At 44.1% G+C, this 72,089-nt stretch overlaps 5 non-coding genes across 5 annotated transcripts; all 5 read left to right on the top strand.

Moving 5' to 3' along the window:
* Positions 1 to 10,035: 10,035 nt before the first annotated feature.
* On the top strand, positions 10,036 to 10,107 carry trnae-uuc (transfer RNA glutamic acid (anticodon UUC)). Its single transcript has one exon. It is a non-coding gene; the product is annotated as a tRNA-Glu (tRNA).
* Positions 10,108 to 18,312: 8,205 nt separating this feature from the next.
* On the top strand, positions 18,313 to 18,384 carry trnae-uuc (transfer RNA glutamic acid (anticodon UUC)). Its single transcript has one exon. It is a non-coding gene; the product is annotated as a tRNA-Glu (tRNA).
* Positions 18,385 to 20,830: 2,446 nt separating this feature from the next.
* Positions 20,831 to 20,902, top strand: trnah-gug (transfer RNA histidin (anticodon GUG)). Its single transcript has one exon. It is a non-coding gene; the product is annotated as a tRNA-His (tRNA).
* A 1,905-nt stretch (positions 20,903 to 22,807) lies between these two features.
* On the top strand, positions 22,808 to 22,879 carry trnae-uuc (transfer RNA glutamic acid (anticodon UUC)). Its single transcript has one exon. It is a non-coding gene; the product is annotated as a tRNA-Glu (tRNA).
* Positions 22,880 to 29,223: 6,344 nt separating this feature from the next.
* Positions 29,224 to 29,295, top strand: trnah-gug (transfer RNA histidin (anticodon GUG)). Its single transcript has one exon. It is a non-coding gene; the product is annotated as a tRNA-His (tRNA).
* Positions 29,296 to 72,089: the final 42,794 nt, after the last annotated feature.

Here is a 72,089-nt window from a genome sequence, read left to right on the forward strand (position 1 = left end):
TTAACGGTTGTTCTACGCATGCCCTCTTTTTTTGGAAATAATTCTCTCCCATTCCTCAAATGTTGATGCTAGATCCAACTCATACAGAGCTCCAAAACTCTATTGTACGCTCAGGGCTTGTCTCGGCAAACTTGGATAAAATGGGTCAGAAAACCTCAGCTTGTTGCGAGTGATATGCTGGCACTTGGTCACCTGGCTTCTATCAACTACTCTCTTCATTCATGAAGGGTCTGTTATGTCTGCACACATCGACAGTGCTGCATTTGATTTGGTGCTAATCTATTGTGCTGGGATCGATTGGTGATGCCTGCGAGTTCTGGGTTGTTTGATCGGGTCTGCCTGTGATGCTGTGTCAGTCTAAATAAAGAATGCAACGTAGCGGTTGTGTCGAGCGACAGCGCTGTGTCCTGACGTGATTTCTAAATACAATATTGGCGACGAGGATGGCTGATATCTCTCTCCCACCACCTGCCCCCTTCCTGGCATTACCTGGCAAGCCCCCGGTACCATGGACTCGCTGGCTACATAGTTTTGAAAATTACATCATCGCCTCAGGGCTCGACGACGTGAGCCAGGCTAGGAAGACGGCTCTGTTGCTACACTGCTTGGGAGCAGAGGGTCGTCGTGTGCTCGGGACTCTGGGGAACGTCACAAGCTTTGACGAAGCTGTGGGACTTATGAGCACCCATTTCGCTGCTCCACAGAGTGCCCTCCTTCGGCGATTTATATTCCGTCAGCGACACCAACTGCCTGGTGCGTCTGTGCAGCAGTATGTAGCTAATTTGCGAGGGCTAGCTAGCTCATGCAAGTTTGGCGCGCTTCGGGACGAGATGGTTCGCGACCAGCTAATCGAACACACCAACAACGCAAAGGTGCGTGAGACTCTCCTGCTGGAAAAAGACGATCTGCTGCTGTCCAGAGCAATTACCATCGCACTACAGGTTGAGGGAGCAGCTGAGTGTGCTGCTGTGCTAAATACACAGCAAGTGGCCACCTCCAGTCAAGCTGCCAACGACTCCTCCCTCTACTCACGGCTGCCCCTCGGGACGCAACCCAGCCAGAGGGAGGCGGGCGCCGACTCCACTGGGGACGTCTTGCAACTGCAACGACGGCGTTCTCGGCCCCGCCCTCAGCAGTCCTGTGGTAACTGTGGGTCTCGGTCTCATGTTTCAAGGGCTCAGAACTGCGCTGCCCGTGGCCAGACATGCCGTAGCTGCGGTAAGCACAATCACTTTGCCAACGTCTGTCGATCTTCCCCGGCTGGGTCAGAGGGCCACACCCCCCAGTCTTCAACCGCCGTCATTCACAAGGTGAGCTCTGGGCCAGTGTCATTCAAATCATGCACAGTCAACATTAATGATGTGTGCATCCCCCTGCCGTTGGACACCGGTGCAGGTGTGTCTCTCCTGAATGTTGATACCTACAGTCAATTTTTCGGTTCACTGCCACTGTCCGCACCCTCAGCTGTCCTCTGTGGGTATGGTGACTCCAAAATCGATCTGGTTGGCTCTCTCCAAGTGACTGTCCGCTATGGAACCAAGCTGGTGCCCAATGCAGTTTTTCATGTGGCACGGCGTGGGGCCAACCTGATGGGCCTGGACCTGTTCTCCGCTCTGGGGTTCTCCCTCATAGACACAAGGGGGGCAGCAATCCTGACTGTTGCCACACCTTGGCAGCAGAAGTGGCCATCACTGTTTATGGGGCTGGGCTGCCTCTCCGCCTTCGCCCATCAACCTCTCCTCAACCCTGCTGTGAAATCTGTCATCCAACCACTGCGCCGCATCCCGTTGGCTCTCCGTGATGGGTTCTCCGCCGAGCTGCAACAACTGCTGGAAGCTGGCATCATTGAACCGGTGGACGCGTCACCTTGGGTCTCAAACCTCGTGGTGGCTAAGAAGAAGTCGGGGGGCCTGCGTGTCTGCGTCGATCTACGTGCAGTAAATAAGGCAGTGGTCCCTGATAAGTATCCACTGCCCACCTCAGAAGAACTCACTGCTCAGTTCTATGGCTCTGAGGTGTTCTCCAAGCTCGACCTCAGACAGGGGTACTTACAGGTGCCCCTCCACCCCAGCAGCCGAAACCTCACAGCCTTTGTGACACATGCAGGAGTGTTTCGCTACACCAGGATTCCTTTCGGTTTCAGCTCCGGCCCTAGCTGCTTCCAGAAAATCATGGTCTCTGTGCTGGCTGGCATACTGGGCGTGGCCATTTATCTGGACGATATAGTGGTACACGGGCCCACCAGTGAAATCCACGAAAAGCGCCTCAATATGGTCTTCGCAGCCCTGTCCAAGCACAAGCTAACTCTCAATGCTGAGAAATGTGTCCTCTCTGTGCCAGCCATCGAGTTCGTGGGGTTCCGGCTGTCAGCGAGCGGTGTAACTCCACTACAATCCAACGTGGAAGCCATTCAGGCCATCCCTGAGCCCAGCTCGGCCGCCCAGGTCGCCTCCTTCCTGGGTATGACAAGTTACTACCTGAGGTTTCTTCCCCAGTACTCTGCGACCACAGCCCCCCTGCGCCAGCTGCTGCATAAGGACGAGCCATGGGTGTGGTCAAAGGCATGCAGTGACGCTGTGCGTGATCTCAAGACTCAACTGACTTCACCACCAGTGTTGGCTCACTTCGACATCTCCAGCTCCACCTTTGTGACCTGTGACGCATCAGCCACAGCGATAGGGGCTGTGCTGTCTCAAACCCAGAACGGTGTGGAGAAGCCCATCGCCTTCGCCTCCCGTGCCCTCAACCTGACCGAGCAGCGGTACTCCGTGGGTGAGCGTGAGGTGTTAGCCCGTATCTGGGCTTGTGAAAGGTGGCACCTCTACCTTTATGGCCGCTCCTTCACCCTCAGGACAGATCACCAGGCCCTGACAGCGCTGCTGTCCACATCTGGGACAGGCCACAAACCCCTGAGGTTGCACCGCTGGTCTGACCGCCTCCACCAGTAAAACTTCAGCCTGCAGTTCACCCCAGGCAGAGACAATGTTGTCGCTGACTTGCTCTCTCGCTCTGTCTCCACCCCAGCTCCACAGACGGACACTGACTGTGTGGAAAAGGACATTGTCCAAATGCTACACACACCCCTTCAGGCCACTGTCTCTCTGCAGAAGCTGAGGGCAGCCTCCGAACAGGACCCTGTCCTCTCCCAGCTCCGCACCTACATCCAGAACGGCTGGCCTCACAAGGTCCCAGAGGAGCTGACTGCGTTCGCCCGAGTCAGACAGGAGCTCTCCTGCTGGAACGACACCTGCGTGGCACGTGGGTTTTGCACAGTGGTCCCAGCTGCTCTCCGTGCACGTGTTTTGAATATGGCGCATGAAGGCCACCTGGGCATTGTGAAACTGAAACAGCGCTGCCGAGACCTGGTGTGGTGGCCGGGGATAGACAGAGATATTGAGGCTCTGGTGAAGGACTATTCTGCCTGCCTGTGAGTGGTAAGACTGGCCACCAGGCTCCCCCACCCCTGCAACCTCTCGCCTGGCCCTCTCAGCCCTGGGAACACCTGCAGTTGGACATTTGTGGTGAGATCCATGGAGTTCCCCACCACCAACGCTTCATGGTGGTCGCCTACGATCTACACTCAAAATGGCCTGAACTCACCACTTCCGGCACTGTGACCTCACAGATCATTATCGACTTCCTGGGCTCTCTTTTCTCTCGCTAGGGCCTCCCAAAGACCATCACCACTAACAACGGCCCTCAGCTGGTCTCTGCTGAGTACACTGCTTATCTCGAAAGCAAGGGCATCTGTCATATACGCACTGCGTACTACCACCCCCAGGCCAATGGCGGCGTTGAACGTTTTCACCAGTCACTGAAGAACGGCCTCAGAGCACACATGGCCCAAGGGTGCTCTTTCACGCAGGCCATCCGTCACACTCTGCTGCACTATCGGGGCACACAGCACTCGACCACAGGCGTCTCCCCAGCCTCTCTCATGCTAGGCCGGGAACTGTGCATGCCCCTTGACAGGCTCCGCCCCTCCACACCCCAGGCACCTCCCTCTGGGGTCAGAGCCTCAGTCACTCGTCAGCAGATGCGGATGAAGCAAGGGTTTGACCAGTCAAAACGAACCAGGGTGCCAGACATCAATGTGTCAGACTGGGTCAGGGTCCGCAGGCCCCACAGGGACAATAAAATGGCTTCATACTGGTCCTCTCCTCTCCAAGTCACCCGTCAGCTGGGCCCAGCCACTTACCTCCTCAGCGATGGCACTCGGTGGCACTCCAGTCGTCTACGGAAGGTGTCAGCTCCACCACACACAGCTGGTGACACAACCTTAGCCATTCCCTCGGCATGGCGAGATGCCCCGGGGCTTCATGCAGCTCCTACACGGGCCCCAGACATTCCTGGGCCTCAGCTTCCCCTGCCTTCTCCCTCCTCACCTCGGCCTGCCCAGCCTCAGGCCGCCCCGCGACCTGTTCGCATACGTTTACGCCCTGGCCACCTAGAGCAGTGGTTCTCAACCTTTTTGCGGTCCTGGACCCCCTGCGTATTTTTGATCTACCCCGAGGACCCCTCCACCTGATCTTGGGGGAGGGGGGTTGCAATTTCATAGAAACAGTAGAAACTGCATTTTAAATTGCATTATAGCATTTATTCACTCTTCGGGGCAAAAATAAGAGCTTTCAGTTGTAACTTAGATATAGTTAACAAAACAGAATTCTTATGCAGTAACTTTCAGATATATGTAACAAAACAGAATATGTATTCAGTAACTTTCAGATATATGTAACAACAGAATTTTTATGCAGTAACTTTTAACAATGCAAACGGGAGCGAGATCTCTTATTAAAATACAATAAATTACACTTGTGAAACAGATGTAATTAGAGAAAAAAGTCCTGTTACCCTTTATAGTTTAGGTAGATAAAGGTCTCAGTCACATTTGAGTAAAATAATCCTATTTCTATAAATGTCATAGGATCTTTTTTTAAAGATATTTTATTTTCACGGACCCCTTGCAATTACACCACTGACCACTAGGGATCCGCGGACCCCCGGTTGAGAAACACTGACCTAGAGGACTTTGTGTCAACCTTTCATGTTTGAAATCCTGCCGGGGGGGGGGGGTGTTATGTCTGCACACATCGACAGTGCTGCATTTGATTTGGTGCTGTTCTATTGTGCTGGGATCGATTGGTGATGCCTGCGGGTTCTGGGTTGTTTGATCGGGTCTGCCTGTGATGCTGTGTCAGTCTAAATAAAGAATGCAACGTAGCGGTTGTGTCGAGCGACAGCGCTGTGTCCTGACGTGATTTCTAAATACAATAGGGTCGAGCAGAAAAGAGTAAATCAGTCATGATTGACCAATATCTGGACGGTAAACACAATTTTACTTGTGTGCAGTTATGACTGTGCGTAAAGATTACCAAAACACTCATCCGCCGTGATCGTGTAGAGGTCAGTACTCTGCGTTGTGGCCGCAGCAACCCAGGGTCGTGTCCGGGCCACAGCAGTGGATGTCACCAAGTTTGAGCTCGGCAAGAGCAGTTATTTCTGTGTCCTCGTGGGGGCAAATTTCTAATAAAACATTTAGGAATCATGTTTTCCTTGTACTAAATGCTATTTTGCCACTGCAAGCGACAACTTGATGTAACATCAAGGTACCATCGAGGTACAACATAAAATCTAAAAGTATATTGTCCCAGGCAGGATATGTGTGCGTAATATGAAGGAATGGAATTGAACAGATGTCATCACATAATGTGGGCTAGTGGCGTAATGGATAATGTGATAAAAGAAAGAAAAAAGAATAATGGGTCTGACTAGGCTCAGAAAATTCTAGGTTCGACTCCTGGCTAGCTTGTTTTAGATCAGGGGTCGGGAACCTTTTTGACTGGGAGAGCCATAAAAGCCAAATATTTCTAAATATATTTCATTGAGAGCCATATAGTATTTTTAACGTATAATAAATTAAATATGTCTTACTTTTAATGCGACTTCTGGTGCTGCATGGTTTTGCTGATGGCCTTGTAGTCTGGTTCATACGTGGTGAGGTTGAGCTTCATGCAGGCGTTGAGGCTTCCATCAGTTAAACGTGAGCGTAGGTTGGTCTTAATGTTCCTCATATGCGAGAAAGACTGTTCACATGCATATGTAGAGCCAAACATGGTCAATACGGCAATACTCACACGCTGCATTGTGTGGTATGTCACAGGAAGCTCGTTCCAAGTTTTAAGAATCAGCTGGTCTTCAGGTTGAAGATTTTTAATTTCTGTCCACTTGTGTTCCCTCGCCAGCTCTGCTCGCTGTCGCGCAAGACTTTCCAACTCTCCATTAAGTGACTTGAACTTACTCATCCACATGTCTGATGCCTTCAGGTCAGCAACTTCCAGCTCAAAGTCTCCGATAGAGACCCCGGGGATGCATGTCAGGTCGATTTTGTCCACTGCACACTCATGTGGATGAGTGATGAACTTGAAAAGACCAGTGCGCGCACGAAATTCTCCAAAACGTGCTTTGAATGACTGCAGGAGATTGAACGTAAAGCCAGCTAGCTGCTGGAGATCCAGATGTTGAGTGGAGTCACTTGCTAAGCATGCATCTCTAAATTGTTGCAGTCTTTCAAAGTGCAGAAGACGACCTGTTTCAATGTCCCTGAGAAAGACTTCCAGCTTGCTTTCAAATGCAAACACTGCTTGTTGAAGGGATGAGATTGTATTTTCAATACCTTGCATTTTCACATTGAGCTGGTTCAGATGGCCAGTTATGTCCACGAGATAGTGAAACTGCAGGAGCCAGTCAGTGTTGTCTAGCTCAGGATGCTTGACGCCTTTCATTTCAAGAAAAGTCCGGATTTCACTCAGGCAAGCTGCAAAACGGCTGAGCACCTTCCCCCTTGACAACCAACGCACGTTGCTGTGTAAAAGCAGACCGGGATAATGATTCCCAACTTCTTCTAACAGAGCTTTAAACTGGCGATCATTTAAAGCTCGGGCAACAATAAAGTTGACCACTCGAATGACCAGAGACATCACCTCGCCAAGCTCCTGGCCACACGTCTGAGCGCAAAGCGCCTCCTGGTGCAGGATGCAATGAAAACTTAGGATGGCTCTCTTTTCATGTTCACGGAGAAGCGCTACAAATCCTTTGTTCTTCCCCAACATACAGGGTGCACCATCAGTACAGACAGAAATAAGTTTATCCATCGGTAGTTTTTTTTCTTTAGCAAACTCCATGAAAGACATGAATAAATCCTCTCCTCTTGTTGTCCCTTTCATTGGCAAAACAGCCAAGCTTTCCTCACGCAGTGTGTCACCTGCAGCATACCTGGCAATGATACTGCACTGAGATAGATGGCTAACGTCTGTTGACTCATCTAACGCGAGAGAAAAGTATGTCCCGGCGTTTATGTCCTTAATTTGTGTTTCCTCGACTTGATTTGCCATCATGATGCTACGATCGTGCACAGTTCTTGCTGACAGGGGCATGTCTTTTATTCGTTTGATTATCTTGTCTTTATTTGGGAAGTCATCAAACAGTTCATTGGCCACATCAAGCATGAATGTTTTGGCATACTCGCCATCTGTGAATGACTTTCCATTCCTTACTATTGCCAAAGCCCCCGCAAAGCTAGCGGAATTCCCGTCACCTTGCTTGGTCCAAACACGTAGTTGCTGCTGACTCGTCTGCACTCTCCGCTGTAGCTCCTCGCATGCCCTTTTCCTGCTGTCCCCCGCTGGATATTTCGATGCAAATGAAGCATGGTGCGTATCGAAGTGCCGCTTTATATTTGACCGTTTCATCGATGCAATTTTATCATTGCATATTAGACATACCGCAGATCCTGCTCTCTCCACAAATGCAAATTCCTCTGTCCACGCAGCCTGGAATGCACGGTAATCATCGTCTTTTTTTCTTTTCGCCATCTTTTCCGTTACAAGGATTGAAGCGGATAAACTAGTTGGCTATCTGATAAAATTGATTTCTTCACCTTTACAATGACCCGGACATGCTCGCGAGCCATTGGTTCCCGACCCGACCCACGGGTGACCCGTGACCCGTGAAATTTATCTTCAAAACTAATTTCTGTTTACTTTAAAATGACACAGTATTATTAAGAAATATCACAAGTATTTTAAAATCAGTTCCAAACTGATTTTTTTGAAAAAAAAATAATTTTCAACTCAAAATTGTCTGGGAGCCATATGCCGTCACCGGAAGAGCCATATATGGCTCGCGAGCCATAGGTTCCCGACCGCTGTTTTAGATGGTAGAAACCAGGTTTCCTCTCTGACTGATGACTCCCCATGACTTCAGTTTACCTGCAGTTGAGTTGTGGAGGTAAGAAATATGTGGTTGTGGTATGTGTGTGTCAAATATTTTTCATAGAGTTTCACCAAAGCTTAAAGTACCTCGCTAAACATGTTTTAAAGTTGAAAAATACTCTGAGATGACTAATATATTGTTTAACATGGCTTTCCCACGTAAAAATTAAGAATAAAGAAAAACTCAAAAGGGATCAGAAGCTCAGCTACATTTTGTCCCTCATTGAGAAATTCAGGATCTATGAATATGCAAATATCACAGGCCTCATGTCCCACCCACCCCGCGGCTTGCTCTAGGTTGACTGGTGAAAGAACGGTGCGCATCAAGATGGTTAGCGTTAGAACAAACTTCAGGGCGAGTCATCCATATATGTTTGAGTCTCATTCAGACTCAAACATGCATCAAAATTGAGGACTAGCATCCATCCATCCATCCATTATCTGAACCGCTTACCCTGTTCTCAGGGTCGCTGGAGCCTACCCCAACAGTCATTTGGCGGCAGGCGGGGAGACACTGTGGACAGGCCACCAGGCCATCACACAGGGCGGCGACTAGCAGATGTATCAAGCAGATGTGACACATACAATAATAGCTGGTACAATGCTACAGTATGTTCACATAAACAAGTTGCCGAAAGATATAGTCCATCTGCCTGAAATTTTTACATTTCACGTAAAATCTGTTAATATTGAAAGCCAACCAGTTTTGCCAGGGAATTGGTTCATTGGCAGTAGTCTAACATTCAAAACCGCCGGGACGTCAGGGCGAGGTGGCCCTCAGTGCACTTCGGTTTCAGAGAGAGACTGAGACTTTCTTGGTAACATGTGCTGTGCGGTATGAGGTTTCTGTGGCCTTCACATTCATTCATTTATTAAACTCCTCCACTATACTCTCCTCTAACCTTGAAACGCCTCAAGGTTCCTTGGCAAAATGGCCACGAGCTTTGTCGCTGTCTCGCTATTCATAGCTCAACAGGGATCCTGTAAAGCCTAAATTGAAGTTTACTGCATTTTGTCTCGCCCCCTGTGGTCACTACAGTTTCAGGCTCCTGCTAGTGTTGAAAGTCCCTCCATCTTGATATCTCAGTGCTTGTGGAGGTGATAAATAGCTACATAGTTCATTATCAGACTAAGCAAAGTTTCTGGCAAATAGAACTTGTGTGAACAACAAAGAGACTTTGAAGCGGTGCTGGTAAAAAATGTGCACGCATGCATTTCCCGATCAGTACTGGCCAAGGTGGCTGCAAACACACATTGGGTCTGTACTATCCACCTGCGTCCCGCAGAAGACTACAATCCACGCCCACTTTGATAGTAACGTTGCCACTACAATCCGCGCCCACCACAAGTAACGTCACCACTACAATCCACGCCCACCACCCACTAGGGTTAGGGTTAGGATTAGGGATAATTACCGTTCCGCATTTGTGACAGACTGTTACTGTGCTATACAAATAAAATTAGTAAAAAAAAAAAAACCTAAACAAAACACTTCACTTATCAAAACGTCTAACCTTTCCACGATCCTCCATTTTCACAACTAAACATTTAAAACATCCCGCTTCATCTTCTTCTTCGCTGGTGTCGTCTTCTATTATGGCGGTTAGCAAACAATTTATGGTGCATTACCGCCACCTTTTGGATGAATTCTCCGTTCTTGGTGCGATTTGGAAAAGTACAAGTTACACCTCCTGCTACAAGTTACGCCCCTTTCTTGCAGTCCGCAGACAAACCCTTCTCCCCTGGGTAGCAGTGTAGGTTTCAGTCCCATGTGGTCTAGCGGTAGGGATTCCTGGTTTTCACCCAGGCGGCCCGGGTTCAACTCCCGGTATGGAAATGTAATTTAGTCCACATAGGCCAATGACACTTAGTGCCATATTTAGATTTAAAATCTGATATTTCACCTGTCAAGTAGGTAGTCTCCTTGGCTTTTATAGACAGCTCGGTTATAAAATAAAGCTTGTTTGAATATCTCTGAATTTGGGTGATTGTTGAGAATATGAGCGACAAGGATACTATGAAGTGGTGCTGGTAAAAATGTAGAGCCCATTATCAAGCGTTGTTTCCAAATGTGTATCGTTAAGCCCTTAGGACAGTCACTGGCAGGTTGCAGGTGATATGCTGGTGTGACAGATGGAATAATGTTCATTACCAGCATTTTCATGTTATATTTTATCTTTTTTGTTGTCCGCTGCAACAGTTTGAGAACAGTAATTCCTGTATTTCCATGTTTTGTGGCGATAATGTCTCCCTAACACCAGCAGTACCGTGTAGTTGTAGTTACCAGAGGATTCCAGCAGGGGGAGTATAGAGCTGTGGCGCTACGTTAAGGGACACCTCGCCTTCCTCCCCTCAGTCATTACAAACGTGACCAGAGGGAAGTTTGTGTCCGTGTATCGGTAATACAAATCCTCCCTTTTCAGGTATGAGTCCCTTCAGATAAACAGTTTATGTTCACAGGTGTGTTAGTTAAATGTGCTTATGTGCGCTAAAAATAATCAGTATTATGGTATGTCCGTGTATTGTGGAGTAATGAAGTTAATTGCATGGCGACAAATAAGCTAACCATGCTAATGTAATGCTAATCTAATGTAATGCTAACCTCATGTAATGCTAACCGCACTGTCGTCTGTAGAGCAGTGTGGAAGGAAAACCATACAGCGGGCACTGGTTTGTAGACTGTTTGCCGAAATGTCTATTATTAATTCAGTGGACTACTAGTGTTGTAGCTTATAAAGTATGAGTTTGTGTTAACAGTACAACATAAATGAGCTGAGTTACCGCAGTTTATTTGGGAATTACTGCAGTATGTTTTGATTGTATGTGGTTGCTGTATTAACATTTGATTCATTACAATGTGATCAGAGGAAAGTCTGTGTCTGTTTATCTGTAATACAGATACTCCCTTTTCAGGGCTTTTACACTGGCACTTGGTCACCTGGGTTCTATCAACTATTGTCTTCATTCATGACATGTCAAGCAGAAAGGGATACATCATTCATGATGAGCCAATACCTGGAGGGTAATTTTCTTGTGTGCAGTTATGAGTGTGTGCAAAGATTACCAAACCACTCACCCGCCATGATCGTAGACGTTAGGTTTCCGTGGCCTTCACTTTCACTCATTTACTAAACTTCTCCACTATACTCTCCTCTAACCTTGAAACGCCCCAAGGTTCCTTGGCAAAATGGCAACAAGCTTTGTCGCTATCTTGCTATGCATAGCTCAGCAGGGATCCCTTAAAGGCTGAATTGAAGTTTACTAAATTCCTCCACTATACTCTCCTCTATTCTTGAAATGCCTCAAGTTTCCTTGGCAAAATGGCCAGGAGCTTTGTCGCAATCTCGCTATTCATAGCTCACCATATCTCGACCACACTTTGGTTGTGGCGTATCAGGGGATCCTGTAAAGCCTAAATTGAAGTTTACTGCATTTTGTCTCGCCATCTGTGGTTGCTACAGGTTCAGGCTCCTGCTAGTGTTGAAAGTTCCTCCATTTTAATATCTCAGTGCTAGGGATGCCCCCCGAAACCCGGTTCTAAACGGGAACCGGTTCTAAATTAGTAAAAACCGGAGCATTTTTAAGATCCGACGTTTTCGGTTCTGCTATCGGTAGTCGGTAGGTACTCGAGAAATCATGGAGTGAGATTTATATTGTGGCAATTGTGTTTTTCGAGGAATTTAAACGTCGCGAACATAATCTTGTTCGCCGTTTTCTCCATCTCTCTGTCTCTCTCTCTTACTGCGCGAGGGGCGGGGCTGTGCTGTGCTCCACACACTCGCTGACACACGCACAGACAGCTCTGCTCAAGGGCTCATCATGGCGGAAAGAACTAAACGTTCAAAAGTTTGGGTATATTTTTCAAAAGTCGATGACAACAACGCTCGTTGCCACAAGTGCAACAAATCATTTGCCAGTAAGGGTGGTGTAACGGGGGCAGTCCTATGCTGTTCTATGCTGGTCAGCCTGCTGCATGCCCGTCACTCTCATCATTAGCTCTGCGTTGTGTTCTAGTTGGGTGGGGCCCCAGGTGTTGTGGGGGGCCCTCAGTCTCTCATCATCATCATCATCATGATCAAGGAGGGGGGACACACAGGACTCTATTTGGCCCACCTTGCCATTTATTTTGGTTTCAAACCCTTCGACAAACGTCCAGTCCTCCAGCGGGAGCGGTGTTTCTTACGGACGTGGGGGTCGAAGTTCAACCACTGCCCGGACTTCACTCGTGTGCGTTAGAAGGAGAAACCGTCCACGGGACTCCGATGTAAGAAAGGATAAACAAGTATTTTATCCCACAGCTTGCAGTATCTTCTTACAGGGATACTCAAGGTTACGTTCTCCTCAACCAGCAAAACTGTGCTACGGTAAGAAACACGCGTGGCTCGGCTCGATCGCTGCTTGAGACTCCTCCCACAAAACAAAAATGGCCTCTCCCGCGTTCCCTCTTCCGTGTACCCACAAGACCTCTCTCTTAAAGCGACAGTACACGTATATGACGGTCGTTGTAAAACATACATAAAAGTAAATAATGACATAAAATAAAATGTAGTAAACACAAATAATAGCACACAGACAGGATTTGGTGATATTTCATACTCAAACAAAATAAAATAAAACATTAATTTTAACCTGGTTACAGTGGCAATACAAGCAATCTGTCGAAACATCTTTTGTCGAAACATGGTATTAATCTGAAGAAATGCGGAGTTTTCGACTGCTTTGCTCGTAATGTTCCATCCACATCCACGGCAGGTAAGCCGTATGAGCCATAGATACGGAGTTAGCTAGGCTAATAACGAATTATTACGAATAGGCCAATAAATAAAATATAATTGCTTAGCTAATTGTTTAGCTACAAATATATAAGCCATAGATACGGAGTTAGCTAGGCTAATAATGAATTATTACGAATAGACTAATAAATAAAATATAATTGCTTAGCTAATTGTTTAGCTACAAATATATAAGCCATAGATATGGAGTTAGCTAGGCTAATAACAAATTATTACGAATAGACTATTAAATAAAATATAATTGCTTAGCTAATTGTTTAGCTTCAAATATTTGAAAGATTTCACAACTTTTTGTAGATTGTCAGGCTGAGGCTGCAGCCACCATGTCCCAGCCCACCCCTCCTCCCTCTACCACCACCGGTCCCAGCCAAGCCCAAAGTCCCTTCACGCTAGCAGCTAGTGGAAGGATGACGGAGGATAGGGTGAACGAGTGTCACAGGGCTGTGACCCAGTTTGTTGTCAAAGGCCTGCACCCCTTCTCTACAGTGGAGTCCAAGGGCTTTAGGTAACAACTAATCAGTCAGTGTATATTGAGTTTTTTTTAATACATAGTTGTCAAAAAGGGGAGCAGCTTTGTTATATGTTATTGAAGCAGTTATTCCCACCACTCCACACAAATTTACAATAATTCAATCCTTTCTTTACTTTAGGGAGATGACCAATGCTCTCAACTGCAAATATACCACTCCCTGCAGGAATGTCCTCAGTAACACACTGATTCCTGCCTGGTATAATGTTGAAAAGGCCAATGTTATCGCAGAGCTTAAAGATGTGCCAAAGTTAGCCATTACAACTGATGGGTGGACCAGCTTAACTCAGGACCACTACCTCACGGTTACAGCACATTACACAAGCCAAGGCAGTGTGAAACAAACGGTGCTTAAAACCAGAGCTGTTTACCAGGCACAAACAGGAGATGTAGTGGCAGAGGAGATCACAGAAATTCTTGAAAGAATTTAGCATAGAAGTTGGCAAGATTGTAGCAGTGACAGTCGACAATGCTGCTAATATGGATGTTGCCATAAGGAAACTCCATGTCCTGAAGATCGGATGCTTTGCTCACACACTGAACATAGCAGCACACAAAATCTATCAGATCAGTGCCATTGATGGGTGGGCAGGAAGAATCAGGGCAGTGGTTGTCTGGATGAAGATGTCATCCATGGCTAAAACAGTCCTGAAAGAAAAGCAGCAGCTCCTAGGTAAGAAGCCAGTTCAACCTATTAAAGCATTTTTTTAAAATTCCCAATCAAATTTTAATTAATTTAATTATATATTCAAGTGTGCTGTGATGAAAATTTTGTTTGTTTCAGACCTTCCCCAACACACAATGATCCTTGATGTGAAAACAAGGTGGAATTCTCTCTTCCTTATGGTAGAAAGATTCATGGAGCAATACCCAGCAATCCAAGCTGCATCCATGGACCCACGACTCAGGAAACAAATGGAAAAGGACAAATTGGGCCGGCTGAAAGATGAGGATTTCCAGAAGGCTGAGGAGTTTGTACAACTCATGCGTGTCATGTACACATCCACCCTGTGCGTCTCCAGTGAACAAACTCCCACCTGTGGCCAAATCCTCCCAATCCTCAGGAAACTTGAAGACCATTTCACAGTGCAGGAGGAAGACACACTGTTTGTGTTGAGCATTAAAGAGAAGGTTTGGGGGAATCTCTCTGGACGTTACCAGGAAGACACCATCCAGGCCTTCCTACTCGAGGCGACAGTGATGGACCCCAGGTTCAAAGGGAAGATGGAGAGTGATGCCACCTGGGACCGGTTGAGGGAGGCAGCTCTAGCAGAGGAGGAGGGCCACACAGAGGAGCAGGGCCACACAGAGGAGCAGGACCACACAGACACAGACCAGCAGCAACAGGAGTCAGAAGAAGTAGGAAAGGAGGAGACAGCCACTCCACTCTACAAACCAAGGAATGCCTTGGAGGAGCTGTTTGCTGATGAAGACATGGAGCTGCGGACCACCATGCGGCAGAACACCTTGTCCGTCAGTGAACGAGTTGATCACGAACTCCAACTCTACAAAGGCCTGCCTTCCATCCCCATGTCAGAATCCCCTGCTTTGTAGTGGTGGGAAAAGAGAGGTACTCTGCCCTTGCTGACACAGCTTGCAACCACCTACCTCTGTGCCCAAGCCTCCTCCACCCCCAGTGAGAGGGTCTTCTCTACAGCCGGGGACACTATAAGTCAGGAGAGATCACGACTCCTGCCGGAGAAGGCAGATATGTTGATTTTTCTGCAGAAGAACTGTTAGGATAATGTTCTAGGTTCTTGTTTGTTTGAACTTCCGTTAGCCTTTTGCTGTAAAAATTTATTTTTAATATTTTTTTTCTTTAACTTTATCTACTTTTATTTTTTATCTTATTTGTTGTTGTTGAATGTTGATTATAAAGTCTATAATTCAGACGCATTTAAAACATTGCTGCTGCTGTTGCTGCTGAATAAATAATATTTGTTTATATTTATATAAAGTTATATAATAGAATAATAAAGCAATGTCGATTCTGTTCTTAATTAAGTGTCTTTTTTTCTTGCATAATAATCAAAAAGAACCAATAAGAGTATCGATAAAGTACCGAACCGATAAGCAGTACCGATAAGAGTAGTAGTATCGATAAAATCCTAACGATACCCATCCCTACTTAGGAAAGTCACTGGCAATGATAGATGGAAGCACTATTGAAGGATATGCTACGTGTGTTTCTTGAGACTGAGATTTGTGTAAGGAAATACAAAAAGATTACATGAATTTCCTGATCAGCACCGGCCAAGTTGTCTGCAGGCACACACTGACTGAGTGGCAGTGTAGATTTCAGTCCCATATGGTCTAACGGTTAGGATTCCTGGTTTTCACCCAGGCGGCCCAGGTTCAACTCGCGGTATGAGAATGTAATTTAGTCCCCATAGGCTAATGATACTTACTCAGTGCCATATGTAGATATAAAATCTGCCAAGTAGGTCGTCTCCTTGGCTTTTATGGACAGCTCGATTTTAAAATAAGGCTTATTTGAATATCTCTCCCCTGTGCCTACGACCCTCATGTTGAAACACAGGGCTAATGAAGATTCTTAATGGAGGTTCTGTGCATACCCTCCTTTTTGGAAATGATTCTCTCCCATTCGTCAAAGGCTCATATAGAGCTCCAAATCTATTGTACGCTCAGGGCTTGTCTTCGCAAACTTGGGAAAATGGGTCGGAAAACCTCAGCTTGTTGCGGGGTGATATGCTGGCACTTGGTCACCTGGCTTCTATCAACTATTCTCTTCATTCATGAAGTGTCGAGCAGAAAAGGGTAAATCAGTCATGATTAGCTAATAACTGGATGGTAAACACAATTTTACTTGTGTGCAGTTATGACTATGTGTAAAGATTACCAAACAACTCACCCGCCGTGATCGTATAGAGGTCAGTACTCTGCGTTGTGGCCGCAGCAACCCCGGTTGGAGTCCGGGTCACGGCAGTGGATGTTGTCAAGTTTGAGCTCGGCAAGAGCAGTTATTTCTGCGTCCCCTTAGGAGCAAATTTCTAATAAAACATTTAAGAACCATGTTTTCCATGTACTAAATGCTATTTTGCCACTGCAAGTGACAACTTGATGTAACGTCAAGGTACCATCGAGGTACAGCATAAAATCTAAAAGTATATTGTCCCAGGCAGGATGTGTGTGTGTGTGTAATATGAAGGAATGGAATTGAAGAGATGTACTCGCATACTGTGGGCTAGTGGCGTAATGGATAATGCAATAAAGGAAAGAAAAAAAAGAATAATGGGTCTGACTAGGGTCAGAGGATTCTAGGTTTGACTCCTGGCTAGTTTGTTTTAGATGATAGAAACCATTTCTAAGTTACCTGTCTGACCGCTGACTCCTCAAAACGTCAGTTTACCTGCAGTTGAGTTGAGGAGGTGAGAAATATGTAGTTGTGTATGATAAATGTTTTTTTATAGAGAATTTTACCAAAGCTTAAAGTACCCCTCCAGACATGTTTTATAATTCAAAAATATCCTAGGATGATTATTACGTTGTTTAACATGGCTTCCCCACATAAAAAGTAAGAATAAAGAAAAACTCTCAAAAGGGACTGGAAGCTCAGCTACACTTTGTCTCTCATTGAGAAATTCAAAATCTATAAATATGCAAATATCACAGGCCTCACGTCCCGCCCACCACCCTGCTTGCTCTAGGTTGACCGGTGAGAGAACGGTGTGCATCAAGATGGTTGGCATTAGAAAAACTTTGGGGAGATTCAGCCGTACATGTTTGAGCCTCAGTCAGATCCAGACTCGGACTCAGTTCTGCACCAAAATCAGTGACTAGTATCCATCCATCCATCCATTATCTGAACCACTTATCCTCCTCTCAGGGTCACGGCGATGCTGGAGCCTACCGCAGGAGTCATTGGGCAGTAGGCGGGGAGACACCCTGGACAGGTCGCCAGGCCATCACACAGGGTGGCGACTAGCAGATGTATCAAAATGGTAAGTGAAGTTAGCATCTTTTATTTTTTTATGTGGTTTCTTAGTTTGTAACAGGCAGTGGCTGACACAGCAGTGGTTGTGACACATACAATAATACCTGGTAAGATGTTTCAGTATGTTAACTTAAAAAAGTTTACATAAAGATATATTCTGTCTGCCTGAAATTTTTACATTTTACGTAGCCAACCAGGTTTTCCTGGGAATTGGCTCATTGGCAATGGTTTGAAATTCAAAACCGCTGGGATGTCAGGGCGAGGTGGCCCTCAGTGCACTTCAGTTTCAAAGAGACTGGGACTTTCTTGGTAACATGTGCTGCACAGTATGAAGTTTCCGTGGCCTTCACATTCATTCATTTACTAAACTCCTCCACTATACTCTCCTCTAACCTTGGATCACCTCAAGGTTCCTTGGCAAAATGGCCATAAGCTTTGTCGCTATCTCGCTATGCATAGCTCAACAGGGATTCTGTAAAGTCTAAATTGAAGTTTACTGCATTTTGTCTCACCCCCTGTGGTCACTACAGTTTCAGGTTCCTGCTAGTGTTGAAAGTCCCTCCATCTTGACATCTCAGTGCTTGTGGAGGTGATAGATAGCCTCATAGTTCATTATCAGACTAAGCAAAGTTTCTGGTAAATAGAACTTCTGTGAACAACAAAGATACTTCGAAGCGGTGCTGGTAAAAATGTGCATGCATGCATTTCCCAATCAGTACTGGCCAAGTTGGCTGCAGACACACTGGGTGGCAGTGTAGATTTCAGTCCCATATGGTCTAGCGGTTAGGATTCCTGGTTTTCACCCAGGCGGCCTGGGTTCAACTCCCGGTATGGGAATGTAATTTCGTCCCCATAGGCCAATGACTCTTACTCAGTGCCATATTTAGATTTAAAATCTGACCTTTCACCTGTAGAGTAGGTTGTTCTCCTTGGCTTTTATAGACAGCTCGATTTTAAAATAAAGCTTGTTTGAATATCTCTGAATTTGCGTGATTGTTGAGAATATGACCAACAAGGAGACTTTGAAGCGGTGCTGGTAAAAATCTTGAGCCCATTATCAAGCGTTGTTTCCAAAGATGTATTGTTAATCCCTTAGGACAGTTGATTAGGCAGGTTGTGGGTGATATGCTGGTGTGACAGATGGAATAATGTTCATTACCAGCATTTTCATGTTATATTTTATCTTGTGTTTGAAATGTTTGTTGTTAGCTGCAGCAGTTTGATAACAGTAATTCCTTTATTTCCATGTTTTGTGTTGATAATGTCTCCCTAACACCAGCAGTACTGATCAGGGCTCCAGCAGGGGGAGTGTAGCGCTGTTGAGCTACGTTTAAGGGGACACCTCACGTCCTCCCCTCGGTCATTACAGGTGTGACCAGAGGCAAGTTTGTGTCCGTGTATCTGTAATACAAACACTCCCTTATCAGGTGTGAGTTCCTTCAGATAAACAGTTCATGTTCCCAGGTGTGTTAGTTAAATGTGTATGTGCGCTCTGGAACGTATCGGTATTATGGTATGTCCCTGTATTGTGGAGTAATGAATTTAATTACTTGACGATGAATAAGCTAATGATTCTAACTGCGTGTAACGCTAACGATGACGAATAAGCAAACCATGCTAACCTCATGTAATGCTAACCGCTCTGTCGTCTGTAAAGCAGTGTGGAAGAAAAACCATACAGCGGGCACTGTGGTTTGTAGACTGTTTGCTGAAATGTCTATTATTAATTCAGTGGGCTGTTAGTGTTGTAGCTTATGAAGTATGGGTTTGTGTTACCAGTACAACATAAATGAGCTGAGTTACCGCAATTTATTTTGTGAATTGCTGCAGTATGTTTAGATTGTATGTTGTTTCTGTATTAAGATTTGAGTCATTACAATGTGACCAGAGGAAAATTTGTGTTCATGTATCTGTAATACAAATACTCCCTTTTCAGGGCTTTTACACTGGCACTTGGTCACCTGGCTTCTATCAACTATTTTCTTCATTCATGACATTTCAAGCAGAAAGGGGTAAATCAGGCATGATTAATGTCTAATGTCGTTTCTTTTGTTTCAAGTACATGACAGAAATGACAATACATTTTTCTTGATTCTTGATGATTAGCCAATATCTAGAGGATAATTCTCTTGTGTGCAGTTATGAGTAGGTGCAAAGATTGCCAAGTCACTCACCCGCCGTGATCGTATAGAGGTTAGTACTCTGCGTTGTGGCCGCAGCAACCCGGGTTCGAATCCGGGTCACGGCAGTGGATGTCGCCAATTTTCAGCTCGGCAGGAGCAGCTATTTCTGTGTCCTGTTGGGAGCAAATTTACCGGAAAATACTTAAGAACAATTTTTTTCCCCCGTGTACTAAAGGCTATTGTGCCGATGCAAGTGACAGGTTGATGTAACATCAAGGTACCAACTAGCTACCACATAACAGCTAAAAGTATATTGTCCCAGGCAGGATGTGTGTGTGTAATATGAAGGAATGGAATTGTACAGATGTAACCACATACTGTGGGATAGTGGCGTAATAGACAATGTGATAAAAGAAAAAAATGTATAATGCGTCTGACTACGGGTCAAAAGAGTCTAGGTTCGACTCCTGCCTGGCTTGTTTTAGACGGTAGAAACCGTGTCTTAAGTTCTCTGATGGATGACTCCCCATAATGTCAGCTTACCTTCAGTTGAGTTGTGGAGGTAAGAAATATGTAGTTGTGTTATGCATCTGGTAGATTTTTTTCATAGAGAATTTCACCAAAGCTTAAAGTACTCCACCACACATATTTGAAAGTATAAAAATACTCTGAGATGACTAAGATATTATTTAACACCAATGATACTTCATCAGTGCAATATGTATTTAAAATCTGAAGTTTCACCTGTCAAATGAGTAATCACCTTGGCTTTTATACACAGCTGAAGTTTAAAATAAAGCTTTTTTGAATATCTGTCCACCGTGCCTAATGACCCTCATATTGAAATGCGGGGCTAATTAAGATTCTCATTGGAGGTTCTGCGTATGCCCTCTTTTTTTTTTTTTGGAAATAATTCTCTCCGGTTCACCAAAGGCTCATACAGAGCTCTAAAGCTCTATTTGTACGCTCAGGGCTGGTCTCGGCAAACTTGGAAAAATGAGTCAGAAAACCTCAGCTTTTGCGGGTGATATGCTGGCACTTGGTAACCTGGGTTCTATCAACTATTCTCTTGTCAGCCATGATTAGCCAATATCTGGAGGGTAAATACCTTTTTTGTGTGCCGTTATGAGTATGTGCAAGGATTGCCAAGCCACTCACCCGCCGTGATCGTATAGAGGTTAGTACTCTGCGTTGTGGCCGCAGTAACCCCGGTTCGAATCCGGGTCACGGCAGTGGATGTTGCCAAGTTTCGGCTTGGCAAGAGCAAGTATTTCTGTGTCCTCTTGCGAGCAAATTTATTGTAAAACACTTCAGAACGATTTTTCTGTGTACTAAATGTTATTGTGCTGCTGCAAGTGACAGGGTGATGTAACATAAAGATACCATCAAGTGACTACATAACTAAAAGTATATTGTCCCAGGCAGGATGTGTGTGCATAATATGAAGGAATGGAATTGAACAGATGTAACCACATACTGTGGGCTAGTGGCATAATGGATAACGCAATAAAAGAAAAAAATGGATAATGTGTCTGACTACAGGTCAGAGCATTCTAGGTTTGACTCCTGGCTAGCTTGTTTTAGATGATAGAACTCGTGTCTAAATTGTGTCTCTGACTGATGATTCCCCATAACAGTTGAGTTGTGGAGGTAAGAAATATGTTCTTGTGTTAGGCATCTGGTAAGTGTTTTTTAAAAAGCATTTCAGTTAAGCTTAAAGTACCTCTCCAGACTTTTAAAGTGTAAAAACACTAGATGACTAAGATATTGTCTAACATGGTTTTCCCACATAAAAAAGTAAGAATAAAGGAAGATTCTGAAAAGGGGCTGGAAGCTCAGCTACACTTTCTCCAACGTTGAGAAATTCAGGATCTATGAATATGCAAATATGACAGGCCTCGCGCCCCGCCACCACCATTGCTTATGTGGTGGCCAGTGATACAGAGAACTTGCAAAAAAAACTCAATGAGACGAGGAGCCTTCAAAATAAGACTTTTATTGACGAATCAACAAAGTCTGAGTCAGGTCTGCAGAGTGACTGAAAATCAGACAAAAGCCTCCCTGTCTTTATACCATTTACAAATCTAGTGAACAATCTACTTGCGTCAGTCAATGTCCTGCTGTTAATCAGGGACCTTGTTGATCAGGACATGTTGGCCTCTCTATCGATGTAAGGATGACGTTAGGATGTCTTCAGTCCTCCCCCTTTGACAATCTAATGGTTGTCTTGATATGCTACTACTACTGCTGCTACTGTTTTCTGCATAATAATGGTTACACTTACGTAATGGAATGTCACTTATCATACTTTTGGGCATAAACAAGTTTATCTTCTGCTGATGTTATGTCCTGGTTATATGGCCTTGTGCTCCTTGCCACACTTGTTTGTCACTCTAGTCACATGAAATAACGGATACCCACATGTGCCCTTGCATACTACCATATGTTTTTGCATACTACCATACCCTCAATGCACTTAATGTTTTAGAGAGAGACTTGGACTTTCTCTGTCACATGTACTGTGCTGTATGAGGTTTCTGTGGCCTTCACATTCATTCATTTACTAAAATCCTCCAGTAGACTCTCCTCTAACCTGGAAACGGCTCAAGGTTCACTGGCAAAATGGCCATGAGCTTTGTCGCTATCTCGCTATTCATACCTCATCAGGGATCCTGTAAAGCCTAAATTGAAGTTTATTCATGTTCATTAAATTGAAGTTTACTTCAATTTAGTCACTACCGTTTCAAGCTCCTGCTAGTGTTGAAAGTCCCTCCATCTTGATATTTCAATGCATGTGGAGATGATAAATAGCTACAAAGTTTATTATCAGACTAAGCAAAGTTTCTTGCAAATAGAACTTGTGTGTTTGCTGAGAAGATGAGCAACAAAGAGACTTTGAAGCAGTGTTGGGAAAAAAATATGGTGATCTTTATCAGGTGTTGTTTCCAAAGGTGTATCGTTAAGCCCTTAGGACAGCCACTGGCAATGATAGATGGAAGCACTCTTGAAGAATATCCTAAGTGTGTTTCTTGAGACTGAGACATGTGTAAGGAAATACAAAAAGATTACATGCATTTCCCGATCAGCACTGGCCAAGTTGGCTGCAGACACACACTGGGTGGCAGTGTAGACTTCAGTCCCATATGGTCTAGCGGTTAGGATTCCTGGTTTTCACCCAGGCGGCCCGGGTTCAACTCCCGGTGTGGGAATGTAATTTAGTTCCCATAGGCCAATGATACTTACTCAGTGCCATATGTAGATTTAAAATCTGACCTTTCACCTGTCAAGTGGGTAGTCTCCTTGGCTTTTATAGACAGCTTGTTGTTTACATATGACATCACGAAGTACAGATGGAGGGCAGGAAGTGATTTTCTACATAGGAAGCACTATCACAAACTTTCGAAATGCCTATGTTTGGCATCATTAACTGAGAAACCACAAGGAATTTTTATTGAGTACCATAAGTTGTTGTTCATGAGAGGGGAAAAAATGCAAGAAATTGACCGAAAATGCCGTAAAAAATGGCTTGCGAACCATCGTCTGCGGTCGGGAGGAGCAGAGTCAGATAACGCGCATGTGTGCAGTGACCACTTCGTCAAAAAAATTACTCTTCATAAAATAAGGATCATGTCCAACATATCTTACTTTCTGTTTATACCTTTCTCTCATATCATCTAAACTAGCACAGTTTGGGCTAAACTAGCTCCATCTCGTCCATTCTACTTTTCGCTTCCTGCCCTCCATCTGAATCTCACGCATCATCAGAATCACATGACTGCAAACAAGCTATTGTAAAATAAAGCTTGTTTGAATATCTCTGTCCACTGTGCCTAACGACCCTCATGTTGAAACACACGGCTAATGAAGATTCTTAATGGTGTTCTGTACATGCCCTCTTCTTTGGAAATAATTCTCTCCCATTCGTCAAAGGCTCATACAGAGCTGCAAAACTCTACTGTACGCTCAGGCCTGGTCTTGGCAAACTTGGAAAAATGGGTCATAAAATCTCAGCTTGTTGCAGTTGATATGCTGGCACTTGGTCACCTGGCTTCTATCAGCTATTCTCTTCATTCATGAAATGTTGAGCAGAAAAGAGTAAATCACTCATGATTAACCAATATCTGGAGAGTAAACACAATTTTTCTTGTGTGCAGTTATGACTGTGTGTAAAGATTACTAAACCACTCATCTGCCTTGATCTTATAGAGGTTAGTATTCTGCGTTGTGGCCGCAGCAACCCCGGTTCGAATCCGGGTCACGGCAGCGACAGGTTGATTTAACATCAAGGTACAATCGAGGTACCATAAAACAACTTAAAGTATATTTTCCCGGGCAGGATGTGTGTGCGTAATGCGATAAAAGAAAAAAATGTATGATGGCTCTGACTACGGGTCAGAAGATTCTAAGTTCGACTCCTGGCTACCTTGTTTTAGATGGTAGAAACCAGGTTTCCTCTCTGGCTAATGACTCCCCATAATGTCAGTTTACCTGCAGTTGAATTGTGGAGGTAAGAAATATGTAGTTGTGTTATGTGTCTGGCAAATATTTGTCATATTTTTACCAAAGCTTAAAGTACCCCACCAGACATATTTTAAAGTTTAAAAATACTCTGAGATGACTAAGATATTGTTTAACATGGCTTTCCCACATAACAAATAAGAATAAAGAAAAACTCTCAAAAGGGGCTGGAAGCTCAGCTACACTTTGTCCCTCATTGAGAAATTCAGGATCTATGAATTTGCAAATATGACAGGCCTCACGTCTCGCCCACCACCGCTGCTTACTCTAGGTTGACCGGTGAAAGAACGGTGCGAATCAAGAGGGTTAGCATTGGAGTAAATTTCGGGGAGATTCAGCCATACATGTTTGAGCCTCAGTCAGACCCAGACTCAGACTCTGTTGTGCACCAAAATTGGCGATTAGCAGATGTGTAAAAATGGTAAGTGAAGTTAGCATCTTTTATTTGTTTATGTTTGTTAACTTTTAACAGGCAGTGACTGACATAGCAGTGGTTGTGAAACGTACAATAATATCTGGTGCGATGTTAGTGTGTTCACATTGTTATTACGTGGTTACATACATGAGGAATAATCAAAGTTTGCAGAAAGATATTCTGTCTGACTGTGATTTTTATATAAAGAGTAACACTTTCTTGGTAACATGTATTGTGTGGTATGAGGTTTCCTTGATCGTTACCTTCTTTAATTTACTGAACTCCTCCACTATACTCTCTTCCAACCTGGACACGCCTCAAGTTTTCTTAGCAAAATGGCCAGGAGCTTTGTCGCTATGTTGCTATTCATAGCTCACCATAGCTCGACTACACAATGGTTGTGGAGTATCAGGGGATCCTGTAAAGCCCAAATTGAAGTTTACTGCATTTTGTCTCACCACCTGTGGTCGCTACAGGTTCAGGCTCCTGCTAATGTCGAAGTCCCTCCATGTTGATATCTCATATCAACGCTTGTGGAGGTGATAAGTAGCTATATAGTTTATTATCAGACTCAGCAAAGTTCCTGGCAAATACAATTTGCATGATTGTTGAGAATGAGCAGCAAGGAGACTTTGAAGCAGTGCTGGTAAAAATGTGGAGCCCATTATCAGGCATTGTTTCCAGTGGTATATCTTTAAGCCCTTAGGACAGTCACTGGCAACGATAGATGGAAGCACTTTTGAAGAATGTGCTACGTGTGTTTCTTCAAACTGAGATTTGTGTAAGGAAATACAAAAAGATTACATGCATTTCCCAATTAGTACTTGAAGAGTTGGCTGCAGACACACACTGGGTGGCAGTATTGAAATCAGTGCCATATGGTCTAGCTAGCAGTTAGGATTCCTGGTTTTCACCCAGGCGGCCCGGGTTCAATTCCCGGTATGGGAATTTAACTCAGTTCCTGTAGGCCAATGATACTGTAATAGGTAGGTTTAAAATCTGATGTTTCACCTGTCACATGGGTAATCTCCATGGCTTTTACACACAGCTTGAGTTTAAAATAAAGCTTGTTTGAATGTCTTTGTCCACCATGTCTAACGACCCTCATGTTGAAACACGGCTAATGAAGATTCTTAATGGTGGTTCTGTGCATGCCCGCTTTTTTGGAAATAATTATCTCCTATTCGTCAAAGGCTCATACAGAGCTCCAAAACTCTATTGTACGCTCAGGGCTGGTCTTGGCAAATTTGGAAAAATGAGTCAGAAAACCTCAGCTTGGAGTCTGCGGTGGTGTAGCGGTCTAAGCATTGGATTTGTGTTGATGCAGTTGCCCACTGGGGACTGGGGTTCACGCCCCGGTCTCGTCAGATCCGACTATGGCCGGACTCGATGAAGCAGCAATAATTGGCAACGCTGTCTTCGGGAGGGGGGCGGAGTCGGCTTGTGTTCGTCACGTGAATGCGTCTGTGTGTGTCGGAAAAAACAGTGGTTCGGCCTGGAGTTGCCTTGTCACGAAAGTGGGGAGGCGTCTCCTTCGAGACTGCTGGCCAGAGAGATGCAGTTGGCGAACGCATGCAGTACGAGGGTGGGTGTTTGAACTAAAAATAGGGATCGATTGGCCACTAAATTGGGAGAAAAAAGGGAAAAATCAGAAATAAATTTATTTTAAAAAAAAAGAAAACCTCAGCTTGTTGCGGATGATATGCTGGCACTTGGTAACCTGGCTTCTATCAACTATTCTCTTCATTCATGAAGTGTCGAGCAGAAAAGGGGTAAGTAAGTCATGATTAGCCAATATCTGGAGGGTAAACACAATTTTTCCTTGTGTGCAGTTATGACTATGTGCAAAGATTGCCAAATCACTCACCCGCCATGATCGTATAGAGGTTAGTACTCTGTGTTGTGGCCGCAGCAACCCCGGTTCGAATACGGGTCACGGCAGTGGATGTCGCCAACTTTCGGTTCGGCAAGCACGTGTATTTCTATGTCATCTTGGAGGCACATTTATTATAAAACGCATAAGAACAATTTTCCCTGTGTATTAAATAGGCTATTGTGCCGCTGCAACTGACAGGTTGATATAACATCAAGTTACCAACGAGCTACCACATAACTAAAAGTATATTGTCCCAGGCAGGGTGTGTGCGTAATATGAAGATATTGAATTGAACAGATGTAACCACATACTGTGGGCTAGTGGCGTAATGGATAATGCGAGAGAGAAAAAAGGAAAATACCCCTGACAATGCATCAGAAGGTTCTAGGTTCAACTCCTCGCTAGCTTGTTTTAGATGGTAGAAATCGTGTCTAATTTCCATCTCTGACTGATGACTCCCCATAACATCAGTTAACCTGCAGTTGAGTCGTGGAGGCAATAAATATGTAATTGTGTTATGCATCTGGCAAATGTTTTTCGTAGAGAATTTCACCGAAGGTTAAAGTACCCCACCAGACATTATTTAACATGGTTTTCCCACATAAAAAGTAAGAATAATGAAAAACTCTCAAAAGGGACTGGAAGCTCAGCTACACTTTATCCCTCATTGAGAAATTCAGGATCTATGAATTTGCAAATATCACAGGCCTCGCGCCCCGTCCACTATCGCTGCTTGCGCTAGGTTGACCGGTGAAACAGCAGTGCGCATCAAGATGGTTGATGTTAGAGCAAGCTTTGGGGAGATTCAGCCATACATGTTTGAGCCTCAGTCAGATCCAGACTCAGACTCTGTTGTGCACCAATATTGGCGAGTAGCAGATGTATCAAAATGGTAAGTGAAGTTAGCATCTTTCATTTGTTTATGTTGTTTGTTAGCTTTTAACAGGCAGTGACTGACGCAGCAGTGGGTGTGAAACATAAAATTAAATCTGGTATGGTGTTACAGTGTGTTCAGCCCCCGAGGTTGTCCAACCGTTGGGGTCATCCCAGGTTGTCCTCTGTGTGGACTTTGCATGTTCTCCCCATGTCAGCGTGGGTTTCCTCTGGGTGCTCCGCTTTCCTCCCACAGTCCAAAGACATGCAGGTCAGGTGAATCGGCCGTACTAAATTGTCCCTAGGTGTGAATGTGTGTGTGTCGGCTCTGTGATCGACTGGCAGCCTGTCCAGGGTGTCTCCCCGCCTGCCGTTCAATTACAGCTGGGATAGGCTCCAGCATCCCGGTGACCCTGAGAGCAGGATAAGCGGTTTGGATAATACTTGGATGGATGGATGGATGTTAGTGTGTTCAAATTGTCACATTATTATTATATAATTAATCCCAGAGGTCTAATCAAAGTTTGTAGAAAGACATCTTCCGTCTGACTGAGGTTTTTATATTACGCGTGATATCTGTTTATATTGATAGCCAACCATATTTGCCTGGGAACTGGGTCATTGGTAGGAGTCTAAAATTCAAAACCACCGGGGCGTCAGGGCGAGGTGGCCGTCACTGCACTTCAGCTTTAGAGAGAGAGAGACGTGTACTTTCTTGATAACATGTACTGTGCGGTATGGGGTTTCTGTGGCCTTCACATTCATTCATTTACCAAACTCCTCCACTATACTCTCTTCTAGCCTGGGAACGCCTCAAGTTTCCTTGGTGAAAGTCATGGTGCTTTGTCGCTATCTCACCATTCATAGCTCACCATATCATGACCACACTGTGGTTGTGCAGTATCGGGATCCTGTAAAGCCCAAACTAAAGTTTACTGCATTTTTTTCTCGCCACCTCTGGTCGCTACAGGTTCAGGCTCCTGCTAGTGTTGACAGTCCCTCCAGTTTGATATCTCAGTGCGTGTGGAGGGGATAAATAGCTACATCGTTTATTATCAGACTAAGCAAAGTTTCTGACATGTAGAACTTGCGTGATTGTTGAGAATATGAGCAACAAGGAGACTTTGAAGCGGTGATGGTAAAATATCGGGCGTTGTTTCCAAAGGTGTATCATTAAGCCCTTAGGACAGTCACTGGCAATGGTAGATGGAAGCACTATTGAAGCTACGTGTGTTTGCTACGTGTTTATTGAGACTGAGATGTGTGTAAGGAAATACAAAAATGTTTCATGCATTTCCCGATTAGTACTTGAAGTGTTGGCTGCACACACACTGGGTGGCAGTGTTGACATCAGTCCCATGTAGTCTAGTGGTTAGGATTCCTAGTTTTTCCCCAGGTTCAACTCCCGGTATGGCATGTAATTTAGTTCCTATAAGCTAATCATACTTCATCAGTGCAATAAGTAGATTTAAAATCTTATGTTTCAACTATCAAATGGATCAAATGGGTAGTGTCCTTGGCTCTTATAGACAGCTCACTTTTAATATAAAGCTTGTTTGAATATCTCATGCCATGTCCACTATGCCTAACGATCGTCACGTAGAAATACAAGGCTCATTCAGAGCTCCAAATCTCTATTGCACGCTCAGGGATGGTCTCGGCACACTTGGAAAATGGGTCAGAAAACCTCAGCTTGTTGCAGGTAATATGCAGGCACTTGGTCACCTGGCAATTATCAGCTATTGTCTTCATTCATGAAGTGTTGAGCAGAAATTTTAAATCAGTCATGATTAGCAAATATCTGGAGGGTAAGTACAATTTGTCTTGTGTGCAGTTATGAGTATGTGTAAAGATTACCAGGTCACTCACCCGCCGTGATCGTATAGTGGTCAGTACTCTGCGTTGTGGCCGCAGCAACCCCGGTTCGAATCCGGGTCACGGCAGTGGATGCTGCAAAGTTTCGGCTCGGCAAGAGCAGGTATTTCCGTGTCCTCTTGTGAGCAAATTTTTTGTAAAACACCGAAGTGCCATTTTTTTCTGTATACTAAAGGCTATTGTGCTGGTGCAAGTGACAGGTTGATGTAACATCAAGGTACTATTGAGGAACCACATACCAACTAAAAGTATATTGTCCCAGGCAGGATGTGTGTGTGTGTGTGTGTATAATATAAAGGAATGGAAATGAACTGATTTAACGACATAATTTTAGCTAGTGGTGTAATCTTTAATGCAATAAAAGAAAAGGAAATGGATAATGCACCTGACTCTGGGTCAGAAGAGTCTAGGTTCGACTCCTGGCTAGCTTGTTTTAGATGGTAGAAACCGTCCAAGTAGCCTCTCTGACCGATGACTCCCCATAACATCAGTTTACCTGCAGTTGAGTTGTGGGGGTGATAAATATGTAGTCGTGTTATGTGTCTGGCAAACGTTTTTGATAGAGAATTTCACCGATGCTTAAAGTTCCCCTCCAGACACGTTTTGAAGTTTGAAAATACTCTGAGATGACTAAGCTATTGTTTAAAATGGTTTTCTAACCGCTGCTTGCTCTAGGTCTGTGATGCTCAAAGTGTGGTCCGCGGACCGCGAGCGCCCCCAAGTGGTCCGTGGGAGGATTGCAAAAAAATCGTGTTTCTCAAATCACCATCTGCGTTCCAATGCAAAGTTACGAGTACAGCTGTTTTCTAAATGTTTTCCAAATTAAAAGTGAATCAAAATGTAGCCTAAATAAGCCTAAGAATTTTGTTCAATTTGTCTAATGCAAACCTGCGTTTTGAGTCATGTCTCTTCAGTTAGCCTGTGTTACCTAGGTTACCTAGTTAGCTTCCATTCCAATAACAGGATTTTCATATCAAAGACCTCCTGACTATTGTGAAAATTAAGTAGAATCTAACAAAGAGTGAAGTGAACCGTTCAAAATACAAACATCATGGATCGGTGGCTGAAGAGAAAATCCGGAGAAACGACGAACAATGTAAGCAACAAGGTGCAAAGACTTCCTTCTCACATTGAGCGCGTCAGTGTTAGTCCCATAGTGCTAACAGTTTGCAGCAGGAGCTAGCTAGCACAACACTCTGAAAAAGCCACTGCAAAAGTGAAACGTAAATACAGTAGCGATTACATTCAATTTGGATTTTTCTGGACTGGAGATGCTGAGGATCCAAAACCTCATTGTGTTGTGTGCTATGACATATTAGCTAATGAAGCAATGAAACCTGCCAAACTCAAGCGTCACTTCGAGTCAAAACACAAGGAATACACCTCGAAACCTGTGCAATTTTTGAGAGAAAACATGAAGAGCTTGAGCGACACACGAGAAAGGAAGCCACACAGTTTTTTATGCCGCAGGGGAAAACGCGAAAGCTACCGAAGCCTCATACAAGGTCTCCCTACTCATTGCGAAAGCTGGCAAACCTCACTCAATCGGCGAGACCTTGGTTGAGCCAGCTGCAAAGGTTATGGCCAACATAATGCTAGAGGAGAAAGGGAGTGAGGAACTTTACAAAGTACCTCTGTCCAATGATACAGTCAAGCGGCGAATAACATCCATGGCTGCCAATATCCAAGATCAGCTGGTGACACGTCTGCGTCAGAGTCTTTTTTTCTCTCTCCAACTGGACGAGTCCACGGACATCGGTAACGAGGCTATTCTCCTCTGCTTTGTGCGGTACATACATGCGGGTGCTGTTCACGATGATTTTCTTTTCTGTCAACCCCTACCAACCAACACCACAGGAGAGGCGATATTTGAGTCCCTAAATAACTTCATTGTGCAGAATAACATTGATTGGAAGAGGTGTGCTGGCGTGTGCACTGACGGTGCCACGGCGATGACAGCCAAACACAAGGGCCTGGTTACGCGTGTACGCGCTGTCGCTCCCTCTGCCGCATCGACGCACTGCTGTATCCACAGAGAGCAATTGGCAGTAAAAAAAATGCCTCCCTGTCTTAAACAGGTTTTGGACGAGGCCGTAAAAATTGTCAACTTAATTAAAAGCAAGGCACTGAACTCACATCTTTTTAAAGTTCTGTGTGAAGAAATAGGGAGTGAGCACACAACACTTCTTGTCCACACAGAAGTGCGCTGGCTATCGCGTGGCAAAGTTCTCACCCGCCTCTTTGAAATGCGCGATGAAGTCAAGCTGTTTTTGCATCAAACTGATTAACTTTATGGCAGAATGCATGACTTTCAATGGCTCGCAAAACTAGCCTTTCTTGCTGATGTGTTCAGCATGCTTAATAACCTGAATTTAGCACTGCAAGGAAAAGCGGTCACGGTTTTTACAGTGCAGGACAAAGTTAAAGCCACTCGCATCAAAATGGATCTGTGGTGCGCGCGTCTTGATCGCCAGGAGTTTGACTGTTTCCCAACTCTAGCCGATATTGTCCTCGAAGCTGAAGAGGTTCTGGATAGCAACACACTTGCAGCCTTCAAGGAACATTTGCAAGGCATTCACACGCAATTGGGAAGATACTTTCCAGAATTGGATGTGGACCTTGAATGGATCAGAAATCCATTTGGAGACCAACCTCACATTGAGCGCGTCAGTTCCAAACTATCAGCACGGAAGGTGGATAGTCTTGTGGACATTGCATCAGATGGAACACTGAGAATGGCGTTCAGAGAAAAATGCTTGACAGACTTCTGGGTTCTCGTCCAACCTGAACATCCTGAGCTGGCTGAGTCTGCTTTGCAAGTGTTAATGCCGTTTTCAATCACCTACAACTGTGAAGTTGGGTTCTCCACACTGGTTGGTTTGAAAACCAAGCAGAGGAACAAGATCGATGTAGCCCCCTGTATGAGACTGAAACTCTCTAGTGTGGAGCCAGACATTGAGTCAGTGATGCAAAAGCAACAGCATTCCTCCCATTAGTTGTTGACTGCTGCTACCTGTAAAGCTGTTATGCTTATTTGAAATGTGTAATTTCATAGCTTCACAAGAGCCAGTACAAAGATTTGATTCCTATTAAAACTAATTTTTGTTAAATTAACATTAATAGTTCACTCTTTTAATGATGAATTCACATTGAGTTCACCCTGACAGTGGTATTTCAAATAAATTCCCATGTTTTATTCATCACATCACAACCAAAGGCAATAGCTATGAACAAAATTAATATGAAACAGTAATTACACATACATCTCACACAAATCAAGGTCAAGGTATATGGTAGAAGCCTAGCCTAATTTTGCTAGTAGCCTATTTATTACATATTTTGTATTGTAATATTCTGCAGACATAATTTGTAATATAAAACATAATATGCTATTGTAAGCCTAATATAGACTGTTTTAAAAGGGGGTTTTTTTGGGCGGGGGAGGGGGGGGTGTTGGCCGGCTGGTTAGGTGGTCCACGGAAATTTGTTTTATGAGCAAGTGGTCCTTGGTGGGAAAAAGTTTGAGAACCCCTGCTCTAGGTTGACCGGGAAAACAGCGGTGCACATCAAGATGGTTAGCGTTAGAGTAAACTTCGGGAAGATTCAGCCAGCCATGTTTGAGCCTCAGTCAGACCCAGACTTGAGAGACATGGACTTTCTTGGTAACATATACTGTGCGGTATGAGGTTTCCTTGACCTTCACATTCTTTCATTTACTAAACTCCTCCATTATACTCTCCTCTAACCTGGAAATGCCTCAAGTATTCTTGGCAATACAGTCATGACCTTTGTCCCTATGTCGCTATTCACAGCTCACCAGCGATCCTGTAAAGCCCAAATTGAAGTTTACTGCATTTTGTCTCACCACCTATGGTCACTACAGGTTCAGGCTTCTGCTAGTGTCGAAAGTCCCTCCAGTTTTATATCTCAATGCTTCTGGAGGTGATTGCATCAGATGGTGGCAATCGGGGATTCCCTTGTGCATATTCTGTGTACTGCCCACACCCTCAAAAACTGCACAAAGTCAGCTGATCGCATGGTATAATACTGTGAGACATTTATCACTCTGTTGTCAAGTTTGTGAGCTTTTATGTAGAGAGGGCACAAAAAGAACAGAATAACTAAAGAAGATATGTGATGAGAACAGCATTGCCTTTGAAACTAGGAAAGTTTCACAACATCAGATGGTCTGTATGGAGGCCAGAGACTCTGTTGAAAATATGGAGGCTATTACCTGCCATTCAAACTCAGGTGGCTACAAGTGATGACAGTGACCTAAAACATATCTGCACAGAGCATTTTCGACTATTGGTGAATGCAAAGATGAGCTCATGGTAGCTGCTGGACAGCTGATACTATTGCTTGACAGTGAAGGCAAGTACATGAAAGGGACTGTTTCAAATGCTGATGCTAAAAGGGACAAGGCTGATGTATTGTGAGGTCTAATTCATGAGTTTGAAAGCAGATAGGAATCCCTTAAGACATGTGATCAATTTTTAATTTTGATCCTTCAACTTGGCCTCAAGAAATGCAAGACCTCCACAGTTTTGGCAACACGACACTTATTAACATCCTCCAGAAATATGAGGCCAGCTTGTCTGTTGGATGGATGGATGTGTTTAAAGCAAGCAGGAAAATGTTTGGCAGCCTCCTCTGTGTATGACTTGGTCAACACAGTGAAGATAAGTAATCCGGATAGTTACTCCAACATTCATAAAGTCCTTCTGTTGTCCCTTACACTGCCCTTGAGCAGTGCTGTGTGTGAGAGGGGATTTTCGTATCTCAATATAATAAAAAGCAAGTACAGACCCCGTCTGTCAGACTCTCACCTCTCATCCCTGATGCACATCCACTTGTCTAAGATGACAACAGAGACTTTTGACCCGAAGCCAGCTGTTGACTTATGGATGCAAACAGCTAATCGAAGACTCAACCAGGGAGAAAGAAGTAGGCTTACATCTTCATCTGCCATGTTTGAAAGAGAGGAAGACGGTGGGGAGAGCAGTCAGGAGGGTAGTGATGAGCTTGTATGATAACCATGCCATGTCCAAGCAACATCTCCAGGTGCTCCCTTGAGAACCAGACCAAAAAAGTTATGTGCACCCCTGCCCATAGGCCAATGATACTTCATCAATGGAATATGTAGATTTAAAATCCGACATTCCACCTGTCAAGTATGCAGTGTCCTTGGCTTGTATTTACAGCTCAATTTTAAAATAAAGTTTGTTTGGATATCTCTGTCCATTTTTTCTCATTTAAAAGAGTTCTCGCTAGTTCAGCTTCTCTGACAATCGTTTTGCTGATACTTGTGATGTCATTAGACGTTCATTTACATACAGCCAATCAGATCAAAATATGAAACCCCTCCCACCCTTACCTCCAATTCTTGTTTGCACTTGTCGATCAGCTCATGAATATTAATGAGCACTGTACCACTCCCTCACAGTTTTTGAGACAGCTGAGAACAGTTATGGATAAACCACAATATTAGTAATCTAATTGTTGTTGAATGTTTCATTTTGCTGTGCTCAAGGTGTTTAGACATGAAAAATAAGAAATGATACCTGATTTTTGTCCGTCTTTAAGACATTTTAAAATGTCAGGATTTTCTTTGTGTCAGGGAGAGTCAGATGAGTGTCAGATGATTGCATTACACTGAGCCAGGGTGGCATCCCTGAGACTTACCCATCAGCTATTCATGCCTCCCAGCACATTACCTTCCACATAACTCTTGACTTGACTTTTCCGCCCAGGTAAATGTGAGCAGGGTCTTGGCTGACAGATTTTCCAAGTCTGTCACATATTGTTACATTTTTATTTGTGAACCAGGTTCCTCAGCAGCCTTTTCATCTCTTGGCATTAATAAAGACAGCTTTTTTTTCCCTCTCACTGCTTGGTGGGAACTCTTTCCGGCCCATTCAAAGGGAGTCAAAAATACAGTCGCTCTCGTTATCTCCCTTCCTTTTCCTTTAGTGTCATGAGGGGGGATGAGCAAAGAGCTCCCAGCCTGTATTCCTGCATCTGTCCTCCTGTCTTACTTGTCTATTTATGATCTGACTGGCTGCCTGCCTCAGTTTCTATTGACACGTGTGTGTGTGTGTGTGTGTGTGTGTGTGTGTGTGTGTGTGTGTGTGTGTGTGTGTGTGTGTGTGCGTGTGTGTGTTAGGGATGTGCAAAAGTAATTTTTTCCAGTGTTGAGTAGCTGGTGGGTAAGCCAAATATTTGACTTTTTTTTTTTTTAGTTTTATATTTTTAGGAGCCGGCACAGTGGCGCAGTGGTTAGTGTGGTCACCTCACAGCAAGAAGGTCCTGGGTTTAAGCCCCAGGGTAGTCCTCTGTGTGCAGTCTGCGTGGGTTTCTTCCGGGGGCTCTGGTTTCCTCCCACAGTCCAAAGACATGCAAGTCAGGTGAATCGGCCATAATAAATTGTCCCTAGGTATGAATGTTTGTGTGTGTGTGTGCCCCCTGTGATGGCCTGGCGGCCTGTCCCCCTGCCTGCTGCAATAGGCTCCAGCATCCCCGCGACCCTAAGAGCAGGATAAGTGCTTCAGATAATGGATGGATGGATAGTTTTAGGAAAGGCCCTGTTACAAAATAAGCTATACAAGTACACCAAAGAAATGATTTAAAGGTACAGGGTGGAATTTTTTAAAGATATTTCCATTTTCTACTCACCACTAATGTTGCAGATTGATACATTTTATTTTTTGGGCTTCTCTTTACTGTACTTTATACTGGACGCAGACCAGCTCATCTAAACTGGAGACAGTTGGATGGTGCTCACCGAGTTCAAAAAGAGTTCCACAATTCACCTAAAGCCAATATAATGCTACAGCATGGAGAATTTGTTTTTTCTAAATGATAAAAAGTATGGAACGTGGTGATTCCGTATGTGGCAGGCGTGTCGGAACAGTTGAGATGCGTATTTTCCAAACACCACGTCTCAGTTCCTTTAAAACCCTATTACACGCTGTGCCAGAAATTGGTCCACCCAAAGGATCGGGTCCCCCGGTACAAACAGAACAATGTAGTGTGCACTGTTAAGTGCCAGGAGGATTGCAGGAATTGTACATCATGGAAACTAAATACCCCGTGACCCTGAAAGCAGGATAAGCGGTTTAGAAAATGGCTGGATGGATGGAAACTAAACAGATGCTAGCCAAGAGGATGGCACAACACAAGAGCTAACATGTCAGGTCAGGACTCTGCAGTCTACGCAAGCCAGTGGCCACTCTTTTCAAGGATGAGGGTGTCCACGTCCTTGATAGGGAGGAACACTGGTTTGATCAGGGAGTCTAAGAGGCCATCTATGTGAAGAGGGAACGACCATGCCTGAACCAAGGGGGTGGGGGGTGGGGGGTTAAGAGTACATCTGTCACCATCTTACAATGCTGTGATTGCAACGATTCGCCAATCCTCTGTAATACTACACATGGCCATTGTAACGCTAGTTAATGGTCACGGCAATTTGCATATGAAACTGATCGCTGGTTTTGGTCCGTTATGCCACTGTATTGTTTATAAGGGTGGGGATACCTGTAGTCCTTTGAGACTGATGAAGTCACTTAGATGAGTGATGAAACATTTCTCCTACTAAAGTTTGTGTCCAGATGAACCGATTCACCTCTCTGGCATTAGAAGTTAGTGTTGAACCTAGTCAAACAGTCCATTGTTCAGACCATCTGATGTGACCCGTGTGGTTGGTTGTGTGTGCGCGTGCGTGCATGTGTATAGGCTCTGCCGTCTTGCATAGATGTGCATGAGTCTGCATATATGTGTGTGTGAGCAAAAGCGAGTGCACATTTGTATGTACAAGACTAAATGAGTGTTCTTATTTTTCGCATTCATATAAGCACTTGTTGATGTCTATGTATGTGTGTGTCGTGGTTATATGAGTGCATCTTGTGTCTCTGCTGTGTCAGGCCCAGTATTTGTGTCAATGTCTGTCTGTCTGTATGCATTTGCCAGCAGTGATCTGGATTAATAAACTGAAGAGAGATCAATGTAGGAAGCTAAATGGGGTAGAAAATAGGACACTAAGTAAACTGGAACATTTTTCAGTTTTGCCATGACAGTCGACACTCTGTCCGCCAGCTTTTCCCCTGCTAAATTATCTGGCTCGCTTGTATTTGCTATGCATGATTTGGCAGTGATTTACATATTGAGTACCTTCCCATGATGGGAACTCGATCACCTGCAGTGTTTGATGGCATCTCAACTGGGCATTTCAACAAGTTGAATAGTGGGGGCGAGTTCGGACTGGTTGAATAGAGAGTCGGTTTTGAGGGCCGTGGGGGTTTCCGCCGCAGGCTCAGCTTCTCTTTCTTCGTCTCGCTCTGGGATCCAAAGATTTGACTTCACTTTATTAGCCGCAGAATTCTTAACAGGCAGGGCCGAGATTTATTTAAGCAGCAGCATCTGGCTTCGTCTTTCCCCGAGTCAATGATAAAATCAGAGGTGATGGATCATTTGATGCTCAGCTTTCAATTGACCCCAAGGGACTGAGTAGAGTTGAGCCTGGTGCAGTTTACTAAAGCAGTGATGTTGTCATGGGCAAAAGGGAAAATAAAAGACAGAGAGAGAGAGTCTTCAGACACCCTACAGTATCCATGAACACAATACATTTGCATGTTAAGGTGTCTCGCTAGTGTACTTAACGCAGTGCCACTTTGTGAGTGAGCAGGTTTACGTTGGGCATCTTGTTCAAGGACACTTTGAAAACAGGCACCGGGAAGATGTTTTAAGTAGGGGGGCTGCCAACTAAAATGAAAAGTATTACGGTGAGCCAGCGTGGAAGAATGAGTCAAAAGGCAGAGATCTCTTTTTAATTGCAACTCCTGTGCCCTCATACGCCGCACGACCCCAGGAGTGTTCTTTTATTCACACCGGCCAGAACGGACAATAACGTAACGAGTGGCGACATCAGTCCATCACGGTCCTACAGTCAGTTAGTCAGTAAATGGTCTCCTATTTAGTCTTGAGTCGAACCCCCAAAACAACAACAACACAACATCAAAACACAATTTTAAGTCTAACAGTTCCATCAGCCATTGCGCTCCCACAGCGCAGAACCGCCAACAGTCACTTTACTCACTTTATTATTAAAAATGTAGATTCCACGCAGCCCTAGCCCACTGTTTAAAATAAAGGTATGTTTAATTTTTTGCATGTGTACGTTAGGAAAAGTTAGGCATACTGTTGGATCTAAGATGTTAGAGCCACCTGCCACTACTAGAGGGAGCTGCAGCCCCCCACGCCAATGTTTGAAAGGGCACATGGTTTTGGCTGAATGCTGGTAAAATGCAGGCAATGAACCAACAACTTTTGCTTCTTTTTTTTACATTCATTTCATCTTTTGTTAGTTCATGTATTTGGTTATTTCTCAAAAAAGCCAATGCACACTAATCAACACAAAAGTTAAAATGTGTTTAAATTCTAATTAAAAACACAACATGGAGGAAACCAAGTTTATATGCCGACAGACGGAGTAATGCCAGATCCATATACTCACACAAGCACACATGTATGTCAGGACCCAGGTGACATTGAGGCAGTTATATTGCATGTTAGCAGACAAGCCGGATGAGTGGCAAGGAAAAAAATATTGAGAACAGCAAAAAAACAAAAAAAAAAAGAAAAAGTAATCAGAATAATTTCAAGAGCATAAGACACTTTAGTTCCCAATTTTCTGAACAGATACAAAAGGAATCATTGGGTGATGACACTTTCTAGCGCCAGCTAATGAGCTCAGTTAGCCCCGTGTGTGTCTGTCCGTCCTTGCGCGGGGTGGAGCAGCCTGTACTACTCTAAGTGTCCACCGGATGGCAATAAGCAGTACTATCGTGACCCCTGACCAAGAGAACTATACAAACAGAAAGAATGCTTTCTCCAAAAAAAATTCAGGTGATTTCATGACTTGGTCTGGCCAAGGAGGCCAGGGGTTGTATTTCCTGTGTAGCTCAATGGTCAGGGCATGGCAACCCGTCTGGGGTTAAAAGTACGAAACCTTCGAGGCTGCCCATGCAGAAAATTTTGGCATTCGGGAGTCATTCTGGATAAAAGCACTGATAAAATTGTGTGTCTGCGTAAAAAAACGCTTCTTATTTTGCACTCCAGGGGGCATTAAAAAAAATACCAAGTTTGATTAAAAAGATTTCAGTGAGTAATTGCCCAAAGTCAGATGCAGACTCTTCTCTGGCTGTCTTTGTAGAAAATGGGAGCTATCACTGCAGCAGCTATTGGATTTTCTACCATCATTAGTTGGTGGGGTGTGTCTGTTTGTTTGAATGTTTTTGTGTTAACTTGTACCTGTGTTTATGTGAGAAAGGAGAGAGACTGTGGTACCAACTTTAGTTAGGCCTTTTACTGTACAATCACTGGAGGCCTGTCACCCTCACGTGTACTGTATCATTCCTTCCACGTGGCGCACACGTGCATGCATACAAACACCCACACGAGCATTTACACAGGTAGCTAAAAACGTATGTTTTTTTTTGTCTTTGTCTCTGTCTCTCTCTCACAGGAAAGCATCATGCAGTCCGTGTGCATGCTCAATCTCCCAATTACATGAGGAATACAAATATTATCAATTTAGTGTCATTCATATATTTCTTTGTCTCCATTTAACTATTACTGTTTCCATTGTGTAAGTCCATACCCGCTTCATAAATCACAGCATATTTCTGCACCACAGCCAGTTTACAGCAGCTGAACATCACACAGGAATGTTATTGCCTCCCAGTGAACCAAATTACCCATTCAATTTCAGTTAGCGTCTACCAGTTTGAAAAGAAACAGCCCAGTTCTGAGCCTTTCGCCCACACCCTCACCTTGACAAGCAGGGAAATAAAGCTTGCTCTTATTTCCTCTTGATTTTATCGGCAATGCTGGAGTTTTGTGGTGCCAAGATTGGCGGATCAGTCTTTTCTCATTCATATTTGTCGTCCATGCTTGAGAGGCTCGGGGAATTATTTTAGCACTGCAGGAAAAAAAAAAGTAATTACAGATTTTGTGTCTACTGCTGCTACAATGGCTATGGAATTCCAATTGCCTGCCGGAGCAGCCACGGTGGCAGGAATGGGATGGATTGGTTTCTTTTTGTTGCCACTGTAATAGTGCACCTGCGTTTATACTATATTTGTGTGTGTGTGTGTATTTTCCAACATACACACAGCAAAGTGATCTGGAAACTGTAAATCAGGAACGTACAAGAGCATAAGTCAAAATAAGCACAGCAAGTGTATACATCATGTATAGATGCACATGTAAACACCTACACAAAAACACACTGACACACACGTTTGCCAAAGATCACTTTATTTTCAGAGCATAATGTGGAGGCCTCAGCTGGAGACATTTGTCTTGAGTTTTGGAATTAAGAATCCTGCTCGCTTTGCCTGCCAGCTTGTTTAAGCTTACTGCATTCATACACAACACAACAAAAATAGCCATCAAAGTGTGCACACGTTCAGGTACAGACACATATGCATATGTCTGCATGCATGAACATCCATCATCCAAACTGCCTATCCCTACTGAGGGTCGCAGGGATGCTGGAGCCTATCCCAGCAGTCACTGGGCAGCAGGCGGGGAGACACCCTGGACAGGTCGCCAGTCCAGCATGTGTGAACATGCACTCGCTAATGAGATGGAGACTTGGGCACCAATACAAAACTGCAGAAGCAGAGAGAGAGAGAGAATGATACAGTTGGAGGGCAGAGGGAAAGAGGAAGGAAACGGAGGAAGAAGGCAGAGAGGTCTTGGGGGAGGGGGGGCAATAAAGTAACAGTGGATCCAGGAGACACAGAATTAGGTTTATAAATGTTGCTGAGCAGAAGGCAATCACTACTAATTCAGGAATGAAAAATGACTTGGTCATTGCTAACATGACTTGACCGATGATAGGTCAGACTGTGTGTGTGCGTGCGTCTATTCTTCTAATCTTGGGAGAGAGCATGAAACAGAAGCAGATGAGGAACACAGCAAAGACAAGTTGTCCTCATAAGAGCAGAGGTTCCCTTAGGTCTAAGTAGTTTCACGTCAAATTAAATACATGATCTCACACACAGCCAGATGAAGACATTGACAGGGAGGAAGATACAGACATACTAACTCATATACAGTCCTGTGTAGATCTGTCTGTGGAGCACCTAGTGTTATAGCAGAGTGTGCCTTGAACATGACACTATTACTGCTGGTGTAAGGGGTTAATTCAAATACATGCGCATGAACGCACACACATATAAACACAAAGATACAGAGAGGCACGGTTATACAAAAAGCACACACAAGCAGATGTACGACAAAGACGCGTGCACATATAGGCGCACAAAACATTCACACAAATTTGTGTACATGCTCATCATATGCATGTACAAACACAAACACAGAGAGAAACATGCACACAGACTAGACACATACAGATCATGCCATCCCCAGACTGGTGCCTATGCGACAGATTATCCGAGGGGAATCTTGGCGAAAAAGCAGACAGTTGTGTCGTTATGCATGAGACTAATTACCTACATTATCAGACTAAGTAGCAGCAGAGACCCAGAACGCATCTTAACGCGTTCATTTTATCCAACATGGCAGGCAGATTAAGCGCCGCTCTTTGAGGCACAGAGCAGGGCTGTCAGCAAAGCTATCAACAGTTTGCTAGGGAGGCAGATAACATTGTTGACTGCTTGCTGAAAGGAGAATCAAATGGAGGTTTGAAGATTTTTAAGTTTTTACAAAAGAGAATTGATGTGAATGAAAGGCAATTAAATGTAAATACTTTGATGTAAGATCAGAGAACACACTGCTGGATGGTATTCTAATAGGGGCTACGCATAACTGTATAATTGACTAAAAGAGAAATAAGTGAATGAAGGGCCTGAATTCAAAACTCTCTGCATCTTTGTATTTTGTGTGTGTGTCCAAGTTCACTACCAAAAAATAGCCTCACTCTGCAATATCCCTCAGCAAGCGTTTCACACCCAAATATTCTTACCTTCAAAAAGGTTCCTATACCTCCGGCTTGGCTGGGCGTCGATGCACTAGCGCCTCCTCTGGTCGGTCGGAGTGCCTGTCCGGAGGGGGGGGGGGGGCTGGGGGGAATAGCGTGATCCTCCCACGCGCTACAACCCCCTGGCGAAACTCCTCACTGTCAGGCGAAAAGAAGTGGCTGGCAACTCCACATGTATCGGCCGAGACATGTGGTAGTCTGCAGCCCTCCCCGGATCGGCAGAGGGGGTGGAGCAGCAACTGGGGCAGCTCGGAAGAGTGGGGTAATTAGCCAGATACAGTTGGGGAGAAAAAAATGTAAAGACAAAAAAAGAAGTAGTCCTTGATGTGCATTGCTACAATGCATTATTAATACAGAAGATTACAGATTACAAAATATACTATTAAACACAGTACATATTTTTGCATAATCAAAAATGCACACCATAATTTTAAAAGGTAACTTGAAGATTGGATATAAAACGGATAAATAAATGTAAAAATCAACAATATCTGCAGAAACACACAATGAAGGATATACTTCTCCTGTAGAGGGATACACTGATATTTATGCCAACCAGGAAGAAGTGTGTGGGTGTTTGCAGCTCTTTAACCACCAAGTTTTGGTTGAAAGGAATGACAGCAAAAATAATTCCAGCACCCCTCCTGTTGAGTCTGATAACATCATTCTCTCTCACCATCATCTATTCATCCGCTATAATCTGTGATCCCCGGATGGTGGTGCACTCACTATAGTGTGTGGTGCATATTCACTGACCTTGTGCGCTGCTGAGATACGGCAGGTCCAACTGTGTGTGGCAGCTTCTCCAGTTACTGGATGTAAAGGCCAGAGGCTGTTTGGAGTCAGCGTGCTGATATGGTTCACGGCCCCGCGGTGAACCGACCCCCCACCCATCAGAGAAAATGAGTGAGGGCTTCGGTTTCAGCAGCACACACAGACACACATTAGGTATGCACACTCATGTACGTGTGTATATATCAAAGTGTGTGTGTAAATACATAAATTTGAACAAGAAAGTGAAGATGCGTGCACTTGCACAATACAAAGCGCACACACACGTCTTTAAATGTGTGAACAGAAAGACTGCTTTAAAACGAGAACTAATATGTGTAAATGCACAACACACACACAGATTCACACTGACAGTACTACCAACGGCGTCTCTGTTCATCCTCTCTCTCAGTCTCTCACCCACTTTCTCAAAGACCCCATTTACACCTAGTATTAAAATGCGATTTGTATGCGGACACATTATCCGGAGAGGGTAAAACACATGTTAATGCAAGGTTAAGATGCGTCGTGATCAGAATGTGATTGGCTCTGCCTGACCACATCTGGAGGGAGGTAGTCCAGCTGTTGATTTAGGTAGGTGTAAATACAACGTGCTGGCATCCATACCTATGCAGTGTCAATGTCCTATGTCACTCACTACTCTGTTCGCTCATCCACCGAGACCGGTTCACTGTCGCCACAAATGCAATTGCAGCAAACAGTGCCAGTCTTCTTTTCTGTTTGATCCCAACACAGAAACGTCGAAAATTACCCCTTCCTCGACAGAGAAAAAGTAGACATGAAGGGAAGTTGTTAACTTTGGGGTCGGGAGCAGGGCCACTCCTCTAATCAGCTGGCAGGCCTTTACTATACCTAGTCACCCATCCAGCATCGTTTGTCTCTGTTCTCTTGACCCCCACCCTCAACCTCCCTCTCTTATATTCACCCTCCTACCTAATCCCTCACCCTACATCCCCTCTTCCCTCCTTTTCTTCTCTCCTCTTTTTAGGCACTATCTGGGGTCCATAGTCGGCTCGGTAAAACCATCACCTGAGACGGAGCCCCCACCCTGAGTCTCCTTCTTCCCAGCCATCATATGTCAAGATGTCCCAGACCGGCCTAATCAGACAACCTGCACATCCATACTTCCTCTCTTCGTTAAACCTGTAAGCTCACATTGTTGTGGCATGGTCCATGCTAGTGAAACAGGCGATACAGCATCTCTGGTGATCTTACCATGTTGACACGTAGCCCACAGCAGATTTGCCACCACCTCAAATTACTCACGTGCAGGTTTTGCTCTGGAAGACAGAGATCTGATCTCAGTGAGGAAAAAGAAAGCATTAAAAATACCAGGTGTAAAAGCAAAGGCAAGATTGGATCATTTACTACCCGGATAACATGTCCAGACACAGATTGCATTTTAATACCAGGTGTGAATTTACATATGTATAAGTACCGGCACATAAACACTTTCTTTCATCTCCTGCTCTTTGATTCGCTCTCTCTTAAGGAGTTTACACATGTGATGTTTTTTTGTGCGATTAATTCACACATCAGTATTGTACACGAGGACGAGGACGTGGCCGCCTCAGGATGAAGTACAGTGCATCCGGAAAGTATTCACACCCCTTCACTTTCCCCCACACTTTGTTATGTTACAGCCTTATTCCAAAATGGATTCAATTCCTTTTTTTTCTCATCAATCTACACACAATACCCCATAGTGACAAAGTGAAAAATATTTTGCAGAAATTTTTGCAAATTTATTAAAAATAAAAAACTGAAATATTGCATGTACATAAGTATTCACACCCTTTGCTATGACACTCAAAATTGAGCTCAGGTTCATCCTGTTTCCACTGATCATCCTTGAGATGTTTCTACATCTTGATTGGAGTCCACCTGTAGTAAATTCAATTGATTGGACATGATTTGGAAATGCACATACCTGTCTATATTAGGTCCCACTGTTGACAGTGCATGTCAGAGCAGAAACCAAGCCATGAAGTCAAGGAATTGTTTGTGGACCTCCAAGACAGGGTTGTATCAAGGCACAGATCTGGGGAAGGGTACAAAAAAATTTCAGTAACACTTTAGTATGGGGAACGCCTTATTCTGCATGGCCTTATTATACAACCAGTAAGCCATTAACTATGAGTTTTCCCTCTATAACCTCAGAATTATTGCTTATTAGTAGTACCATCTCAATATGCTTTACTTAGTATGGACTTTATAAGGTGGTAGTACCACAAGAAGAGTTATTCTCCCTTACTAACACTTAATGAATATGGTCTGTTCTTACATAACAAAACACAAAACTACAAGTGTTAATAGTGTTAAATTACTGTAAATTAAGTTTTTGTTACTTAGAATATGTTCCCCATACTAAAGTGACATCTTGATCATTACTAATTCACTAGTAATTAAGTTTTTTTATGTTCCCCATACTAAAGTGTTACCAAAATTTCTACAGCTTTGAAGGTCCCGCAGGGCACAGTGATCTCCATCATTCGTAAATGGAAGAAGTTTGGATCCACCAGGACTCTACCTAGAGCTGGCTGCCCAGCCAAACTGAGCAATCGGGGGAGAAGGGCCTTGGTCAGGGAGGTGACCAAGAACCCGATGGTCACTCTGACAGAGCTCCAGCGTTCCTCTGTGGAGATGGGAGAACCTTCCAGAAGGACAACCATCTCTGCAGCATTCCACCAATCAGGCTTTTATGGTAGAGTGGCCAGACGGAAGCCTCTGCTCAGTAAAAGGCACATGACAGCCCACTTGGAGTTTGCCAGAAAGCACCTCAAGGACTCTCAGACCATGAGAAACAAGATTCTCTGGTCTAATGAAACCAAGATTGAACTCTTTGGCCTGAATGCCAAACATCACATCTGGAGGGAACCAGGCACCTCTCATCACGTTGCTAATACCATCCCTACAGTGAAGCATGGTGGTGGCAGCATCATGCTGTGGGGATGTTTTTCAGCGGCAGGAACTGGGAGACTAGTCAGGATCGAAGGAAAGATAAATGGAGCAAAGTACAGAGAGATCCTTGATGTAAACCTGCTCCAGAGCGCTCAGGACTTCAGACTGGGGCAAAGGTTTACCTTTCAACACGACAATGACCCTAAGCACACAGCCAAGACAACGAAGGAGTGGCTTCGAGACAAGTCTGTGAATGTCCTTGAGTGGCCCAGCCAGAGCCCAGACTTGAACCCCATTGAACATCTCTGGAAAGACCTGAAAATAGCTGTGCAGTGACGCTCCCCATCTAACTTGACAGAGCTTGAGAGGATCTGCAGACAAGAATGGGAGAAATACCCCAAATATAGGTGTGCCAAGCTTGTAACTTCATACCCAAGAAGACTTGAGGCTGTAATCGCTGCCAAGGGTGCCTCAACCAAGTACTGAGTAAAGGGTGTGAATACTTATGTACATGCAATATTTCAGTTTTTTATTTTTAATAAATTTGCAAAAATTTATACGAAATCTTTTTCATTTTGTCATTATGGGGTATTGTATGTAGATTGATGAGAAAAAAAAGGAATCTAATCCATTTTGGAATAAGGCTGTAACATAACAAAATGTGGGGAAAGTGAAGGGGTGTGAATACTTTCCGGCTGTGGCAGTTCCCCGACAGCCCCGTTTTCGCTACAGTATATTTTTTCAAACTATTGTTTTTGTCACGAGTTCTTTCACAGTGAACGCGTATATTACATGGCAAAAAAGGGACAATTTTTTTTTTCGGAACGAGGTCAATTATCTTAGCTTTCTCACTGCAACTACAGGCATCAGCCAATCATGTTGTGCAGAACAGACGTCATGCGTCACAATGCCTCAGACATGGTGATTGATTGTGTTTCTCATCACCCTGTATTATATGAACAAAGACACAAAATTATAAAGACAATGAGCTCAAAGACAATGTGTACAGGAGCATCACCGAACAACTAGGCCATCAGTATGTGAGCAGCTTATCTAGTTTACTTCTGGATGTAATAGAGTTGGTAGCAAGGCAACAGTGTCATTGCAGGTTTGGCAAGCTAACGTCATATTATTCAAATATGGGGGCACTCTAGCTTTTTACCTGGGCACTGCACATAGACTACCTAAAGTAATGTAAGACTGGAGCAATTTGCAAATGTAGCAAATTCGTATCACTGCTGGTACGAATAGTTTTGATGCGAAATATTCGCAGGTGCGTATTTCGCATTTTCGTGTCGTTTATTCATCACGTCCCTGGTGTGTAAAGGTCTCATCTCTCTCAAACACACAGGATCAGACCACTATTTCTGTTATGTTTTAGCCCATTTACTACAAATGGTGTATATTTTACATTTCTACCGGCCATTTGTGAAACCATGCTGTACATTTTTATGTTTATCTGAATGCGTTTTTCCTCCCCTCCAGGCTGCGGATGGTTTCAAAAATGACCTGCTTAGATGTGAAACCTACTTAAGAAGGGTAAATTTATCCCAGTGAACGTTTTGTTGACGTCAATTTTATGTCAACGTTACACTGCTGTTGCAGGGCAAGCGTCAAGGTGGTGCATTTCAATGTGTTTGATATGTGAGAGCCGGCTGTCAAACACTAACCTTTTCAATGCAAGGAGCTACCAGAGCCATATAACCCTTTTCACAACGTCCATATTTAATTATCATTTATATTCCAGGGCTCCAGATGGTGACTAAAATGGTCATCAGTGTAACTAACTTTTTAATTTTGCAACTTTTTTTTTTTTTTGCCAGTCGCCACCATTACCCACAAGCAAAAAAGAAATGGCCATCTGTTTTGTTTGTGTACTGAATTCTCATAACCTCTTGCGCCTGCGTCTACCTGACCTATTGCGTGAACTCCTGTACGGTTTCCAACACAAACTTCTCTGCACTCCTGTCTTGCGGTGGTTGAAGCATCGGCTGTACAGATTAACAGATTTATCGGGTTAAAAACTTGGAAGTGTTCACTTTATGAAGTGTTTAGTTTAGTTCAATGGAGTTTGAATTTTTAAGTTAGACGGCGCTAACTGCATAGTTAGCTAACGTTAGCCAGCGGGCAAGAAAATGAAATGCGCAAACGAAAAACATCAGACTTTTTCCCTCACTCCCTTCCCGACTAAACCCAGCCTCCTCTACATCAGATGCTGACCATGTCGAGACCAACTCGACCAGTGAAAGTTCTCAAGTGACATTTGAGTCATCCCAGCCTGATTCAGCTGGTGTGCAGGCCTTTACACATGATGATAACCAAGCGCAGCAAACGGAGTCTTCCTCTCCCGTCCCTGCGGCTCCCATCCCTACAAGACGGTTTAAATCAGCTTGGCTACAAGAGTTCGCCTGGTTACGTTATGACAAGGGGAACATGTACTGCACATTTTGTGCTCAAGTAGGACAAGAGATTGTTGGTAACACAGATTTCATTACTGGTTCGAGTCATTTTAAAAAAGAAACCGTGAAGAAGCACGGTGACAGTAAAGAAAACATTAGAACGCCAGGGATTGTGTCATTGTGCGGCCTGCTCCAACACAGCTGATTCAAATGATCAACTCATTATGAACTCCTGAAGCTGCTCAATAACAAACTGATCATTTAAATCCGCTGTGTTGGAGCAGAGAGAGCTCTAAAACATGCACGACAAGTGGTCCTCCAGGAGAAGTTTGAGCAACAGTGGTATAGATTATGGAAGGCAGAGCAAATAAAGGCAGACAGTAAAGAGGGGAAAGAAAAGGCAGTGTGAGGCAGCCCTTTAACAATGTAGCATATGACATCACTATAGTATGGCTTCTGAAAATTTGATTTGGCTCCTAAATACTTGGGGTTTGGAATTTTTTTTTGCCTGGAGCCCTTTATTCTGCATTTGATTTTATAACAACATAGCTTGTGAATACAATGCAGTTCAGCAGCCAACTCCTAAAACTCAGACGCAAAAACACCAGTATGTCCCTTTAGAACCCCCTTGGCTGGGACACCCCAGGCTTCCACCCATTGGGCAGAGGGCTGCCCCATCCTCAAAGCAAACATCTGATAGCAAAGACCGTCAGGGGTCAAAAGTCAAAGATCAGGCTCGTCCCAACATCCATCACTGCTAAGATTGGTAGGCATGAAATAGTACTACCACACCTACCACTACTTCTGCTGCTGTTACTACAATGACAAATAATTATTGATACGTTATGATGACTCGACAAAACCAAAACAACAACGGTATTGTTAATTTGAAGGTAGAATGAGACTAGGATTTTCCTAAAACTCAATGTATAGACTCATACAAAAATAATCCCTCTCAGTCATCACTTTTGGCAGTGTCTGTATCTGCAGAGACCCTGTCCTCTGTCTGTATTTTCTCATTTTGCTGTGTACGTGACGTTTCTGGGCATTAACCTTTGGACAGCGGGACTCGTACATAAAACGTATGAAACGTAGCAACCAGGTGCCAGATCAAGATTGTAAGCATGCATCCAGGAGGAAACTACGACAATGTCGGACACAGCGCCAAAAAGATGCAAATAGAGCGAGGTGAAATGCCAAGCAGTTCCAAAACGAGAGTGAATCTGGGGTTGGCTTTCACCCGCTGGCGAGCACTGAAAGAGGATGGGGGTGAAGAGCGACGCGGAGTTGGCCTGTACACTGGGCTGTGATCTGGTAACTGCGGTCAGGGGGTGTGTCCTTCTGGTGACGTTGAGCCCTCGGGGAGGGGGGGGGCAACTTTTGATTGTTGTGTTTACAAACCGCAACCGACAAATCCTACTCATTCTACCTTTAAAACATAACATAAATCAAACTATATTGTATAACACTAAAAAAAAAAAAAAGCTGCAAGGTGTTTCTCAGTGCAAACAGACAACAGCAACAGAGATACGGTTACACACAGTAAGAAGAGGACAACAGCAAAGACGAACACCATGTCCCAAAGAAGGGTGGGGAGGGATTTGGATTTTGAACAAACCACATGGCTTTCCTAAACAAACAGCAGGTCTGTCTTGTTGCTACCCGACTGCCTTTACCTGGTAGGATAAGTGTTTACACACACCTCTGACCCAGAAACAAAACCTGAGCGAGATGCAGGAGTGGGAATTTGTTTGCCTTGGTGGAGTAAAAGGCAGGAAAAACAACCCAGATGCCCATTTCACTAAACATCAGCGTTAGCGGTGTGTTGAGGACCTCTTTGGACATAAATTGCGACGCGGTATAAAAATACAGCGAGGCATGAAAAATTTATCATTGCCCAGGGGTGACATGGTTCCTTTTTGTCAAAGATTGGAGGTGTTTGCCCTAAATTATCTATGAGTGTAATGGAAGTGCTCCATCATTTGGTTTTATTTGCGAATTGTGCTGCCTATATTTCCCCTTGCAGTACGGGTATAGGATTGATATTTTTGGCTGTACAATCGCTCTTTGGGTGTCATCTGTTATGGAAGTGCACTCTCTGCCTCCATTTGTCTAAAACATTGACCTCATGAAGGTGTCAAGGGTAGAGCAGCATGCTAAATTCGACATCTGTTTTGATTTGCTGGTTTAGCGGTTTCCTGCTTCCCTCTGTTTCGTGGTAGTTTTTGTTTTTCTTTGGTGTTAGTAATACGGCAGATACTCACAGCCTGCCCCTTTAATTTAGTGGTGGTGTGCATTTGAGAGTTTGTGTTTTCTGTTCGTTCGTGCTTGTGTGCCCTGTACTTGTCTCCTCTTCACATCAGTTATTAGCGATCATGAGTCACTTCATGATGATTAGTCACTAAGCCCATCATTCGCTGTCTGCTGCAATTTCTCCCTTCTTTTCTCTCCTCTCTCTCTCTCACACACACACACACACACACACACACACACACAGAAATGTTAATGTTGGTGCTGGGTGTACTTATCTTCATTACAGGTAATTTATGATCAGTGGTAAAACAATTGTTCATTATTTTCCTCAGGCCTTGGCGCCCCCCTCCCTCAATTTAATTATATTCCATAATTCCTCTCTCGCTCTTTCTTGCTTTTCTTTCTTTACCTCTCTCTCCTACTTGTGTGTTCCTGTCTGTCTGTCTCATTCCTTTCTCTCCCCATCTGCCTATCTCACTCCTCATTTCTGTCTTTCTCTCTCCACACATTTGCGTCTCTCTATATGGCAGTCTGTCTTATATTTTGCTCTCTCTCTCTCTCTGTCTGTCTGCTTGCCCATCCGGCTTTCTCTCACTTTCTCTCTCTAGACGTTTTTACAGTAATCCCACAATAATGGTGCAATGGAGACAAGTCTTTACGCTGGATTTGTTTTTGTTTTTTTCACTGAACCAAACAGGTGGCATAATCGTGCCCCAGTCAGATTTCACATAGCATGCCGGTGTGGGTTTCATTTCTACACGGGTACAATATCGACTCGGGGTCCTTCGACTACATATGAGGTCACGGATTATGTTGCTAGCTAGCATTGTTTAACTCTAGCTTTATAGTTATTTTTACAATCCACGTTGACATAGAGTTGATTAGTAAAGGTGCAAGGGCCAAGGCCGCAGGCTTGGGGGGATCCTGGATGAATAAACGCGTGCGAGGGCCGAAGGCCCGAGCTGCGTTTAATGTCAATCTACTGTTTCCCGCTGTTCCTAAACTGAACTAGCCCCTACCCAAGCCCCTACCCAATCGTAATGCGTGAAGTAGTGATGTCTGTAGTCGCAGGACCCCGAGCACATCCGGTAGGGCGAGTAGATCAAGTGCCCACACTGTCATTTTGGAAGCAGAGGTGTCACAACCTCCAATGACACTGCGCTCACCCCGGAAGCGACAACATGAGACAAAGCGGCCGGAAGTCATTCGTTTCCAGTGATCTCTGGGCTACACTGAGTAACATGGCGTGGCAAGTCGCCTGGCGACAAAATCTCCACAACTTGGTGACCAAAAAAAAAGTGTTCAACTTCATACAAATGAGCAGCGACAGAGTCGAGTGATGGCCAATCAGAGGGCAGTGTTTCTCTTATTTTCTTTCACTGTGAAATTTTTTCTTAAACTTTAGTTCCTGTATTAGCACTTTAGTTCCCATAGCCGCTATGGAGGAGAAACTGATTGCAGCTTTTGCTGGCTTTCCTGTCACGATATATTGAACGTGAACCTTTTTAACCTTAAGTTGGATCACCCCCACACATACACACTGAGTAGACATGTCCTACTCTGGTGTGACTTCATTTTTGATCAAAAGTGGAGAATACACCCCTTGACGTAAAAGCCGCGTTGTAAAAAAGATGTGCGCGCAGAACATGTGGCAAAACAAAACATAGCCGAGAAACAACAAGCGTATGCAACTTAAATGGAGAAAAGTTAGAAATTTGAGAAAATGGAAATCTCAGAGAATGTTGACGGTCTAAACAAGGAAGACAGAAAGCATTATGAGTCGAAACTTATGCTAAGCACTGGAGAAAAACTTCCCAATCCGTTTATGATTGCTGAAGCTCAGTCGACAAGTGATATCACGAAGTTGCCAAACATCGGCTGGAGGGATGTGACTGAACACCTCATAGACACACCAAGGCATACAAGTCTTTAGAAGCATACGATTACTTTGTTGGTGGACATATCCAAGACTGCTTTTACCATCCATTATCGAAGGAGTGAGCCCTCGTAGTCAATACATTTGTGGCCCACTTCCTCAAAACTACGTTAGCAATGCCCACAAGCTGGCTGCAAGCGACACAGCGACAAAGGCACTGCCGAAGTGAGCGCAGCATAACACAACAGTGTCGGCTGTCCAGTCCTACAAGCTGTCCCTTTTACACAGACATCAATACGGCTTTGTGACTACCTTCCCTGCCAGTTTAATGCTGGAACAACAATGACCCTTATTCCATCTTCGTACCTTTTACACAGAACAGTGAGGCGGCTTCATAGCACAACGTTCCTGCCTTGAAACCCCCCCACCCTCCACCCTCTCTCTCCTTGCTGAAGGATGACTGATGTGGTCACATATGAAGGTTGGCAGACTGCATCAGAGAGGTTTTAATATGCAGAAGGCCTCAGAGCTTCAGGCCAAGGATCTCTGCTCTGGTTTCTTGTCCTTTTTTGCCATCATCATCTCTCCCTCTCTTTCTCTCTAACAATCTCTGTGACTCACTCCAATGTCCTATAATAACATCCTGTGGGTCCCGTTACCTCCTTCCCCTCTCTCGCTCTGTCCCTCTATCTCACCAATGCCTTCTCATCCCGTTTCCTACTTCAATTTCTGTCTCTCTCAAATACACATGCAGACCACTTAAGTACACTCAGTATTGCTAAACTTCCCCTCTCTCTCTCTCCAATCTCACCCCCGCATTCATTTTCCCTTCTCTCCCTCCAGCTGCACTCATGCATTAGGCATCGTTCAGAACCCCCGTTTTTTCGTACACAGTGCCATCAGATGTGTGCTGTAAATATTCCCTGCCAAGCCATGTTAGATTGCAGTCCTTGCCCTGTAAGTGAATGTTGATGTTTGTTTGTGCTGTGCTTGTTGTAAAGGTTAGCAGGTGCACATTTGGAGTTGCTCAGAGATCTCCAAACATCTGGCTGGAATGTACACTCACGCATACATGCAGGGTTTATTTAGTGAAACTGCCGTGAAATTGTTGGTGCTATTGTTGAATTGTGCTTCGAGTTCTTTGGGTTTTTTTGTTTTTTTTTCTAATCATGGCATTTGACAATGGGCAATCCTTAACGGGATAGTAAATGTAAAATGAACAGCTGCTGGGTTGGTAATTTGCAATAAAAAGATTTGACCATTTATGAGAACATTGGTGAACGAGCCAATTTGTATCATTCATCTAAAGCTGCTAGGGGGCGCCATGTTCTATTCTGCATGCCATCACACAGTAAGTAGAGAGACAAACGCATACGCTGAACTCTAACAAGATGGTAGAAAATTACAAGTAAGGCAGTGAATATGCATTCGACTAAGAGTATTTAAGCAAATGGTGTAAATATACAGTTGATTTAATGACCTGTTGTGATACCATTTCATTAAGCCTTACTCTCCTTACTCTCTCAGATGCTTTTTACTGGCTCGGATTTGTATGAGTCACTCACTATATAAAGGGTCGGGTTTTCGGGTTACTTGAGTCCGTTGCCCAGAGCCTGGGGAATCCCACACCGGGCCCAGCGCCTACAGAGCACCAGCGTGAGATGGCTTGACTGCTGGCGCCGGCCAACTTCCGGTCTAGCCTTCCTCTGTTAACTTGAATGGGATAAAATTATTTAATCATGCGGCTCTTCTAGACTTTCCAAATGTTATCGGACCAAATGGATCAAATTCTCATCGTGAAACGAGTCATTTTGTTGGAGTTGATTTGCTCAAAAAGTTTTATCCACTGTTTTACAGCCACTCCTTTTCCAATGACTGTGTACGGGAAAAACACGCAACTGTGAGGAGTGCAGCACACTGACAGTCTAGCATACACAAGCTAGAGTTTAAGTTCATCTTCAAAAAAGGCAGCAGTTACAACTATTTAATTACCTTTGTGAGACGAACGAAGTATATTGTGACTACTTTCTCGCCGTCACTGAGAGACAAGCGGAGCAGCAAACTCCAACAGTAACAAACAAGACCAGCTGACCAACACACACTGCGCTATTAAACAACTTAAACCAACTCTGAGGTAAAGAAAATATCTCTTACACAAAATATTGGTAAAAAAAAAACCAAATATAATTGTATTGATTTAAATGATTGTTTTCCATTTAAAAAACTGACAAGACCATACCATATCAGCCAAGGCCCAGGTTAACAACCACTACCATCAATGCTGTGCCCTCACAGGGTACCGATGGAAGCTATCAAATCCGCTGTAGCGACCCCTGGGAACAAGCTGAAAGAAGAAGAAGTTTACCATTAAAAAAAGTCCGCCATTCTGCTTAAATGACATGAATTGCAGTCAGTCCCATCCCAAGAGTGGAGGAAAGTGCACACAGGTGAACTATATCTTATGTAAGAGGTGCGATCTGAAAGGGGTTGGAGACTGCAAGGTGGTGATGGGAGAATGTAGCTAGGCAGCATCGGATGGTCGTCTGTAGGATGGCTTTGGAGATCAAGAAGAAGAGAGTGAAAGCAGAGCCAAGGATCAAATGGTGGAATCCGAAAAAGGAAGACTGTTGTACGGCGTTCAGGGGGGAGTTAATACAGGTATTGATATGGTACCCAGGTACTGGGTGGAACAGCAAAGTATACAGAGAAAGAGGTTGGCAGAGAGGAAGTGGGATAGTCAGAGAGATGAAGAAAGTAGACAAGGGCACAATGAGATGCGGCGTAAAGCCAGGAGAGGTGGCAAAGGGAAAGGAAAATACATATGAGAGGTTGGACACTAAAGAAGGAGAAAAGGACTTGTACCAATTGGCTGGGCAGAGGGACCGGGCTGGGAAAGATGTGCAACAGGTTAAGGTAATCAAGGATAGAGATGGAAATGTGCTGACAATCAAGGAGAGTGTGTTGAGAAGGTGGAAGGAATACTTTGAGGGGCTGATAAATGAAGAAAATGGGAGAGAAAGAAGGTTGGATGATGTTGGGATAGTGAATCAGGAAGTGTGGGGGATTAGCAAGGAGTAAGTGAGGGCAGCTATGAAGAGGATGAAGAGTGGAAAAGCAGGTTGGTCCAGATGACATATCTCTGGAAGCATGGAGGTGTTTAGGAGAGATGGCAGTGGTGTTTTTAACTAGATTGTTTAACACAATCTTGGAAAATGAGAGGATGCCTGAGGAGTGGAGAAGAGTAAGGGTGATGTGCAGAGCTGTAGCAACTACAGAGGTATAAACATGATCAGCCACAGCATGAAGATATGGGAAAGAGTAATAGGAGCTAGGTTAAGAGGAGAGGTGATGATTAGCAAGCAACAGTATGGTTTCATGCCACAAAAGAGCACCACAGATGCGATGTTTGCTTTGAGAATGTTGATGGAGAAGTATAGAGAAGGCCAGAAGGAGTTACATTGTGTCTTTGTGGATTTAGAGAAAGCATATGACAGGGTGCCGAGAGAAGCGGCGTTGTATTGTATGAGGAAGTCGGGAGTGGCAAAGACGTATGTAGGAGTGGTGCAGGATATGTATGAGGGCAGTGTGACAGTGGTGAAGTGTGCAGTTCGAATGACAGATGGGTTCAAGGTGGAGGTGGGATCAGCTCTGAGCCCTTGTTTGGAATCGTGATGGACAAGTTGACTGACGAGATCAGGCATGAGTCTCCATGGACTCCATGTTCACAGATGACATTGTGATCTGTAGCTAGAGTAGGATGTAGGTTGGGGAGAGCCTGGAGAGATGGAGGTATGCACTGGAGAGAAGAGGAATGAAAGTCAGTAGGAGCAAGTTGGAATACATATGCATGAATGAGAGGGAGAACAGTGGAATGGTGAGGATGCAAGAAGTAGAGGTGACGAAGGCGTATGAGTTTAAATACTTGGGGTCAACTGTTCAAAGTAACGGGGAGTGTGGAAGAGAGGTGAAGAAGAGAGTGCAGGCCAGGTGGAGTGGGTGGAGAAGAGTGTCAGGAGTGATTTGCGACAGAACGATACCAGCAAGAGTTAAAGGGAAAGTTTACAAGATGGTAGTGAGACCAGCTACGTTGTATGGTTTGGAGACCGTGGCACTGATGAAAAGACAGAAGGCGGTGCTGGAGGTGGCAGAGTTGAAGATTTAAGATTTTCATTGGAAGTGACGAAGAAGGACAGGATTAGGAACGAGTATATTAGAGGGACAGCTCAGGTTGGATGGTTTGGAGACAAAGCCAGAAAGACAAGACTGAGATGGTTTTAACATGTGCAGAGGAGAGATGCTGGGTATATTGTGAGAAGGATGCTGAATATGGAGCTGCCCGGGAAGAGGAAAAGAAGAAGGCCAAAGAGGAGGTTTATGGATGTGGTGTGAGAGGACATGCAGGCAGCTGGCGTGACAGAAGATGCTGAGGACAGGAAGAAATGGAAACGGTTGATCCGCTGTGGCGACCCCTAATGGGAGCAGCCGAAAGTAGTAGTAGCATTCAGCTATAAAGACATGAACAGCAGTCAGTTCCATCTCAGAACGACATCTATAGCAACACAGTTTGCTAATCAGAAATTACACTGTTGAATTTCATGACTGAACAATCAGCATCGAGTAGTAGTAAATTAAAAAGGGACAAATTAAAATTTATGGACGGTTACTGACTGTGGGCATGGAGCTTGTTGGTGAGTGAGTGATTTGTGCAGCCCAAGTTAGACCTTCAGCTCAGGGCAGGGACAGCGAGTACCGAGTTGAAACAAGCGCCAGAGTGGTTTCTTTTCTCACAGGCCTAGGTAAATATAGTAATTAACTTGATAGATTTCCACAAATACAGTTCATATAAGGATTGCACAATCGTGACACATTGTCTCGCCTCGTCTTCGCAGTTCACACTTGCTAGCAGGAGGGGTGAGTAAGTGAACAAGTTAATGGAGACAGGGAGTTGTCACGCCCAACTCAGTAAAAAGAGTCATTCACTTTGAACGATTGGTTCATGGCTCGTTCATCACTGCAAAGCATTTACACAAGTGGTCTGGGGATTTCCTTCGGTGGTTAAAAAGTCTTAATGGCGGCACCCATGAAATCGTCACTTCTGCTTAAAAACTGACTTTCAGAGATGGATGTCCTTAGTTGCATGAGCTCTTTATTTTCAATGATGCATGAGGCAATTATTTATCTATCTTCTTACTATATCTTTTCCTTTAATTTATGGTCAACTTATTGGAGGGAATTAACAAAATCTTAAAATCGTACAAAAATCTTACTGCAGGTTGTCCGATTTACTGCGAGTTTTGATGATGTTAGTTATGTGATTTGGACAATATGGAATGCCATTTGCAACATAGTAAGACGAAGACATTGTATTTTCTGAAAACATCTAGATAATAAGCCTGTGGGGGAATGTCGAACACAATCACTTAATCAAGCTCCATGAGATACACAGTTCCCCGGCTGTTTGCCTGCCTTTATTCCAACTGCATCCTCTCATCAAAGGAATCGTGCGATGGTTTCATTTGGAAGCAGCTTGAACAACCTCTCTTGGGAATCCCTGGGATTTGGCAGATGTTTAGCACAAAGGCAGATTTGAATCTCACCTCCAAAAACAAACAAATCTAAGTAGGTAAATGCTTGGGGGGTTGATGGTGGGTGGGTGGATGGATGCATGGGAGGTTGAGCACACAAAGTGGCTGTAAATAGTAAGACATACACACACAAGCATAAACATTTCCACTCACACTGTCAGCAACCTTCGATTACATGGTTTTAAGGGAAACCCCCACTATGAAATGGCATCTGTGTTCCTACAGTATTTCATGCATAACACATTTTCAATATACTGTTACAAAGCATTGACCCATCCTCGCCTAGAGTGAGATTTGCATGTAAAGACAATGAGATGAAACATTAGTACACCGCAAGTGGGTGGGAATAAACAGGCTTCAGATTTCAAATGTCTACACAGTGCAGAATGCCGCTTCCCACATGACAATAAAGACATGGGATTTTCCTATTCGATTTTACAAAAGCAATCCCCAAACCTACACAGGATATCAAAGACTCGTTTGTTTCTCCAGTCCGTTTAATTGCAAATACAAAAGACTGGGTGGACCACATAGATAAAACAATGAGGTGGGCGATAAAACTGTGGCCATTCATGAGTAAATGAGCCACACACACGCACGCACACACTTACTGTAATCTCAGTGGATTATCTTTGCTTCACCCAAAGCGCTTTTGATTGTTTAGTTGTGATTTATGTATCTAACAAGAATACATGACCCTGAAATAACCTATTATGAGAAACCCCAAGGAGGCTGTTATTCATCTGAACGTGTGTGTGGGCACAGTTTGTGTGTGCGTGTCTGTGTGTAAGTGTGTTTGCACTCGCTCCGAAACATACACATGCAGACATAGGGGCATGGTTCTCCCCCCTTGCTCTGTGTGTGTGTTAGAGATGGGGACTCAAGTAACACTTAAGTCACACACACAGCAACTTGAGACTCGACTCAGACTCGAGATTTGGGACTCGGTGAACAGTCTTGATTTTATTTTTTGCTGCATTAACATTAAGGAAATGTCTGTCTGATGAGCTGAATGTCATTCCCTCCCTTATTATCATGTGTAACCTTACACATGCGCGCAGCCACAGATGACTTTAAGCTGCAGCGACACCGTGACCGTGGCAAGCACACCTGCAGCTGTTGTGCCATTTGTGATAACGCCTTCACACAAGGACCAAACAAAAGAATGGCTAAATGCAAGTGTGCGGTATCAAAATAAATGCTCCCGGATAGGTTAGTCACTTGGTAATGTGAAAGACACGTTAACGTTCGCGCCTGTGGATGGTTAGCAAACATGTTAGCTGAGCATCCGCTGTCTAATGTTAGCTTGTTACTAGCTTTGTAGCTAAGGGAGGTTAACTTGATTAGGTTGGCGTTGCCTGAATATTTTGAAAAGGTGAGTGAGTGTTTGTTTGCTTGCCACACTTGTTTGCATAGAGTGCTGGCTTTGCCATGGCTATAAAAATGGTCAGATAACTTAATCATCCACATTCTGCTGCTACCATCTGCTGGCTAACGTTAAACTGAGAGAAAGACCATGTTAGTTATTAATGTCGGCTACAGGCAGATTACAGGTTTTTTGTTGACCACGTAACGTTACAGGCTTATTAGGTTACCATTACATTGGGTTTGAGAGGCTAGAGGGATGTGTTCATTTACAGTAGATTATAAGCCGTCATTAGTTGGAGACCCACTGTAATTATATAATACGGTTGTACTCTTAACTGAAAAATAGATTACAGTTATTACTGCATGCCTAATAATGTTAGCAATATTTTCCTGTTACCCTGAGTAACGTTAGTCTATCCATTTTTTTATCCACGCTCTCTATAGTCAGAAAAAAGATTGATATAGCCTGCAACATTAGCTTAGAACAAGTACTTCTCTAAGAACCTTGCGGTTCCAAATGGGTTTTGCCACACATAAAAAAATGTTAGCTATGTCATGCAGCTCTTAGTACTATAATTAGCAACCTAATTAATTTTTCATGTTGTTCATCTACATGTTTACTGAATTCAACAAAGCAAAAAAAAAGTGGCCAGTGCAGAGGGACGGTAGCATTGATTCTTTCTTGACTCAGACAAGAGGTGTGCAAGTATACAACCAGGTCCATCCCAGACAGAAGGCCATTACTGAATCCATAATACAGGACCTCATCATTTCATGCAACCTGCCTCTGATTGACAAGCCTAGCTTCAAGAATTTCATGTCAGTGGTAGAAGAGAGATACTGCCCAGTAAGTCGAAGCACCATATCCTGATGTCTGAGTGAGCAAGCAGCAGACAAAGAGTCCAAGATAAAATTCAAAATAGAAAAGACAGACACTGTGTTTGTGACTGTGGATATTTGGACTGACAGGAGCATGCATGGCCTTTTAGGGGTAACAGCCCACTTCATGGAAATGGAGAAAAACAGCCCAAGACTGCAGACAGTTCTCTTAAGTTGCAAACGATTCACAGGGTCACACAGTGGAAAAAGAGTTAAGCCCAATTTATACTCCAAATGTCGGCTAGCAGACAAATGTCTCCCGGCAGACAAAAAAGTGTCTCTCGAGTTGTTGCATTTATGCTTGTCGCAATGTCGCTGACTGTCTCCTGGTATCTATGGAAACGTTTCACGTCACACGCTGTGTTGTAAACAGTAGCGAGTGCTCTTTTTATGAATGAGCGCGCGTAATGTAAACAACGCTCTCAAGCAAAACCATGGCAACACTCGGAACACCTTGTCCCTTCAATCCAACTATCCAATAACAGCTAAGCGACATAATGTGCGTGAGTCTGCGACATAAGAAAATGTGTCGTGTACACCACAGCCCTGAGGGAGACAAAAAGTGTCTCTCATGACGTCAAAATTGTCGAGAGACATCTGTCTGCTAGCCGACATTTGGAGTATAAATTGGGCTTTTAGTGAGAGATTTGAGGAGTTATGTGACAACTTTACATTATCTGTGATAATGCCTCAAACATGAAGAAAGTCTTCACGGTTTGTTTCCTGTCGGCTACAACTGAGAGCAAAGATGGTGAAGATGACCTGGAAAACAGCAACTTATGGGAGGAAATAAGTGAGGATTACTAGGATGATGTGGAATCCATCCAGAAAAGTTTCCGGCAACAGCAGCTACAGTGCTTTGTGCATTCAATGCAGCTTGTTGTGCAAGATTGACTGAAGGAGACAAAAATTCTGAACAGAGCAATGGCAAAGGTGACAAAATTCTGCAGTTTACTTCATTCCACTTGTGGGCTGAAGGAAGCATTTGAGGCAGAGTATAGAGCCAATCGCAGCATCCCCTCTGCTGTATCAACACGATGGAACACAACTCTCCGTCTTGTGGAGGCAATCACTGACCTGGATCCCCAAAGCATAAATACTCTCCTGGAAGCCCAAGGACATAAAGGCCTGTGCTTATCAGCCAGAGAACTGTGTCAGCCGCAAGAGCTTGTGGAAATTTTGGCCCCTTTTCTTCAAGCAACAGGCCTCACACAAGAAGAGAAAGTGGTGACTCTCAGTGCAGCTCTCCCTTGTGTACTCTCACTCAACAGCCACCTCATCAGTATGCTGAATACAACTCATCACCTGGTCAGTTTAGTGAAATCACTGCAGAAGTCACTCCAACGCTGTTTTCAGGGGATCTTTGCAAATGTCAGAATGGATGACTCAGTTCAACTCGCAGTAATCTTCCATTTGGAGACATGGTCCTACATGATCTCTGCACTACTAGACCCATCATTCTGCCTCTTTTGGCTAGAGCAAGATATCCTCGCACCAGATGAGTCAAGAGTAAGGTGAAGGAGATGATAATAGGTAGGTATAAATCCACACAATTTCCAAACATCTATCCATCCATCCATTATCTGAACTACTTATCCTGCTCTCAGTATCGCGGGGATGCTGGAGCCTATCCCAGCAGTCATTGGATGGCAGGCGGGGAGACACCCTGGACAGGCCGCCAGGCCATCACATGGGGCTGACACACACACACACACACACACACACACACACACACACACACACACACACACACACACATACCTAGGGGCAATTTAGTATGGCCGATTCACCTGACCTACATGTCTTTGGACTGTGGGAGGAAAACAAGAGCACCCAAAGGAAACCCACGCAGACACGGGGGAAGATGCAAACTCCACACAGCGGACGACCTGGGACGACCCCCATGGTTGGACAACCCCTAGGCTCGAACCTTCTTGGTGTGAGGCGACCACGCTAACCACTGCGCCACCGTGCCGCCCATATTTCCAAACATATTATTTTAGGCTTACTTATCATGGATTCATTAACTTAACCACCACCACTGTGTGTGTGTAGTGTATATCGACGTCATAATATTTGTAACAAACCATAATTTTTGTGGAACTTCTCCAGACCTTGTCTTGGCTTAGGCTCGGAAAGTCACCATACCTGACAGCAGTAGTGGGGAAGACGATCAGGAGGAGCTGCCATGCCTTTTCTTTTCTCTGGCTACCAGAAGAAAAGCAACAAGAAGAATGTAAATAATGTGCTCATCTGTCAAGGCTCTGCTCCTTCGCAACATCCAGGTGTCCTCTGATGAAGAAGTGGACTGCCTGTATTTCTGGAAAAGGCATGCAAAGGTTTTCCCAAGGCTCTATCTTGTGGCTATTAGAGTGCTCGCTGTTCCTGCCACCAGTGTACCAGTGGAGAGGGTATTTAGTCATGGAGGCCTTATACTGCACCCTCACCAAGCCAAGCTTAGTGCAACAACACTGTCAAGCTTAACCATTCTGAACTGTAACCATTTGAAATGGAACCATGTTTTGTGGCCCATACCCAGTGTATTAAGAGAAGGAGAAGGTCAACCAGTCTGATCTTACTTCAGGCTTTATTGTTGTAATTGTTTTATTTTATTATTATTGTTAAATATTTTATTCTTGTCCAATGATCTGTCAGTTTTTGTTGCATCATGGTTGGGGTCAGTTCACTTTCAATTCAGAATTTGTCTTCAACATTTCTACTACTACTACTTTTGGCTACTCCCGTTAGGGGTTGCCACAGCAGATCATCCGTTTCCATTTTTTCCTGTCCTCTGCATCTTCCTCTCTCACACCAGCCATCTGCTTGTCCTCCCTCACCACATCCATAAACCTCCTCTTTGGCTTTCCTCTTTTCCTCTTCCCTGGCAGCTTCATATTCAGCATCTTTCTCCCAATACACCCAGCATCTCTCCTCCACACATGTCCAAGCCATCTCAATCTTGCCTCTCTTGCTTTGTCTCCAAACCGTCCAACCTGAGCTGTCCCTAATATACTCGTTCCTAATCCTGTCCTTCTTCATCACACCCAATGAAAATCTTAGCATCTTCAGCTCTGCCACCTCCTGTCTTTTCGTCAGTGCCACGGTCTCCAAACCATGTAACATAGCTGGTCTCACAACAATCTTGTAAACCTTCCCTTTGACTCTTGCTGGTACCCTTCTGTCACAAATCACTCCTGACACTCTTCTCCACCCTACCTACACTCTCTTCTGCACTCCCCGTTACTTTGGACAGTGACCACAAGTATTTAAACTTGTACGCCTTTGTCACCTCTACTCCTTGTATCCTCACTCTTCCACTGTCCTCCCTCTCATTCACGCATATAGGTATTCCATCTTGCTCCTACTGACTTTCATTCCTCTTCTCTCCAGTGCATACCTCCAACTCTCCAGGCTCTCCTCAACCTAGACCTTACTCTCGCTACAGATCACAATGTAAACAAACATCACAGTCCACAGAGACTCCTGCCTGATCTCGTCTGTCAACCTGTCCATCACCACTGCAAACAAGAAAGGGCTCAGAGCTGATCCTTGATGCAATCCCACCTCCACCTTGAACCCATTTGTCATTCCAACCGCACACCTCACCACACCACTGTCACACTTCCCTCACACATATCCTGCACCACTCCTACATACTTCTCTGCAACTCCTGACTTCCTCATACAATTTTTCTTCAACATTTAAACACTGAAAAATGTTAAGCATGAGGTTGTGCTGTCCAGCCAATAAATTACTGATAAATGATGCTCAACACAAACGAACACCACCATGTATCCTGTGTGTGCAGACCAAAAAATAACAAAAATATTACAAAATACAGTTATTACATTTAAAGGAAAACTTTCATTGTTTTTTTTTATATTGCACTGCAATAGCCTGTTTTTAAAGTGATCACATACCAACAACTAATCAATGCTGATAACGTATGCTAATAGATAAATGAGTGATGATAATGCAGTACATACTTTGAATTCCTTAGATATACCAATGCAGTGTTTTAAGCAGACCGGATGGCATGCAGCAGTTAACAGAACCCTCACTACAACCATAAGAGACTTGACTTGGACGTGCACTAAATGACTTGTGAGCATCTCTGGTGTGTGTCCTAAGACCAGTTCATAGGTACTGGAATAGTGCTATTCAAATAAGTGAGGTCACAAATTTAAACACACACACACTTTGGATATTTTGGAAACGTAATTTTTAATCTGAAATTTTATTAAGTTTTATTTAAACAACCTTCCCGTTCACCTCCACCAAACCTAAAATCTAACTTGGATATTAAAAATGCAAGATGAGAGGTCCACACACACACACATGCACTAAACATCAAATCTACAGCATGACTATTAATCAAAGCACTACTTTGGAGAATAGTGTGTGTCAGTTAGAAAATAGTACAACATGTTTGTCTACATATTCACTGGTGTATGAATATGAAGCAGTAATAAGTCATGTATGTTCCCGTGTGCGACGCAGTACAGTGCTAAGAATAGCATCTGCTGTGAGATGTGGAATACAATCATGTTCTTCCCCTATAGCACTGCATAATATTCCCCTTTCCTCTTTGCCTACAGAGGTGAACTATGGCATTGAGGAGTGGGAAGTAGGGTGTTACATATAAGTGCATCCTCTACATCACGTTGTATATGTAAACACTGTATGTATGCATGAGCCTGGATGCTCCGGAAGTCTTGGGCATGAATGTTTCATAAAGGTAAAAGTCAAAAGGAGTAAAATCTGATTTATTCATAATCATCCTCTGTAAACAGCAGGTTATTCAAAATGGGCTTCGATGGAATCCGAGGACAGAAATACAGATAAACCTGACAAGACAGAGGACGGTAAGAACAAGAGACAGAAGTACTTCATGGATTCCAAGAATTTAGGTAAAAGCAATGTCCTCGTGTGTGTGGTGTGGGGGGGGGGGAGCACAGTTCTGAGCCCTTTGGTGTACTAGCCCCAGTCCTGTTCAATATCTTCTTAATCTGTGTTACAACACCACTTACGAAGGAGGATGGAGAAGCAGGCTGGAGTCATTATTGACTTCAGGCTCGATGGTAACCTATTCAACATCAGGAGGTTTCAGGCAACCACCAAGTCGACCTTGAGAATATCATTGAGCTACAGTATGCCAACGATTGTGCCCTGGTAGCCCACACACCAGAAGCCCTACAAAATACTCCATTGGCAGTTGTAACTGCATACAGTAGAATGGGACGGAGCCTCAACACCCAAAAGACAGAGGTAATCTGTCAGATGAGTGCCGGCCTCCCAAGCTACCCAACAACCTTCACAGCAGAAGGGAAACAGCTGGCCACTGTTCCTGCTTTCAAATATCTGGAAAGCATACTGTCTGACACCTGTACAATGGATGATGAGATCCAACACTGCCTCAAATAAGCCTCTTTTGGTCGTCTAAGGAGAAAGGTTTTCCAGAACAACAAACTCAATCTCCACACCAAAGTGCTTGTTTACAGAGCAGCATGCATCGCCACACTACTATATGGATGTGAGGCATGGACCATCTACTGCCTCCATTTCAGAAGCCTTGAGGCCTTCCATGTGAGATGTCTCCAGAGGATCCTTGGCATTACTTGGGATGACAGAGTGCCACACAGAGGTGTTGGAACGGGCAGGCAGTTGTAGCACGGAGTCTACCCTAAACCAACATCAACTCAAGTGGCTTGGGCAGGTCATTCGCATGCCCAGCCAATGACTCCTACGTAAAGTCCTCTACGGCCAACTACACCTTGGTCAACGCACTGCTGCTGGGCAGAAGAAGCGGTTCAGAACCAAATGAAGACCACACTGAAAAGACGCCAGATCAATCCCTCTTCTTTGGAGGAACTTGCCTACTGCCACACCATCTGGCACTATCACCTCTCACAGGGAGTGAAATATATGGAAAACCAGCGCACACAATACCGTGTAGCAAAGCGTGCGAAGAGGCACGCTTTGCTAGCCCTGCCCCCCCCCCCCCAGCACCACTTTTACATGCCCGGTCTGCAACCGCAACTGTGCATCCAGGATCGGACTACTTCCAAAGGACTCACAAATAGCAGAAGATGGTCATCATCGGGTATGATGGACAACCAGCACCAGCGTGTGCGTGTGTGTGTGTGCATACTGTGAAGATAGATTTCATGGGTGTCCGGGTGGCTTAGCGGTCTATTACGTTGCCTACCAACACAGGGATCGCCGGTTTAAATCCACGCATTACCTCCGGCTTGGTCAAGCGTCCCTACAGACACAATTGGCCGTGTCTGCGGGTGGGAAGCCGGATGTGGGTATGTGTCCTGGTCACTGCACTGGCGCCTCCTCTGGTCGGTCAGGGCACCTGTTCCGGGGGGAGGGGCAACTGGGGGAATAGCGTGATCCTCCCACGCACTATGTTCCCCTGGCGAAACTCCTCACTGTCGGGTTAAAAGAAGCGGCTGGCAATTCCACGTGTATCGGAGGAGGCATGTGGTAGTTTGCAGCCCTCCCTGAATCGGCAGAGGGGGTGGAACAATAACCGGGACGGCTCAGAAGAGTGGGGTAATTGGCCGGATACAACTGATAAAAAAGGGGACAAGAAAAAAAAAAGATAGATTTGTAAGACACAATTCCAATTCGAGATGGTAAACCAAAGGTTGAAATTATGCCTGGGTGGTAAATTAATTCCCAGACCCATAGCCTGAGGTGCTCTAATCACTTGCCTCATAATCCACTTGGTGCTATTGTGATTATAGGATTTTGAATATGAATGAATTTTAATTTACTCTAGCACTGTATCCTGGAAAGTGATTCAAATCTCAACAGAGATTAGCAGAAGCCAGTTTGATTTTAGCAAAAAAGGAGCAAGGGGGGGGGGGGCACAGGATGTATAAAAAGTAAAACGCTCCAATTTTATGTTTATTTGTGTTCCATAGTTTAGCTGTTCTGTTAGTTGTTATACTTCCATCAGGAAACACAACCAGAGCCTCCTTTTAAATTTAACAAGTTATTTACTTAAATCAAACAACAAGTTTGTTTGAAGCCAACAATGCATTTTTACACCTGTATCAAGAAAATAATGTTTTATTTGACTTTTATTTGTCATCTCTGTTGGGTGGGTGGCACATAGCATGTATGTGTTTGTGTGTGTGTGTGTGGGGGGGAGGGGTGTTTCTAAGTGCATGTGCACATTTATGCACGTTTATCTGTGATTTACGTGTTTGTGCTCTGACTTCTGTGTCTGTTTGTGTATGTGCTTTGCACACGCGTCACCAGGCACACACCGAGTTTGAGGCAGTCGACAAATTCACGGTTACCAACACACTCCTCCAACACAGCAATTTATCCTTCCCACTCTGTACTGTGACCCATCGGCTTTGCAGTTTACTCTCCTCACCCCTTGACAACACGTAATCTACACCTGGAAGTATGTCTCATGCACATGCACACACACATACACACTTTACATCTCACCACTAGATCTGAACCCTTTAAAACTACATATGATGCACAACTCTGTACCTTCTGAAACTAAGACTACACACTGATAATCCACCTGGCTAACAGTCCCACTGTTCTGAGAGGGGACGCTCTCCTCCATCGTGCACACAGAGGCACAGTTAAATATCAAAAGCATTCACTTCCAGAATGCTGTAATTCCATTGTGGGGCAGTAAATAAATAAATAAAACAAATCTAAGAAACAGAACCACAGCTGAAGTGTTTTTTGTCAGCCGAGGAGTAATCTATTCAGTGGGGGGGGGGAAAACTGCTGTAATTTCATGGATGGATACTTTTCTAAGTATTGGGCAAAAAAAAAATCAATAAATCAGGTAAGAGCAGTCCTGTACGCTTCACGGCGAATCTCTTATCTTTCAGACACTCGCTTTGTCTTTTTCTCTAGAGACCGAGTACCAAAAACACTTCTCATTCAGTATGTGCGGAGCGGTGCCGGGGTGAAGTTCCTCCCTTGTCGAGCGGTAAGTGATCCCCGCGGTGAGAGTTGAACTTTTTTTTCTCTAAAAACTCAGCGGCTGAGTTACTATTCCCCATTTCTCACACTTAGCCAAGATGGAGGAGAGCGAGGAGGGCTGGCTACACACAGAACGACTGTGGACCTAAACCCCTAAACCGACTGCTGAATGCACAACACAACAAATGGATTGCGAATGAATGTGCGATAGGTTAATATGTGTCTGATCTGAAGCTAACTGGAATGTGATAAAGTTGAATAGATTTCCTGGTTATTCTGTGTTCATACGCTCTCTCTCCCCAACTCTTCCCCTCCTCACCCTTTATTACCTCCTTTTGTAACAACACGATGCTTTCCTTGTTCCTTTCTGACCAACTATGCACCCTAGTTAACTTACATCATAATACATGAATTATACATTGAATCTTAATGGGTAAATATGTAGCTGGTGTAAATACCTTGCTGAATTGTGATGAAGCTGAATGCATTTCCTCTTATTGACTCTCTTTCTGTCTTTCTCGCCATCTCTCTGCTACACTTGTCATCCATTTCCTTTGTATCACAATAATAAAAACAACAATGTGTTTTATTTATGGGCACCTTTCAGAGCACTCAAGGACACCTTACAAAACAATAATATAGTATTTAAAAATATAATATACTATACCCCATGGTAGTCAAGCAGGCAGATAGTGTAGTGAGTAGAATGGCAGAATAGGATCGGAGTATGGGAGGGTGTGTGGATATGAAGGAGTTCGGAAGGTGCTAGGTTATTAAGGGCCTTAAAGGTGAGATGCAGAATCTCAAAGTTCATAACAGGGAGCCAATGGAGTTGCTGAAGAACAGGTGTGATATCAATGGAAGGAGTTCTGGTAATGATATGGGCAGCTAGACTTCCGGTTATGGCGCTATGCTGAGCGGATGTGTGTCAGAGCTCCGCAGAAAACTGGGGAATAAAGCAACCAGATGGCCTATACAGACTCTGTCAACAGTCACAATTTTTTTGTTTAAAGTAAAGTAGTTGCTCAAATGGCACCGAAACGATCAGCAAAGGCACAAAAATCTACGAACTCAGACACCATGTGCGACCCAGTGCAGCAAACTAGCACCAATGCTAGCGAAGAAGATGCGGCTGTGGCAGCTAGCCCAAGCCAAATCCTTAACGCTATTCATACAATGGAAAAAGACTTCGTATCGAGATTTGATGGGCTATTATACTCTACACGGAGCATACAGGGCGAACTAAAGGCGGTCGGTCAAGGTGCGTATTACAGAAGCTGAAGACAGAATTAGCACCAACCAAGACAATATCAAGTCCCTGAGAAACCAGAACACTACAATGAAAGCGGCGATTGAAGTGTTAGCGCTTAAAATGGACAATCTGGAAAACCGAGACCGCCATTCTAATCTTCGCCTGGTGGGTCTGCCAGAGAAGCAGGAGGGGACTGATATGCATACTTTTTTGGAAAAGTGGGTCCCTGACGTGCTTGGTGAATATAACTTCCTGGAGCCCCTGCTGATATAAAGAGCACACAGAACTAGCAAAACTGCCAAAGCTGATGCACGGTATGCTGGGTGACCCAGGGTGGTGATAATAAAATTCCTAAATTATGCGGATAAGTCTCGGGTCATGAAAGCTTTCATGGCAGCTTGACGTTTCTGCTGAATTGCTCAAGCGAAGGAAAGTTTTTGACACGGCGAAGAAGGGGCTGGCCTCCCCCCGGACCTGCGATACAGAATAATTCACCCTGCTAAAACCCCCACCCACCCCCTTTTTTTTCTTGTTCCTTTCCTTTTTCTTAACAACAAAATTATTTGAATTTATTCAATAAAGAAAGTTAAAAAAAATTATAAGGGCAGCTGAGTTCTGAACCAATTGAAGTTAATGAAGACACTTGAGGGGAAAACCAAAGAGGATAGAATAGCAGCAGTCAATACGGAATGTAATCTGGGTGTAAGCGACAGGTGAAGATGATTAATATTGCATATTGGAAGTATGCAGACCGAGTAACATTGCTGATGTGTGCTTCAAAAGATAATGTGCTGTCCAAGACGACACCCAGACTCTTAACCTGAGGGGAAGAAGGAACTATAGAATTGTTAACAGTCAGAGAAAAGCTATCAAATTTAGCCAAAGGAGATTTAGCACCTACTAGGGGACCCTCAGTTTTACCACTATTAAGTTTGAGGAAGTGGTATGAGAGCCAGGATTTAATTTCTAGTAAGCAATTGGAAAGGGAAGTGGGTAGAAGAGTAGTGGTAGGCTTGGTGGACAGAGCAAGTGGTAAAAGGAAAATAAATAAATAGGAGGGGGCCCAAAACAGAGCCCTGGGGAACACCGGTAGTAAGGGAAAGGACTGTGGGCTCAAATTTTTAAGTTGGACAAACTGATTGTGGCCAGAGAGATGTGATCTAAACCAGGCAAAAGCGATGCAAGTGATTCCAATGGAAACTAATCTCTCAAGAAGGATGTAATGTGAGATGGTATCAAACTCTGCATGCAGATCAAGAAGGACAAGTATGTTTAAGAGCCCAAAGTCAGCTGCCATCAACAGATCATTAGTGATTTTCACCAAGGCCATCTCCGTACTGGGAAAGGAGCGAAAACCAGACTGAAATTGTTCAAACAGATTGTTGTCAGTGAAGTGAGCGTGTACCTGGGAATTGAGTTTGAAATGTATAGTGGCTGAATCAACTTAAGAGTAGGTGAGAAGGAGTAGGAAAAAAATAAGTGTCTTCTTCCTCCTACTCCTTTTCGAAGATGTAACATAATCTGATGCATACTGAGATTTGTTCACTGAGATTGATGCGTGGATTTGTTGATCACATCAGATTATTGACAATGGCTTATCTGTATGTTATATCCTACAGGCCAATTGATTTGTAGACTTAGACTACTTTTATTTGTCATTGCCTTATATGCATGTCTCATACATACAAGGGAACAAAATTGCGTTTCACAAGGATCTCACTGCCACATAAAAACAAATAACACAAAATAAATATTAAAAACAAAAAGTGCATTAAAAACAAGAATTACTTCACAGACCTAAACGTCTTCATAGCATTGTTGGGTAATGGACTGAAATGAAACAGGCAGTTATAGAAAACACTTCCCACTTGTCACTGTAAAGTATCGTGAGTCCATGAGTATAGTGCACAACATTGGTTTTGTTCACAACTTTGACTTGTTCTGGGAACGCTCCTTTCTCTGTATAGAAGAAACTGTCTTCACATGGAACGTGCTAGGTAGTCGCATGCTTGCTACTAATTTTCAGCACTCTGTTCTGTCCTCCACACAGGACTGATTATTTACATCACTCATGTGCCTTTCTGAACCCTCTTCATCCCCTTTGCCCATAACAATGACTGCCATATCCTTCGCTCACACCTGCTCCTGTCTGTAAAACCTTGTTTGTGATCTATATGCTAGAATGTCCCAGTTGAAAAGTATTTTGCATTGGAAGAAAAAAAAATGAAGACATTTGCAGGACAGGTTTGCGGAACAGAAATATACCATCCGTACAGGGAATGTAAACTACCGTATGGCTAGACACTATCTGGAGTTCTATAACAGTAACCCATCCATTTCACAAGCCTTTGGCATTGACCACATCCCATCTTCTATACGAAAAGGTGACAGACTAAGGAAACAACCAAAGGGAAGCCTTTTGGCATTTATTTGTTTTTTGTAAACAACTATCCGTTTTTGTAACCATTGCCATTGTTTATATTCATTATGTTGCTCTTTATTCAGCTTTGAAAAATATTGTGGGCCAAAACGATGCAATCTGCTGGAGTTGTTATATGTCTACACCTTCTCTAGGCC

This window comes from Lampris incognitus, chromosome 3 (assembly GCF_029633865.1).
Source record: "Lampris incognitus isolate fLamInc1 chromosome 3, fLamInc1.hap2, whole genome shotgun sequence".
Taxonomy (NCBI): domain Eukaryota; kingdom Metazoa; phylum Chordata; class Actinopteri; order Lampriformes; family Lampridae; genus Lampris; species Lampris incognitus.